The following is a 60,948-nucleotide window of genomic DNA, read 5'->3' on the forward strand; positions in this document are numbered from 1 at the left end:
GAATGAACACAGCAGGCCAAGCAGCATCTTAGTGGTCCTACATTACATCTACCTTGCAATTCCCAATCAACTAAAATACTAGACTTTGCGCCTCAAGGTATATCTCAAAACTGCACACAACCAACCTTACCAATCTTTCACTGAGCTTTTGCTGTAAAAATGCCAACAATTCATAGCGAACAAACCATAACTGAAGTTGTGCAAAATGTGCAAGGAAATTATAGTGACGTGTAAACAGTATAGTTATCATGGGGACTTTAATTACAATCAACTCGATTGTATTAGTTTAAAGGAACAATGTTTACAACTCCACCACACTTTACCCCTAGCTCATTGATACCCAAATAGTTTTGGTTGGTGGTATTAATAACCATAGATACCATCTCCCCACCATCTAAATAACAATACTTCAAAACACAATGCAAGAATGCTGCTTTTAAATAGTGTTTAATTAAGCTTTTAAGAATATTGAGAGTAGCAATTGGACTATTTCAGTGATGCAGACAGTGATGGTATACCAGATAAATCAGGGATGAAAGTTTTTGACTTGCTCGCTGAGCTGAATTGTTTTCATTCAAACATTTCATCACCATGCTAGGTGGCATTATCAGTGAGGCCTCTGATAAGCAATGTAGTTCTACTCTGCTTGGAATTTATACTGACCTGTCCATTACGGTGAGTTTTGATCTGTATGGGATTGTATATGGGGTTCATAGTAGCCCAACCCATGGGAATTCCTAGATGTATGGCTTTCCAACTGTAATGCAATCAACAAACATATAGAATTGGGGCCCATACAGAAACACATACGGATCAAAACTGGAAATGACATTACTCACTATAACAGACCAGATAGTATAAATTCCAAGTGGAATAGAGCAATATCACTTCATTGGAGACCTCACTGATGACATCACCCAGCATCGTGATGAAACGTCTGAACAAAAACAAGCCACTCGGTGAGCAAGTGAACAACCTCACCCACAACCCGAGCTACAAAGCAGGGATAAAGGGTGAATTTATTTCCCAAAAATATACTTTGAGCCATGAAAAGCTTTTCAGTGAAGTATATTACATAACAGTTCAAATCGGACAATAATCCACAAATTCTGGTACATTCCAATAGAACTGCTGATAATGTTGTCAAAGATTATTGGTTAATGGAACACTTATATAATCAAATCAGATCACATCCAGTGTAAATCATTGGTGGAATTGGTACAGGTAGTTTCCAAAATGGGCAAGCCTGAGACTAACACTATGCTGGAATTTGGATTTGCTAGTTTTTAAGAGGGGAACAAAAGGAAATCTTAACATGAATGCAAGTGAAATAGGTTTATTTGTATAAAAATTTGAGAATATCTATGAAATGAAATAACATTTGAAAATATCTAATTTGTCTTTTTTGCATTATTTCTTGCATTAATGGCAGATTGACCATACATGAGCTCCATTTGACTCAAAAAGTGTATCGGAAAGTGAAGAGTTTTGTCTCTGATTCCTATTGACTCTAGTTTTGCTATGGTTCATTGTTGGCAGCAGTGTTTTGTTAGTCAGTTGTTTATTCAATCTCACCTCTGGAATTCTACTCTTTTGTTCATATTTGAACCAAGGCTGTAAGGAGATCAAGAGCTGAGTGGCTCTGGCAGAACCCATACTGGGTGAATGGGTTATTGCTGAACAGGTGCTGCTTGAATGCAAATAAAAACCAAAAGAACTGCAGATGCTGCAAATTAGGAACAAAAACGAAGTTGCTGGAAAAGCTCGGCAGGTCTGGCAGTATCAATGAAGGAGAAAACAGAGTTAATGTTACATGCCCAGTGACCCTTCCTCAGAACTGATGGTGGCTGGAAAATGTCAGTTTATATGCAGAAAATAGGGAGGTGGGTGGGGTAGTGAGTAAACAATAGGATAGAGCCCAAAGACTGAGAAAGACAGTTGGACAGATAAAGGAATTGCTAACGATCAGACTGGGAGGGTGAATAGTTGTTGGAAGTGGCAGCAATGGCTTCTGGATATGGATGCTAGTGGGACGGTAGATCCAGAAGCAAATGCCATTTCTGCCACCTCCAGCAAGATGCCACCACCAGACACATATTCCCCTCCCCTCACTTGTCTGCCTTCGGCAGGGACCGTTCCCTCCAGGACACCCTGGTCCATACCTCCTTCACCCCCAACACCTCCCCACAGCCCCACGGCACCTTTCCCTGTAACTGACGAAGGTGCAACACCTGCCCATTTACCTCCTCCCTTCCCAGTATCAAAGGGCCCAAACATACCTTCCAGCACTTCCCAAAATCTAATCTTCTGCATTCGCTACTTACAATGTGGTCTCCTCTATATTGGGGAAACAAAACATAGACCTGGCAACAGCTTTGCAGAACGTCTACGTTCTGCTCACAAAAAAGACCCTGAACTACTTGTTGCCTGCCACTTCAATGCACCACCTCGCTCCCTGGCCAACATCTCTATCTCTGGCTTGCTGCAGTGTTCCAGTGAAGCCCAACGCAAGCTGGAAGAATAAAACCTCATTTTCCACTTGGGGACCCTAAAGGCCTCCAGACTGAATATTTTAGGGCCTAAACTCTCCTATGTCCCAGCTCCCCCAACCCACACACCAGGCCTTGTTACCACATAGCCTGCCTTTACACACCCTCTGTTATAAGTCACTAACAGTCCCATTAACAACTACTCATCGTCCCAGTCTGATCATTAGTAACTTTTTTGTGTCCAAATGTCTTTCTCTCTGTTTGGACTCTATCCTATTGTTTACTCCCTACCCCTCCCACCTCCCTATTTTCTGCATATAAACTGACGTTTTCCAGCCACCATCAGTTCTGAGGAAGCATCATCAGACCTGAAATGTTAACTCTGTTTTCTCCTTCACAGATGCTGCCAGACCTGTTGAGCTTTTCCAGCAACTATTTTTGTTGCTACTTGATAGCACCATTGTTCATGATCCCTTTCATCACTTTACTGATGATCGAGAATAGATGATAGGGTAATAATTGGATGGGTTGGATTTGTCCTGCTTTATGAAGAGAACAAGCTTGCACAATTTTCCACACTGTTGCATTGATACCAATGTTATAGCTGTAGTGGAAGAGCTCGGCTAGGACACGCAGCAAGTTCTAAAGCACAGTTCTGCAGTACTATTGCCAGAAAGTTGCCAGCACCCCTGTCTTTGAAGCATCTAATGCCTCCAATCATTTCTTGATACCATGTGGAGTGAATCAAATTGGCACTTGTGTTGCTGAGGACTTATGATTCATCCCTCAACACCTCTGGTTAGTGGCTATTAAAAATTCCTCAGCTTTATCTTTTGTGTGGAGGTACCTTAAAATTGATAGGGATATTTGTGGAGTCTTTGCCTCAACTGGAAGGGTGGGGTGCAGGAAGCTAGTTGCAGCATATGGTAATCTGCAGGAACTTTCTTTACCCAGGTTAGACATGATGCCTGTGCGTCTCCTTGGGGTCAGAGTCAATGTCAAGGACTCCCAGGGCAACTCTTTTCTGACTGTACACCACTGTGCTACCATCTCTGTTGGGACAATTCTGGTGGTTCAGGATACATCCATGGATAGTGATGGCCATTGCACCTAAAGGTATGATTTCACAAGTATGACTGTTATCGCTAAACTCGTCTGTGAGACTCTCCCAATTTTGCCTTTAGCAGACAGATTTTGGTAAGGATGATTCTGAAGGGTTGACAGTTACATTTGCTGTTTCCAGTGCCTAGGTTAACACTAGCTGGTTCATCGCTTTTCTTTTTAGACTGTTTAATGGTCTGGTGCAGCAAATTGCTGGGTTTGCCAAGCCAATTCAGAGCCAGTGCTACTGTTATGGGAATCTGGTGTCACATGTAGGACAGACCAGATAACAATAGCAGTTTTCTTTCCTAACCAAAAACAAGGGTTTATGTTTCCAAATGATAGCTGATTGCAGATTTGGGAGGTGCTGAAGGAGGCTTGACAGTTGCCAAGTCAAATTATGTAAAGAGCTGTCACTGCAACACCAGCTTTGAAGAAATCGGGAAGCAAGTTTCTGGGTGAGAGAAAACAGCTTTTCAACACTGAAGGATAATCAAATTTTGGGTAAGATGCTTTAATAATCTGATGGCTTGATTGAATTGAAAGAGATAAAGTTAAATATTCCAGAATAAACTAAATAATGCTGGTGGACATGTGGGATGTTCAGCAGAAAGAGCTGCAAGGCAGAGACGACTAGATGAATAGCCACAGTAAGGTGAAGCTCCCCCTAAATGAGTCCTGACAGAGGCTACTCACTGATTAGATTATTATGGTTTCTGAAATTAACCGTGATTCAGCACAGGATTTGAATGAAACTCTCAAATTTTAAATTTAAGCTTGATTTTTCTGTCTGTGCAGCTTCCCTGCTGCAGCAACATTGTATTCTTCGCTATGCTCTGTTAACCTTATGCACTTTGTATGCTGTGACCTGCTTGTGCTGCAGGCACAACAAAACTTTACACTGTACCTAGGTACATGTGACAATAATAAGTCAAATCAAGGATTTTTTTCATATTCCATGAATGTGCAGGTTGTTTGCCGAAGGCTCCCCATTTACTGAAGGACTAAGTTGCCCGCTGGATCCCTGACACAGCGAGACCGGAGCTCCGCGGGCAGCCACTTAGTGCCGTCTCCGCACTCTCCAACGGTGCGATACCCACTACCCAAATCAATCCACAGGCGCTGTTTTACTCATGCGGTGTCTGTGTTGCTGCTGCCCTCATCCCGGAGCACAGTTCCCACAGGCAGGTTAGTCCAGCGCTCAGGGTGGGAATGTGAGACCTGTCTGTGACTGCGGCAGGGTTTCTGGGCTAACTGCACCGAGAGAAAAACGCCTGGATTTCCTCTGTACGTCCAAATGTAGAAGTCTGCAATTCGGCTCTTAATTTCTCAACAAATCCTGAAATTCCCCGCCCCCCCCCCGCCCCCCAACAAGGGGCACAGTGTTCGGATCCCTGAGAAAGGTGGGAGGAGAAAGAGGGACAACATGAATACGAGGTGTTTGTGACGCGGCGATTTTCTAAAGAATACAACTTAAATATTCGCACAATTGAAGCGCCTCTGTCAGGCCGGGGTTAAAGAAAAACGAACTGTTCATTTTCAGACTTTAGGATTAAAGAGAAGGATATCTAAGCTCAATTCTAGCAGTACTTTTGAAACGGCACCTTCACTTGGCGATTAAAGTTCAGTAAAGGAAGCGGGGTGGCTCTGAAGAGGAGATTCCTGGCTGCATATACTAGCGGTAAACAGAAGGAAGCTGAAATGAACAATTATTGCTACGCGCACAGAAATGAGCCGGGAGAAGGTATTGTCGATCTTGAGAACAGCAAAGAGAGAGAAAAAAAATTATCTCCTCTTCAAATGATGTCCAAAGATGAGAGATAATGGGAACTGCAGATGCTGGAGAATAACAAGATAATAAAATGTGAGGCTGGATGAACACAGCAGGCCAAGCAGCATCTCAGGAGCACAAAAGCTGACGTTTCGGGTCTAGGCCCGAAACGTCAGCTTTTGTGCTCCTGAGATGCTGCTTGGCCTGCTGTGTTCATCCAGCCTCACATTTGATTATCTTTTGATGTCCAAAGATGGGCAGGTTAGGCGGATTGGGCGTGTTAAAAATTGCCCTGTAGTGTCAAGGGACATGCAGGTCAGGTGGGTTAGCCATGGTAAATGTGAGGATAGGGTGGGGCTGTGGGTCTGGGTGTGATGCTCTTCAGAAGATCGGCACTGACTCGATGGGCCGAATGGCCTCCATCTGCACTGTAGGGATTTTGTGATTCTACAAAATACCTTTAGGGGTTTGTGGAGGCTTAAATCCTGACAGTTAAAAGTTAAGTAACCATAGTCTTTAATGCGAGAGATTGCTGGAAGTTTACCGAGCGTCACTGTGCTTTAGGCAAGGGGAGAAATTGAGAAGGAGACTCCTTCATGAGTTTTAACCCCATTCGATGTGAGAATTAAACCCATGCTGTTGGCATCACACTGCATTGCAAACCAGCTGTCCACCCAACTGTGTTCCTGTCGCTGTAAAAGGAATTACAGGATAAGGGTGGGGATGCTGGCACATGTGGAGGTGGCCCTGGGGCAGATCAGCCATATTGAATGATGCAGCAGGCTTGAGTGACTGAGTCCTGCTCATATTTCTTAGGTGATGCCAGACCATTGAACTGTGACTGGCCTTCACTTAACCACTGTGAGTGACTGGCTATGGCTACAGAGTACACAGGATAAACTTCTGCCTTTTTGGACAATTCTAAAATCATAATAAAACAGATATAAATTCTCCAAACGGACACAGGCGGATGCCTTGCCACAAGATGACATAAAATTCAAAACACTGCACGGACTGGAAATCCCAAACAAATACAGATAATGTGTGGAGTGGCATGGTGGCTCAGTGGATTGCACTGCTGCCTCACAGCACCAGAGATCTGGGTTTGATTCCACCCTCAGGCAACTGTTTGCGTGGAATTTACACATTCTCCCCATGACTGCATGGGTATCCTCCAGGTGCTCTGGTTTCCTCCCACACTCCAAAGATGTGCAGGCTAGGTGGATCAGCCGTGCTAAATTGCCCATAGAGTCCAGAGACGCCTACATTAGGGGGATAGGTCTGGATGAGATGCTCTGAGGTCCAGTGTGGACTTGTCGGGCCAAAGGGCTTGTTTCCACACTGCAAGGATTCTATGATTCTATAATGCCAGAGAAACTCAGCTCATCTGGCAGCATCTGTAATAGTAAATAGTAAGAGTTGATTCAGAACTGGAGAGATTACACATTAACTTTGTGTAGACAAATATTTCATCCCTCTAGAAAGCTCAGCCCAATGCTGGGATCTCTAGACATGTTTATAACTTCAATGATTACTTGTTTACAGAGTTTATAGGGTGTTAATTAAATGCATTTTAAAACATCTGTAGCTTTTCATCTTAATGAAGCAAATTATTGTGGATATTGGAAATAAGACCATAAGATTTGGGAGCAGAATTAGGCCATTCAGCCCATTGAGTCTGCTCCATCTTTCAACCATGGCTGATGTTTCTCTACCCCATTCTCCTACCTTCTCCCCGTAATCCCTGAACCCCTTACAAATCAAGAACATCTTTGTCTTAAATACACTCAATGACTTGGCCTCCACAGCCCTCTGCAGCAATGAGTTCCATAGATAAACCACCTTCAGATGGAAGAAATTCCTCCACATCTCAGTTCTAAAGGGTCATCCCTTCTGTCTGAGGCTGTGTCCCCAAGTCCTGATCTCCCCTACTAAGGGAAACACCTTCACCTGATACATTCTATCCAAGCTTCTTCAGTATTCTGTAAGTTTCAATGAGAACTCTCAGCCCATCCTTCTACATTTCTTCAAGTACAGACCCAGATGTTCAACTGCTCCTCATATGACAAAGCCTTCATCCCTGGGATCATTCTTGTAAATTGCCTCTGGACCCTCTCTAAATGCATCACATCTCTTCTTCAATGCAGGGCCCAAAACTGCTCACACAATATTCCAAATGCTGTCTGACCACAGCCTTACACAGCCTCAGCACCACATTGCTGTTTTTGTGTTCTAGACTTCTTGAAATGAATGCCAACATTGCATTTGCCTTCCTAACTGCCAACTCAACTTGCATGTTACCCTTAAAAAGATCTTGTACTAGGTCTCCCAAGTCCCTTTGTGCTTCTGATTTCCAAAGCCTTTCCCATCTAGAAAATAGACTTCACCTCTGTTCTTCCTACCAAACTGTATAATCTCAGTCTCCCACATTGTATTGTATCTATCCTTTCTTTGTCCACAGGCCTAGCCTGTCCAAATCCTTCTGCAGCCTCCCTGTTTCTTCAACATTACTTGTCCCTCTACCTACCTTTGTGACATCTGCAAACTTAGCAACAATGCCCTCAGTTCCTGCAACCAGATCGTTGATGTATAACGTGAATAATTGTGGTCCCAACACTGACCCCTGTGGATTATTCCCATTGTGCTTTCTGCCAGTCAACCAACCCACTGTCCATCTGAGTACCTTGTCCCTAACACCATGGGCTCTTGTCTTATTTAGCAGCCTTCTGTGTGGCACTTTGTTAAAGCCTTTCTGGAAATCCAAACAGATCATGTCCACTGGATCTCCTGTGTCTAACTTGTTTGTTACCTCTTCAAAAGAATTCTAACAGATTTGTCAGACATGACCTCCAGTTAGTGAAACCATGCTGACTCTGCCCTAAATCGAAAGTGAAAGCAGTGGAAGTGTCCAGGATCACCTGAGTGAGAAACAGATCATGTTTTGAATCAGTAATCATTCAGTAGTACAGAAATGATGTAAAGAGGCTGGAAACAGAAAATGGGTGGGAGGGCAGGATAGAATAAATGGGAGGCCTGTGACGAGTCACAGGCAGGATTAGTTTCATTTTTCCTGAAAAGGACAGAGCAAAGGAGAAAGGAGTAGCATTGAGACATGAAAATTATATTGACAAAGGTCTGGAGGAGGTGTAAACAGGAGAATAGAATCATCACCCTCTGTTGTTGCCTGAAGTTGGCGATCTTGGTGGAAGATGATGTGCTGTTCCTCAAGCTTGTGTTGAGTTTCATTGTCAAGTAAGTAATATTATTTTTAAATGAAAAATAAACCTTTAACTGCTCAGAGAGTCATAAGCAAGGGACCTTTAACCTTTCCATCAGGCTGTCCATGAGAAACCAGCAGGTAATGCAGGTGTGTCCAGAGATCCTATTTACCAGTTTGGTATTCTGTTCTTGATAATGGTGGCGCCAATGGATCCTTGGAAGAAAGCAACAAGAGCCAAGCTGTACTGGAGGGGAAGAAGAAGAATAGCACTATTACAAGATCCTTTAGTTTCTACAATGGATGGGCATTTCTGGGACAGTCACTGTGACTCTGGAATGGTTTGTTGCCTACCTGGTGAGAGAGTTAGGGATGTCATGGAGCAGCTGCAAGACATTCTTCTGTGAAAGGTTGGGTGGGGTGGGGTGGGGGAGATGGTGGGGAGGTGAAAAGCCAGAAGTCATAGTACTAACATACATCGGTACTAAATGAATAGGTAGGAAGGGAGAGTTGATCCTGCAATTGGAATTTAGAAAATGAGCAAGCAAGACCTGTGAAGCAGTAATCTCTAGATTACTCCCAGTACCACTTATAAGTGAATTCAGAACTAGGAACATAAGTCAGATGAACATATGGCTGGAAAGGTGATGCAAGATGGAGGGCTTTAGATTCCTGGGACACTGGGTCTACCTCTGGGGGAAGATGGCACCTGTAGAAGCTGGACGGGTTGAACAAAGCCAGGACTGAGTTCTTCACCGAGAGTAGGTTTTGCTTGTACTGTTGGGGAGAATTTAAGTTCACTCAGCAGGTGCATGGTAACCAGAAGAGAATCTTTAAAAGTAATACCAAAAAGGTGCAGATGTGGTGGGAGGGGCAGATAACATTGACAGATAGTAAATTATTAGGTAGAGTCAGAGTAATGGAGAAAGTAATGAAGTCTTAAAAATTGGGGATACATTTCAGTGTATGTGAAAGTGTAGGATGGAGTGACGGGCACAAATCGCTTTCTGAGATTATGATGTTGTGGTAGTAATGAAGACCTAGTCTAACACATGGCAGATAATAAAATGTGAGGCTGGATGAACACAGCAGGCCAAGCAGCATCTCAGGAGCACAAAATGACGTTTCGGGCCTAGACCCTTCATCAGAGAGGGGGATGGGGTGAGGGTTCTGGAATAAATAGGGAGAGAGGGGGAGGCGGACCGAAGATGGAGAGAAAAGAAGATAGGTGGAGAGAGTATAGGTGGGGAGGTAGGGAGGGGATAGGTCAGTCCAGGGAAGACTGACAGGTCAAGGAGGTGGGATGAGGTTAGTAGGTAGATGAGGGTGTGGCTTGGGGTGGGAGGAAGGGATGGGTGAGAGGAAGAACAGGTTAGGGAGGCAGAGACAGGTTGGACTGGTTTTGGGATGCAGTGGGTGGAGGGGAAGAGCTGGGCTGGTTGTGTGCTGCAGTTGGGGGAGAGGACGAACTGGGCTGGTTTAGGGATGCAGTTGGGGAAGGGGAGATTTTGAAACTGGTGAAGTCCACATTGATACCATTAGGCTGCAGGGTTCCCAGGCGGAATATGAGTTGCTGTTCCTGCAACCTTCGGGTGGCATCATTGTGGCAGTGCAGGAGGCCCATGATGGACATGTCATCTAAAGAATGGGAGGGGGAGTGGAAATGGTTTGCGACTGGGAGGTGCAGTTGTTTGTTGCGAACTGAGCGGAGGTGTTCTGCAAAGCGGTCTCCAAGCCTCCGCTTGTTTTCCCCAATGTAGAGGAAGCCACACCGGGTACAGTGGATGCAGTATACCACATTGGCAGATGTGCAGGTGAACCTCTGCTTAATGTGGAATGTCACCTTGAGGCCTGGGATAGGGGTGAGGGAGGAGGTGTGGGGGCAAGTGTAGCATTTCCTGCAGTTGCAGGGGAAGGTGCCGGGTGTGGTGGGGTTGGAGGGCAGTGTGGAGCGAACAAGGGAGTCACGGAGAGAGTGGTCTCTCCGGAAAGCAGACAGGGGTGGGGATGGAAAAATGTCTTGGGTGGTGGGGTCGGATTGTAGATGGCGGAAGTGTCGGAGGATGATGCGTTGTATCCGGAGGTTGGTGGGGTGGTGTGTGAGAACGAGGGGGATCCTCTTTGGGCGGTTGTGGCGGGGACGGGGTGTGAGGGATGTGTTGCGGGAAATGCGGGAGACGCGGTCAAGGGCGTTCTCGATCACTGTGGGGGGAATGTTGCGGTCCTTGAAGAACTTGGACATCTGGGATGTGCGGGAGTGGAATGTCTTATCGTGGGAGCAGATGCGGCGGAGGCGGAGGAATTGGGAATAGGGGATGGAATTTTTGCAGGAGGGTGGTCGACCCATCGTCTCAGCCTGCTCCTGCCCCACCGAACTCATCTCCACCTATCTGGACTCCATTTTCTCCCCTTTGGTCCAGGAACTCCCCACCTACGTCCGTGACACCACCAACGCCCTCCACCTCCTTCAGGACTTCCAATTCCCTGGCCCCCAACACCTCATCTTCACCATGGACGTCCAGTCCCTATACACCTGCATTCCGCATGCAGATGGCCTCAAGGCCCTCCGCTTCTTCCTGTCCCGCAGGCCCGACCAGTCCCCTTCCACCGACACCCTCATCCGCCTAGCCGAACTCGTCCTCACCCTCAACAACTTCTCTTTTGACTCCTCCCACTTCCTACAGACTAAGGGGGTGGCCACGGGCACCCGCATGGGCCCCAGCTATGCCTGCCTCTTTGTAGGTTACGTGGAACAGTCCCTCTTCCGCACCTACACAGGCCCTAAACCCCACCTCTTCCTCCATTACATTGATGACTGTATCAGCGCTGCCTCTTGCTCCCCAGAGGAGCTCGAACTGTTCATCCACTTCACCAACACCTTCCACCCCAACCTTCAGTTCACCTGGGCCATCTCCAGCACATCCCTCACCTTCCTGGACCTCTCAGTCTCCATCTCAGGCAACCAGCTTGTAACTGATGTCCATTTCAAGCCCACCGACTCCCACAGCTACCTAGAATACACCTCCTGATTGGGAGATGGGGCTGGCAGATTGGAGAATTGCAACTATTCCTCCCGTGTTCAAATAGATCATACAGGTCAACCCAGCAGTTAGGATTCCAAAAGTTAACAATGCTCTTAGTAAAAAGAAGAAAAATTCTCATCTAAGTGGCATCCCCCTTAATTTTAAACTTGTCTTACCTGGTTCTCGACACCAAACCAGCGGAAACATTATATCTGCATCTGTCCATTTGGGTATTTTGTAAGTTGCAATGAGATCATCTCTCATTCTTTCAAGCTCTGGAGAATACAGCTCAGTTTGCCCAATATTTCTTCATTGGGTACTCCCGCCATCCTGGAAACAAGTCTGGTGAATCTTGGTTGCACTCCTTATATGGCAATATCTTTCCAGAGACAAGGAGACCAAAACAACATCGTAGTTCTCCAGGCGTGGTGTAACGAAGCTTCTGTACAACTGAAGCAAAACTTCATTATTCCTGTACTCCAATTCTCTTGCAATAAAAGGCTAATATTCCCATTTGCCTTCCTCATAGCTTGCTGAACCTGCATAATAGGCTTCAGTAACATATTGACAAGGACACCGAAATCTCTTTGCACACCTACACTTTCCAACTGCTTACCATTTGAAATGAATATTCTACACAGAGATTGTAAGAACTGCCAATGCTGGAGTCAGACATAACAGTGTGGAGCTGGAGGAACACAGCAAGCCAGGCAGCATCAGAGGAGCAGGAATGTCGATGTTTTGGGTTGGCACCCTTCTTCAGAGATTGCAGAAGGGGAAGGGAACTCAGAAATAAATAGAGAGAAGAGGGGTTGGGCTGGGGACGATAGCTGGGATGGTGATAGGTGCGTGCAAGTAGGCAGTGCTGGGGATTGATCAGTGAGGTGGGAGGAGTGATAGGCGGGAGCGAAGATGCACAGGTTGTGTCAGGTCAAGGAAGCGTGGATGAGAGGGAGGGTCGGTCATGGGAAGAGGCTGTGGGTGGGGAGATTTTGAACCTGGCAAAATCCACATTTAGGCCATTGGGCTATAGTGTCCCAAGGCGGAATATGAGGTGTTGCTCCTCCAGTTTTGACTGGCATTATTGTGATTTATAAATGTTTGTCAGCAGCTGTCATAGGATGGTTGTTGGTTTGTGGGCTACCCTGATAGCTAGTGGTCTTGTGGTCATTCCTGAAATGTCCTTGAATTATGGTAGGGTGATCAGAGAGTCCAGTTGTGTTGCGTCTTCCTGTTGTGGTCTGTCTTGGAGATAATGGTGGATTGTGCTTTTTGAGTGTTGAGGTGGTTGCTAGTGTAATAGAGTATCTGGTCCACATGTGTGGTTTTTCCATATATGCTAGTCTGGAGTTCTTCATTGTTTTTGCATTCTACCATGATGTCCAGGAAGGATAATTGGCTTCTGTTCTTTTCTGTGAATTTTATCCCGGTGAGTATGTTGTTTATGTGTTGGTGGGTTTCTTCTAGTTTTGAATATTTGATAATCATGAAGGTGTCATCTACATATCAGACTCAAAGTTTGGGTTGTTTTGGGAAACAATTTCGACTGGGTCAACACATCCATAATCACACAAGCCAAACACAGACATGCCAGGGAATTCCTGGAGGACTGGTATTCTAAGTGGAACGCCATCGGCACACACATTGAATTAGACCCTGTGTACAAACCACTGTGAAACAGAACCAGAAGTGATACCAAACAAACCGAGGCATATAAATAACAAGCAGGACAGAACACAAACACTTCACCAGAGACACACTGATGACAATACCTAACAGGGTGACAAATTGTTTGCAACAAAACCCACCAGCTCAGCGGGCATGTCTACAAACTCATCCACAACCCAAGCTACAAATCTTTCTTGAAAACGTTAAACCTAACATTTTCCCATATTATATTTCAGGTTCCATTAACTTGCCCATTCACTAACCTTGTCCAAAACCGAAACTCCTTTATATCTTCCTTGCAATTCCCAATCTACTAAAATATTAGACTTTGTACCTCAAGGTATATCTCAAAACTGCACACAACCAATGTTACTAATCTCTCACTGCACTTTTGCTATAAAAATGTCAACAATTCAAAGCAAACAAAATATGACTGAAGTTTTACAATACAATGTTTACAACATCACCACTTGTCCCCAATTCATTGGTACACAAATGGTTGTTGGTGGAATTAATTGCCATAGACACCATCTCCCGACCATCTAAATTACAGTACTTGAAAATACAATGCAAAAATGCTGTTTTTACACAGCGTTTAATTAAGATTTTAAGAATATTTAGAGTAACAATTTGATGATTTCAATGATATAGACAGTGATGGCACACCAAATAAAATCAGGGATAAAGGATGCATCTATTTCCTGAGAGTACATTTGAAGTTAAGCCATAACAGCATGTCAAGAAGGACAGTTCAAGTTTGACAAATAATCCACAAATTCTGGTACATCCGAATAGAACTGCTGATAATGTGGTCAAAAATTATATGTTAATGGTATACTTACATAATCAACTCAAATCACATCCAGTGTAAATCTTTGGTGAAACTGATACATTGTTTCAAAACAGGCAACCCTGAGACAGAGACTGCTTGATTTTGAATTTGATGGTTTTTTAGAAGAGGAAAGAAAGGGAGTCTTAACTCATTAGGAGATACATGAAAGCAAGTGAATGGGTTTATTTGTACAACGATTTGAGAATATACAAGAATTAAGTAACGCTTGAAAGATATTTAATTTGTGTTTTTTGCTTTACTGAGTGTGGATCTGAAACACTTACCCGACAAGAACTCCACTTGATGCAAAAGGTGCATGGGAAAAAACAGATTTATGAAGCCAATGTCTAGTTTCATGCATTACTGTGTCAGTGCAGGACCCAGCCAAGTTAGATCACCAAATGGTTTTACTCATTCAGTAACAATTAAAATTGAGACATGGCAGCTAATAAAATCGTCTGGTTTAAAGGCATCGCCAGGTTTTCCAAATAGCTGGATTTAAAACACTAGCCTACACTTACACAATCTCCGCTATATAGATATTTAATAATTCAAGCAAGTGACGATTTTAAATTTTCCATACCTCCCATGAATGATTTCATTTCCCTTTAATAGTATTAGAAGCCTTGTTTTTATTCATTCAAAGGATGTGATGTTTATTGCCCATTCCTAAATGTCCTTGAGATCATTTCCACAAACATACAGATTATGAACAGGCCATTCAACAAGATAGTGGTTGATCTGAAATGTAAACCTCAAATCCATTTCTCTGCCTACGCCCAATAACCTTTCACTCCTTTGCTTAGCAAGAATCTATCCACTTCTGCCTTATATATTCAAGCATTCACCATTTCAGAAAGCGTTCCAAAGACTCATGATTTGAGGAAAAAAAATTCACCTCATCTGTTTCAAATTACAAAACTGGATTTTTAAAATAGTGATCCCTAGTTTTAGATTCTCCCATAAGAGAAACACCTACCTTGTGAAGACCCTTCAGGATTGTATGTTTTAAAAGGTGATGGAGAGCTACTGCCTTGAACCATTAAGTACAGAGGTGTACTTACACAATTCTGTTAGGAAGGGAGCTTTTGGAATTGAAATAATTGTTTGTTCCAAGCCAGGATGGTGCGGACTTTCAAGGTGGGGGAACATGCAGGTGGCATGTCTGCTACCCTTGTCCTTCTATTTGATAGCGGTTGTAGGTTTGGAAGGTGCTATCAACACAGCCTGGGTTAGTTGCTGCAGTACATTTTCTAGATTGTATACACTGCTGCCTCTGTGTGTTGATGGTGAAGCGAGTGAGTGAATGTTGAAGCGAGTTAATAGGGTGAAAATGTTTGTCTAGAGAGTGTTGAAAGATAAATCCTTAGCACAGCTCATGTGATCTAGTAGATTTGATATCACCTTTATCGTGTTGGTGAACAGGGACTACTTGGCCTCTTTCTTTTCCTTTAAAATCCCCACAGTGTGGAAGCAAACCATTCAGCCCATCGAGTCCATACCCAATCACCATAGAGCATCCCATCCAAATCCAGCCCTCTACCCAATCCTGTAACCGTCCATTTCCCACGGCTAACCCACATGTCCGTGGACACTCTGGAGCAAGTTAACATGGCTAATCCACCTAACCTGCACATCTTTGGACTGTGGGAGGAAACGGAGCACCCGGAGAAAACCCACAGACACGGGGAGAATGTGCAAACTCCACACAGCCAGTCGCCCAAGGCTGGAAACAGTCCTGGGTCCCTGGCACTGTGAAGCAGCAATGCTATCCACTGAGCCACCATGCCACCCCTGGTATGAAGATCCTATGGCTTTAAGAGGTGAATTTTGCCTTGCATTTTTTTGAAAGACAGAGGTGTCAATCAGTCTGTTTCAAAGCCCATAAACCGCTTGGGAAGCCTTGGGGATTTTTTTTCTAAGGTTTGAACAAAAGCAGCAGCCTGAATGGATGGGGTCAAGCTCCCCCAGAGCCAGGAATTTTAATTTTTGTTTCAGTTGCTGGGGTCATGAAACTGGGTTTGGAAGCTGCAGTACATCTGTCCCTGCTACTCCGCTCTCTCTCTCTCTCTCTCTCTCAAACACACACACAGAATTTTCTCTTGATTTTTTTTCCTCCTAAACTGGAGATTTGCCTATGAGACCATCTATTTTACTAAATTTGGCTTTACCAAGGGTGTGCTTATAGAATTTTACTATATTGGAACAGCTGCTGTTTAGTAATTAAATAGCTGAACTTAAAAGTTAAAGTTCTAAGTTGGAGTAAGGCCAATTTGACAGTATTAGGCAAGAACTTTCAAAAGTTTATTGGGTGAGGCTATTCAAAGGTAAAGGAATCGTTGGAAAATGGGAGGCCTTCAAAATGAGATAATGACAGTCCAGAGGTAGTATAGAACATAGAACATAGAACATTACAGCACAGTACAGGCCCTTCGGCCTTCGATGTTGTGCCGACCTGTCATACCGATCTCAAGCCCATCTAACCTACACTATTCCACGTACGTCCATATGCTTATCCAATGACAACTTCAATGTACCTAAAGTTGGCGAATCTATTACCATTGCAGGCAAAGCGTTCCATTTCCTTCCTACTCTCTGAGTAAAGAAACTACCTCTGACATCTGTCCTATATCTTTCACCGCTCAATTTAAAGCTATGCCCCCTTGTGCTCGCCGTCACCATCCTAGGAAAAAGGCTCTCCCTATCCACTCTATCTAACCCTCTGATTATTTTATATGTTTCAATTAAGTCACCTCTCAACCTTCTTCTCTCTAATGAAAACAGTCTCAAGTTTTGACTCTCTCCGCCTGGAGGGAGAGTCTGGATTGTCTTTAAGCCTCACACTCTTCGGCAATTTCATACAGAGCATGGGACCTTCCTCATGGCAACAACCAGGCCAATGAGAAATAATTACTACCTATCAGCAACCTTTTCTCCTGGAGTAAAAATTGTTGTGTTGTTGTGAAATTTGCCATTCTTGCATGTGTCCTGATGAGAAGTGTCAAGCAACATGTCCTTTGTTGTGAAAACATGCCACACTGGGTGCACCAACACCAGATAGAACCAACAGCTCTCTGCCACCCTCTCCAAGAAAATGAGGGATTAGTTTTCATTCAGTCATGCGTACACATCCCCTAAACACCAACAGTCAAAAAAACTGGATGGAAAAGTGAATACATTTCACTGAGGAAACAATCGTAGATCCAAAAGTAACAACTGAGGATTTGAAATGATATGGGTAGAACTGAGATGTTCAAAGCAGAAAAGCAAGCAACAGGATGATGGGGAATAACACAGTGTGAAGCTGGAGGAACACAGCAGGCCAGCCAGGGAGCAGAAAAGCTGATGTTTCGGGTCAGGACCCTTCTTGAGAAATGGTCTGAAGGATGAAGGAGCACGTTGAGTGCCACATGGTCAATTGTATGTTCCTGTTAGTGTGAAGGCAAGGCCAGTAGGTGTAGGGAATGCTGGATGACTAGAGAAAGACAGTTATTATATTTCACCATTAAAGGATTTTTATTCATTTTGTTTCTTTAACATTAAAAAAACACAAAAACAAACAAAATCAATCGTGTTTTTCTTCAAACAGACTATTTTTTAAAAAAAAAGTCTTTCAGGAGTCAACAGTGAATGGTTGAAGTTTTATTTTAAATTTAGAAGTTTAAAAAAGAATATACATGTTTTAGGAGTTTTTTTAACTTTGCAAGAGTTTTTTTTAACAGAGTTGTGTTTTCCTTTTGGTGAATCCTACACATGGTCGGCTCTAGAGAAGTTTCTTTTAAATCAGAGAAATTATTGAAGATGAGTCGTATCAGTTAAGTTAATCAGTTACGTGGCTGATTTTATTCATGATTTATATGTTTGAGTGTTTAAGAAAATTTTTTTGCATTTTTAACTTTACTTTCTATAGTTGATGAAAGGTAATTTATGTATACAGGTGTAAGTGGAGTTGCTCTTTTTTTGGCTTAATGTTATTGAGGGCATACAAGAGGCACAGAGTGAGATGGCTAGTAGTTTTAGAACAGTGATTTACATGATTACATCAGTCAAATAGAAGGGTGGCTGTCAGGAAAGGTAAGAAGTTAGTTCAAAGGTTTTCAGTGGCTATTCCTCCTTCAAATAGATATTCAGTTTTGGGTACTTTTGAAAGGGATAGTCTCTCTGAGGAAAATAATAGAAGGTGGTTAGTTATTGGATACCAGGAATAATTTTTGTGTTAGGCTGAGTTTGAAAAAACTTTAAAAGAATAATTGTTATGGAGAACTCTCCTGCCAGGGGCACAGACTGGAGATTCTGTGGCAGTGAGCATAAATTTAGGATGGTATGTTGCCTTCCTGGTTCTTAGGTTAAGCACCATATTGTTAAAGGGGAGATTGAGAAGCCGGAAATTATTGTATGCAGTGGTAGGAATAAAAGGATAAAGGATATATATCAATGGCTGAAGTGATGGTGCATTATTAAGGGATTCAGGTTTTTGGATAATTGGAATGTCATCTGGGACAGGAAATACCTGTTCAAAAGGATGCTGAACCAAAAGGTCTGTTTCCAAAGTGTGTGAATCAATGAGTTAGAGTGTGAGAAGTGTTATAGACATTATTCAGTAGAAAACAAACCTGAATAAAAATAATTTCGGAATTGAAAAAAGAAACACACAGGACAAACAGTGCATGAGAATGGATGTACTGGTGCCATTAGAAGAAACTCAAGATCCCTTTTAGAAACTTGCAGATAGAAAAAAAACTTATTCAAAAGAATTTTTCACCAATTAAGTACTAAAAGGATGGTGGAGGATATGGCTGAGCTTCTAAATGAGAGGGTGGTTCACACGTGGAATCAACTTCCTGAGGAAGTGGCGAATATGGGTATAGTTACAACATTTGAAAGACACTTAGATAAGTACATGAATAGGAAATGTTTGGAGTGATATGGGCCAGGAACAGGCAGGTGGGACTAGCTTAGTTTAGGATTATGTTTTGCATGGATTTGTTGGACCAAAGGATCTATTTCCGTGCTGTATGACCCGATAAATTGAGGCACTGGTCAAAAAAGACGAGGCATATATCAGGTATAGACAGCTGGGATCAAATGAATCCCTTGGAGTGGGGGGAGTGGAAGGGAGGCAGGAGTTTAGTCAATAGGGAAATGAAGAGGGCAGAAAGGGGACATGAGACAGATTTGCCAAATAGGGCTAAGAAGAATCCAAAGAGATTCTATAAATACAGTAAGGGCAAAACAGTAATTAAAGAGAATATAGGGCCCCTTAAAGATCAATGAGGCTGTCTACGTGTGGAACCACAGGAAATGGCTGAAATACTAAACATGTATGTCGTGTCAGTATTCACTGTGGAGAAGGATATGGCAGCTAGAGAACTTGGAGAAATAAATAGCGATATCTTGAAAAGTGCCCATATTACAGAAGAAGTAAGTGCTGGATGTCTTACAACACATAAAGATGGGTAAGTCCCTAGGATCTGATCAGGTACATCCCAGAATTTTGTGGAAAACTAGGGAAGCGATTGTTGGGCCCTTTGGTGAGATATTTGTATCATCGATAGCCACAGGTGAGGTGCCAGAAGACTGGAGAGTGGTATTGTGATGCTATTATTCAAGAAAGGTGGTAAGGAAAAATCAGGGAACAATGTGCCTGATGTCAGTGATGGGTAAGCTTTTGGAGAGGATTCTGAGGGACAAGATTTACATGTATTTGGAAAGGCAAGGACTGATTACGGATAGTCAACATAACTTTGTGCGTGGGAAGTAGTGTCTCACTAAGTTGATTGAATGTTTTGAAGAAGTGACAAAGAAGATTGATGAAGGCAGCTTGGACGACATTTTCTACATGGACTTCAGGAAGGTATTCAACAATGTTCTGCATGGTGGACTGGTTTGCAACATTAGATCTCATGGAATCCAGAGAGGGATAGCCATTTGGATGCAAAATTAACTTGATGCTAGGAGACTGTGCTTGATGGTGGAAGGCTTTTCTTTGCACTGGAGGCCCGTGACCAGCAGTGTGCTGCAAGGATCGGTGCTGGGTTCATTGCTTTTTGTCATTTATATAAATGACTTGTAGGAAACAGGACTTGCTTATAAAACAAGAAAAAGTTCAGGCCTAAACTACATTCTTAATATACTTTGGGGGGGTCCATAATAAATTGGAAGTTCCCATTGGGATCGAAATCTCTTATTCTAGGCTGTGTTTAGGATTGTTCAACTCAAAGTGGTGAGTGAGTATTGGTGTTTTTTTTTACTTTAGGCATTGCATTTGGTTGGATTAAACAAGGTATGCCTTGTGTAAAAATGATTTTCTGAAGAAGGGTCTAGGCCTGAAACGTCAGCCTTCCTGCTCCTCTGATGCTGCTTGGCCTGCTGTGTTCATCCAGCTCTACACCTTGTTAGCTCGGATTCTCCAGCATCTGCAGTTCTTACTATCTTTGGAAATTGATGGTTCATTTTTAAGAGGGTAGAAGAGGCAATAGAATGGCTTTAAGAAGTCTATTTTCTTCTTTATTTTTAATGAAGAAAGGTTGAGACAGAGGTGCCAATCAGTATGCTTCAAAACCAATAAACAGTTTGTGAGACCTTAGGTTTTGTTTTCCTAAGGTTGGAACAATAGAAACAGCCTTATTAGGTGGAGTCAAGCTCCCCAGAACCAGGACGTTTACGTTTAGCTTTTTAGTAATATCGGTTGCTGGGGTCTTGAAGCTGGATTTGGAACCTGCAGTGCATCTCTCCTGGCTATTCTCTCCCTCCCTCTCACACACCTACAGTTTTCTCTTGATGGTTCAGAAAAGATTTACAAGGTTGTTGCCTGGATTGGAAGGTTTGAGCTATAGGGAGAGGCTGAATAAGCTAAGGCTACTTTCCCTGAAGCATTGGAGGCTGAGGGATGATGTTATAGAAGTTTATAAAATCATGAGGGGCGTGGATAGGGTGAATAGACAAGTTCTTTTCTCCAGGGTAGCAGTCTTCAAAACTAGAGGGGATAGATTTAAGGTAAGGGGGAAAGAATTGAATGGGACCTCAGGGGCAACTTTTCCATGCAGAGGGTGCTGCATATCTGGAATGAGCTGCCAGAGGAAGTTGTGGAGGTTGGTACAATTACAACATTTATAATGCACCTGGATGAGTATATGAATAGGAAGGGTTTAGAGGGATATGGGCCAAACGGGACTAGATTAATTTAGGAGATCTGGTCAAGTTGGACTGAAGGGTCTGTTTCCATGCTGTACTTTAAGTCCTGTTGAGTGAACTCAAAATTAACCCTTTTAGACTCTTTACAACATCCCCCTCCAAGCTTCCCCCCACCCAATAGCATTAAAATGTTACACACACAAAATGTATAATCACATGTCCCCCACCTCCCCCCACCTAATTTTTGAAGACAGTATGGAAGTATTGTTGTGTCCCAGGACATGTTCTGTTCCAATCTGGAAGATTGGTAGGTCTCACTATTGAAGATTGTTGTCTTTGATTCTGTCTATGACAGAGCAAGGTCCAAACCCTTTAAAATTGAATGCCTTTCCTCTCTGTTCCTGCTGAAAACAGGCATTGCTTTACTGGAGATCATTAATCATGTGAATTTCCTTCAGAGGTCAGATATCCTGTTGAAAGTGGTACTAACTTTTTCAAAAAAAAAGTATCTTAGTTCTTCAGAACAGGCATTTGTTTTTTTTTTGTTTTTAATAGTATCCTGGATCTCTGAGTTAGGAAGTTTCTTCTTGAAAAGCTACCCTGAACTATTAAGACCTTGTCTGTCTCATTCAGTGGTAGCTACCACGGAGTTGTATGCATTATGTCCTCAATCTGTGTAAGCACAATTTTATTCTCATTGTGCCAGCAAATTTGTGTTGAAGTGTGTAGGCTCTTTTCTTCGACTTGTTCATAGGACATGCATAGACACACTTCTGACATCTGTTCAGAAAACATGTTTCTTACTGGAAATTTAATTCTAGTCAATTCTATAAGTCTATACAAATTCAGCACAGTCCAGTTTAAAGACAAATCCTGAATTACTAATAAGTAGCTTTTTTGCAATCTTACATATATTTTGTTAAATTCCATTATACATTCTTCTTTAGAATATCCTGCTTGCCTAAATTCAGAGTCCGACCAAGCTTCACATGCTTTAGTGTCATTTTTCTTATAAATTAATAGAATTTCCAAGCTTTCAACCATATATGATTGAAAATACATTTCACCTGATCTTGCTTGTAGCTGTAAACAACAATACGAAGACCATACTTTGTTGTCTTCTCAGTAAAGAAACAACCTCTTCCATATGTACATGTAAGTTTTCTACTGATAAGATTCAACTTCAATGGGAAGTCACTTATTAATTCTTTGCACTTAGTTTCACTCATTTGATTCCAAAGCAACTGCAAAAACAAGTTTTTATATGAAAGAAAACTTTTAGTTTCCAAACCTCACATTTAGACAGCCATTCTCCACTACCAATAGCAGTATTAATCCAATCCACTGATGAACCAAAAACCAAGAAACTGTTCCACCTGTTACCCTATAATATTTAGCTGGTGAATTAACCTTCTAGCACCTGCTTAACCACTTGCTACATTAACATTTGCCTGAGGGCTCAAGTGTCCCTACTTCTGAGCTAGGAGACCAGGTTCAAGTCCTAATTGCTCTGAACAGGTTTGTTATAAAATAACAACATTTAGCAGCAGACCAACAAAAATGTTCAAAATATGTGTGCAGGGTCAAAATGATGGGAAATAGATTGGAGACAGGAATTGATTGGCTAATAGGGCAGGGTGAGTCTGAAGCATAGTGACCATGGGTATAATACTGTTTTGTATTTTGGGTCACCAAACAACTGTTTTGATTTTGTTGTAGGTAGGGGGAAATAGGTGAATTATTAATGACCAATGAATCGGTGTGAATGTAAGGAAGCATTGAGTGGTGAAGCTCCAATGCTGAGGTTGTTCCATATTCTTGAACGTGAGGATTGGAGTTCAGTCAGTAGTGTGTTTTTACTTGTGGGTCTGTGCTGCAGGAGATAGTAAAGTCTGATTGTGCAGGTGCCACTGACTGACGAATTCATACAGCAGGTAGTGTTATTGTTGATTCACGATAAACTGATTAACCTCAGTGGTGGCTTTGAAGACAGCTTGAATTGAAGGTTCCTGCACAGAACATAGTGCTAGCTTCCATGACCACTGCAGGAATGAAAACTGAATGGGTGTTTGGATATTTTAGAATTGGTTCTTTTTTTCCTGAAATTGCAAGATGAACTTTGATTTTGTAAGGTAGGCTATAAAGCTCGTGGAGAGGTTACATTAACCTCTGAAAGGTCAAAAAGGTGTCAATTTCAGCCTTAAGTGTATTCAAAGCCCCAGCTTTCACTGCTCTCTGGAGGAGAGAATTACATTGATCAATAACTCTCCAAGAAACAGAGTGCTTTTCTGCTGCTATAAAAATACTTTGACTGCTGTCAGTTCAGTCTTGTCCTCTGTCACTTTACCTTCACCTGCTTTTTTAGAAAATACCGATTGATGTCAGGCTGCATTGCCAAGGTGTATTGGGACACTCAACTGACAGCCACATAGTTACTTGGTTTAATTAAAATGAGGCCCAATGGCAAATTTAAGACTCTGGGTGAGCGCAAATTAAGACATTAAACAATCACTTTCCTGACTTCCTATCTTTTTTAGGCATTGGTCTAATTGCTTGATCTTGATTTATGGTTAACAAAAAGTGAAAAACCTACTGATATCACTGGCCTAGCCTATCTATTTCCAAGTGAATGATGAAGCAACTGGAAATTAGCTGAGATATACAGAATGATCCTTTAATGTTGGTTGGAACAGAGAAGGAAGTATACATGAATACCACAAGAACCAAAAGAACTACGGATGCTGTAAATCAGCAACCAAAACAAAGTTTCTGGAAAAGCACAGCAGATCTAACAGCATCTGTGTGGAGGAGAAAACAGAGTTAACGTTTTGAGTCCGGTGACCCTTCCTCAGAATGAATACCACGAGCTTCTATTCCAAGTTTGATTCCTAATGAAGGACTATCAAACACTTGGTGCTTTACATTTTGCAATCTGATCTCTGGTAAAAGTGGCTTCACAACTGGTGAACTTGCAGTTTCTTGTAAATATGTCTGAAATTTTACAAATACAGTGGTGCATTCTCCATGGCACAGCTCACAGTTAGTCAGAGGCTTAACCTTTGGTAGCTTCTCACCACACTTGTTTAATTTACACTTCATTTTAAATATATGTCCTCATTCTTTCTTATTTTGCGAGACTAGAGTGCCCTGTCTAGTCAGGGGCACAGATAGATGTTTCAGATGTTTCTGCAGCCAACAGCGTGACATCAGAATGGTGTGTTGCCTCTCCGGTGCCAGGATCAAGGATGTCTCGGAGAAGGTGCAGAATATCCTCAAAAGCAAGCGTGACCAGCCGGAGGTCATCGTACACATTGGTGCCAACAACATAGGAAGTGAAAGGGATGAGGTCTGAAGGCAAAATATATGAATCTATGCAGGAGCTTAAAAAAGTCCTTGAGGGTTGTAATATCTGGATTACTCCTGGTGCCCTGTGCTAGTGAAAGTAGGAATAGGAGGCCAAAGCCGATGAATGCGTAACTGAGGAGTTGGAGCAGAGGGTAGGGCTTCATATTTTTAAATCATTGAAATCTCTTCTGGGATAAAAGTGGCCTGTACAAGAAGGATGGTTTGTACATGAAGTGGTAAAGGACCAGTATCCTAGTGAGGAGATTTACTCGTGCTACTCAGGAGGCTTTGAACTAGTAAGGGGTTGGGACTTAAAGAGATAGTCAGAAAAAATGTAAGCCTGAGGCTGTTTCAGTTAAGAAGAGGAGCAAGTCAAATAGTCAAGGTAGGCAGAGCAAGGCAGAGAATGAGGTAAGACTTAGAAACTAAACTGCATTTATTTCAATGCAAGAGGCCTGACAGGTAAGGCAGATTAACTTAGGGCATGGTTGGGAATGTAGGACTGGGATATCACAGTTATTACAGAAATGGGCTCAGGGCTAGCAGCTTAATGTTCCAGGAAGGATAGGAAGAGAAAGGGGAGTGGTGTTTTTTAGTTAGGGATAGCATTTCGGCTGGACATAGGGATCATATTCCTGGAAGCATGTCCAGTGAAATTATTTGGGTAGAACTGAGAAATAAGAAACAGATAATCACTTCTTGAGGTGTACTGTAGGCCCCTCAAGAGTCAGCAGGAAATTGAGAAGCAAACTTGTAAGGAGATCTCAACTATTTTTAAGAATAGGAATTTTTACTTACCAAACAAAGACTGGGACAGCCATAGTGTTCAGGGCTTGGATGGCAAGGAACTTGTTAAGTGTGTGCAAGAAAATTTTCTTATTCATTATGTAGCTGTGGCCGCAAGATGGTAAGGGTAATGATAAATGACGCACACCCAGCAGCTCCACAAATACACCAGAGAAATTACGCACCAAAAAACATTATTCCAGGAAGCTGCCAATCAAGACTGGACAACTGACATGGAATGAGCCATTAACATCAGCCAAAAGACCTCAAGGACCAAGAAAAGACAGACCCTGCAAGACAAGCTAGCGACGCTTACCCACAGAAACGGCAACCACAGAAAAGACACATGGATAAGAAACCTCTCTGACAGGAAACTGACAGACACGGAAAAAGCCGTTCTCACCTAAGGACTGAACTACCACTACAGGAATGCCAACAAATTGGAATTCTTAGCTACACTGGAAGCCACACTCAAGACCAACAATATCAACAAAGAAACACAACAACTATAAGTAGTCCCGACACTAACCAGAAAGACCCAACTCAACACACGGGAAAGACAAGCACTGGACGGATTAAAGAAGGTCAAGAACATCACTATACTACCTGCAGGCAAAGGGCGCATGACAGTGGTAATGAATAAAAGGGACTACATCTCCAAAGCGCAAGCACTGCTCGCCGACAAGAACACATACGACCAGTGCAGATTGACCCGACACTGTAACTAGGCAACAAAATCCTCTGCTCCCTGCAGAGACGTAAACAAACAGGACAGATCAACAAAACAGACTTCTTAAAAATGAAACCCGAAGGAACGAACATACCCAGATTCTACGGCCTCCCTAAAGTGCACAAGTCGGAAGTCCCCCTCAGACCCGTAGTCTCCCTACCTGGCACTCCATCGCACAGATTACCCAAAGAACTACAAAGAAGACTCAGGCACCTAGTCAACAAGTCACGCCACTCTATCCACTCAGCCCAAGAATTCCTCAATTCCATCAAAGACATAAAGATAGAGGACGAAGAGACCATGGTATTGTTTGATGTCACTGCCCTATTCACATCAATAGACATACCACTAGCAAGGGAAACAATGACAACACTACTTGAACAAGAACACAATCCTAGTGAAACCATCTCCAAAGACAACATGCTCAAACTATTGGACCAATGCCTGACCACCGACTTCACTTTCAACGGCCAAACATACGAGCAAATCAATGGGACACCCATGGGATCACCTATCTCCGGACTCAAAGCAGAAGCAGTGAGGCAGACTAGAAAGGACTGCCCTTCCGCAAATCCAACCAAAGCTGTGGATACGTTATGTAGACGACACCTTTGTCATCATTATACAGATCAAATTAGAAGAGACACACAAATACATAAACAACACCCTCACCGGAATAAAATTCACCATAGGGGAGGAAAAGAGCAAACAACTCCCATTCCTGGACATCATGGTAGAGTGCAAGACAAGTGGGGAACTGCAAACAAAAGTACACTGAAAAGCCTCACACACAGACCAGGTACTGAACTTCAATAGTAACCATCCCAGCACACACAAACGAAGCTGCATTTGAACACTAATTAAAAGGGCAACAACACACTGCAGCAACATGGAACTACGCCAAGAAGAAGAAGAATACTTCCTTCAGGTTTTCAAGGATAATGGATATCCAAAGAATTAAGTCAGAAGATGCCTACAGGAACAGCATCAGAAAGAGGCTACACGCCCCAACACCCTCATCTCACTACCCTATATCAAAAACACATCGGAACTCACCACAAGACTCCTATGATTGTTGGGCATCAGACTGGCACACAAACTCATGTCAACCCGATGACAACTGCTCACCCAAACCAAGGACCTACTACCCACCGTGGACAGGACCAATGTCATCTACAAGATCCCCTACAGAGACTGCGGGAAACACTACATCTGACAAACGGAAAGAAAACTAACAACAAGAGCACATGAACACCAACTGGCTACAAAAGGACATGACCGACCAATACTCACTCATCTCAATCTACATGGACAAGGAGAACCATCACTTCGGTTGGGACAACACCAAGATCCCGGGACAGGCTAGGCAGAGACAAGCACGAGAATTCCTGGAAGCATGGCACTCCACAAAGCATTCTATTAATAAGCACATTGAACTCGACCCCAGATACATTCCACTACTGGAAGTGAGGCAATCCATCTCAACGGACGCAAAGTTTAAAAACCAGGCAGGAAAACACACCGACGCTTCATCAGAGGCTGCACTGAGGATGTTATCAAGCATGGTAATGAAATGTCTGCAAAGCAAGAAACCAGCTCAGCGAGCCAATCAACCTCAACAACCTCAAGGATGTGGAAACTAGAGAATTTGGAGACACAAATAGTGATAGCTTGAAAAATGCCTACACCACAGAGAAGGTGGTGCTGGACATCTTAAAACGCATGAAGGTGGATAAATCCCCAGGACCTGGTTAGGTTTATCGAAGAACTTTGTGGGAAGCTAGGGAAGTGATTGCTGGGCTCCATGCTGGGATATTTGTATCATTGATAGCCACATGTGAGGTGTCTAAAGACTGAATGGTGGCTAATGTGGTTCCACTATTTAAGAAACATAGTAAGGAAAAGCCACAGAACTATTAAACTTGTGAACCTGATATCAGTGGTGGGTAAGTCTTTGGAGGAGATTCTGAGGACAGGATTTACATGTATTTAAAAAGGCAAGGACTAATTAGGGATAGTCAACATGGCTTTGTGCGTGGGAAATCATGTCTCACTAAGTAGATCAAGTTTTTTGAAGAAGTGACAAAGAAGGCTAATGATGGCAGAGCAGTGGACATTGTCAATATGGACGTCAGCAAGGTGCTGAACAAGGTTCCACATGGTAGACTGGTCAGCAAGGTTAGTTCACATGGTATCCAGACAGAGCTAGCCATTTGGATACAAAAATTGGCTTGATAGTAGAAGACAAAGTGTGCTGGTGGAGGGTTGTTGTTTGGACTGAAGGCCTGTGACCAGCAGTGTGCAGCAAGGTTTGGGCCTGGGACCACTGTTTTTTGTCATTTATATGAATTATTTTGATTTGATTATAGGAGGAATGGCTCATAAGTTTGCAAGTGACAGTAAAAGTGGAGCTGTAGTGGACAGTGAAGAAGGTCATCTCAGCGTACAAAGGGATCTTGATCAGCTGGGCCAATGGGCTGAGGAATGGCAGATGGAGTTTAATTTAGATAAATGTGAGGTGCTGCATTTTGGTAAGGTAAATCAGGACAGGACTTACACACTTGATGGCAAGAACTGGGGAGCGTTGCTGAACAAAGAGACCTTGGGGTGCAGGTTAATTTTTCCTTGAAACTGGAGGTACAGCTAGACTGGGTAGTGAAGAAGGCATTTGGTACACTTACCTTTAGTGGTCAATGCATTGAATATAGGAATTGGCACATCACGTGCAGCTGTACAGGATGTTAGTTAGGCCATGTTTGGAATACTATGTTTAGTTCTGGTCTCCCTGGCATAGGAAGGATACTATTAAATTTGAAAAGGTGCAGAAAGATTTACAAGGACAAAGCCAGGGTTAGAGGGTTTGATCTATAGGGAGAGGCTGAATAAGTTGAGGCTATTATGCCGAGAGCATCGAAGGTTGAGGAGTGACATTATAGAGGTTATTAAAATCATGAGGGGCATGGTTAGGGTAAATAGCCCAGGTCTTTTTCCCAGGGTACGTGACTCCAAAACTAGTGGGCATGGGTTTAAGGTGAGAGGGGAAAGATTTAAAAGGGGCAATTTTTTCACACAGAGAGTGGGTCTGTATATGGAATGAGTGGTGAAGGCTGGTAAAATTACCTCACTTAAAAGGCATCTGGATAGGTTCATGAATAGGAAGGATTCAGAGGGATATGGGCCAAATGCTGGAAAAAAGGACTGGATTATAGGTTAGCTGGTCAGCATGGATAAGTTGGACCAAAGGGTCTGTTTCAGTGTTACACAACTCTATGATTAGAAGTGCAACTTTCTCGCTATATACTTTGCCCAATGTACACATTACGTTTAAAACAGCTATCAAATCTCCTTTCATCCTTCTTCTCTCCAATGAGAACAGACTCAATTTAAGAAACAAACAGTCCCATTTAAGGATGAATAGTGTACCACAGAGATGAACCATTCATAGAGATCCTCATAGAATCATAAAATGCCTACTGTGCCCTTTGGCCCAACAAGTCCACACCAAACTTCACAGCATCCCACCCAGACCCAACCCCCTATGACCCACTTAATATATGCCCTCTACCTCCCTGAACACTACGGATAATTTAGCATGGCCAATCCACCTAATCTGCACATCTTTGAACTGTGGGAGGAAGCAGGAGCACTTGGTGGAAACCCACACAGACAGGGGGAGAATGTGCAAACTCCACAGACAGTCCCTGAGGCTGGAGTTGAACCCGGGTCCCTGGCGCTGTGAGGCAGCAGTGCTAACAACTGAGGCCCCTTGCCACAAGTTTAAGCACAACCCTTGTTTCATGCTTCCCAAACTGACATATCACATCCGTCTGAGGAGCACTTAAATAGAAAATCCTGACAGAAACCAAGGAAACAAAATAAATGCTTTGATTTTCCTCAATTTATCTCCCTTTTCAAAAGCCATAAACTTGGCAGCTGATTGTAGCAAAGCAGAAATTAGTGGCAACAATTTGGCACACTGTCTTTCAGTCCACAGCATGTTCTCTCCCCTGGCTGATATGATTGAGATGCAATTAAAATCTAGATCACCATCAGCTCACAATGTGGCTTGTTAATTTCATACGTTATTGACTTTACCTGTTTTACTTTCATCGTCCCTGAGATTTGATGGTTCCATCATTATTGCTATTTCCAGATAGATTGTAAATCAATTAACAGCAGAGAACAGCCAGCCAAGCTAAAGAACAGAAACAAAACTGTTGCTGTGGTAGGAAGTGACTTGCAATGTGGAACAGGTGTGCCATTTCCTTTCAGTTTTACAGATCTTCATTCTGAAAATCCAAATTTATGCAGGACATCATTCCTCCAGCACTGTTCCTGGAATTAAAAATGTAGCATCTACACATGTTTGCAAATAACCCTGGAGTAAACTCATTGAGTTTTTTTGTAAAAACATTGTTTTCATTTTTCTTTGAAGCTACACCTTGTGCTTTTGTGTAAATTGTTCTTCTTTCAACCGCTTATTCTGCATCGAGTTAACAAACATAAAATGAAAGTACCCCAGACAGAAGTAGAAAGAAACTGAGCTAACTTACTGGTGAAATAAAAATGACAGTAAAAGTAATTTTACTTTGCAGGATGAGTGAGCTAAACCAGATGCCTGCTGAGCAGTATTTCATGGGACATTTTTTTCATCATAAAGATGCTGACTTAGCTAACTCATTCCATATGTTATGAACACAGCAAATTGGTCACCAAATGACACAGGTTGGGCAGAATCTCCTGCCTATTGTAAATTTTCATAAATCAAATCCATTTCTGGGCCCCAACCCCGTCCAGGTCAGGGATATCTGACAGTTGGAATCTTCTAGAGGGCAGAAAATAAATAGGCTGCCTTCAAATTCACTATTCAGTGAAAGAAGATGGATGGACCACCAAGGCAGGACACCCTTTAGGAAGACTTGCAGCACTGGGAAATGGATGTTACACTGTTAGAGGTGGAGATGTTGAGGTAGGTAGGGGAGTGTAAGGTTGTCTCAAGATGGAGGCGCTCTGAGAACCTAATATCTTTAAGAATGGAAGTCCTGCAGCTCAGGAGGCCAATGTGGCTCTGTCTTTTGAAGTTTGGTGGCATCTCCTCAGAGTAATTGACTGGAATTCTTTACAGTGAGCCAGCGGGTTGCCAGAAGGCTGCCTTTAAGCTGCATTTGGCCTCCCTACACAACCGCGTGAGGTGCAGGGGTGCTTGCCCCAACAGTGGTTAGATCCCAGAGTTTTCAAGAACATAACTGCAATTGGTCCTTACATTGACCTACCAAGAGTATGACCTCTGTGACAATGATCCCACCTCTTGCAAGATAGCTTGAGTGTGGGACTGTTCGAACCAGAAATGCAGATTTCCAATTTTGCCCTTGACTTGACTCTAATCCTGTTTCTGTGTGTCCTGGAGGTTTCAACATAGTTGGTGGGTCAATCCATTTTAGTGCTCTGCCTGCATGATGCAACAGAAGTGAAGAATTGTGAGAAGAAATTCTAGCAATATAACATCCAACTAATTTACAGAATAACATCTTTTATTTCTGCTCCCCCACAGACAATGAATGTTCAGGCTCATGCTTTAGTTTCTACAATAAGTGAAACAAATGGTATCCCAGCAAGGTTTGCAGAACTCATCAAGAAACATTTCAAAATCATCTGCTATGAAGAATTCCTGAAAAATGCAAAACAGCTTGCTGATAAAATCCAGGTCATTTTTACGTGGTATCATTCTCCCAGAATAAATGAAAAGCTTCTGAAATCTCTACCATGTTTGAAGGCCATTGTAAATCATGGAGTTGGTGTGGACCATCTTGATTTATCTCTGATCCACAGCTTCGGTGTGAAGGTAGCCAACACTCCTCATGTGGTGGACAGTGCTACTGCTGAAATGGGCATGGCCCTAATGTTGGCATCTGCCAGGAATATATTAGAAGGTAAGATAGGGGTTGAAAATGTCAACTATTTTGGCAAAAAAGACATCAGATGATATGGAATCTATAATTTTGAGTTTTAAAACCAAGGAAGAAGCAGAGCATAATTTAATAAACATTCAAATTAACATGCATTAATCGGAGAAAATACAGGTTGAAATTATTAAATTGTGCACCACAGAAACATGCTATCATGTAGACTAATTGCACTTACTGGCTGTTCAACAGTTTTTCTCATCTGTTTTCGAGCATGACTGGTCAGTGCTAGATTTGGTGAGTTCAGGAAATTTTTTAATCTCTTTCCGGAAATATAAACTTGCTGAAATCTAACATTTAACTGTATAAATTTCAGGAACCGGAGTTAGGCAGAGGTATGCAAATTATCCACTGCAGGACAGCTAGGATAGTAAATTAAGGAAGCTGGCTTGAATCTTTTTTGGTAACTGGGGCTCAGCTATCTGTTCAGTTTCGGAACTATTACGCACTGCATCTTAGTGCAACTTGAAATGAATCCTGGGAGTTTGGTGAATTGATGGAGTTAGTGGAAGGAGGTGCACCTTTGGCTTTTGCATATTCATTCTGTACAAATTCCACATTTTTACTCATCCCTGATATATCCAGTTCATAGGTAAATAAGAAAGGATGGATTTGTGTGTAAAGGTGATTAATCCTACTTCTACTCTCTTGTCTCTAGTTCATAGCAAATAATGCTTAGCTTCTATAAGGTAAGGAGTCAGACTTCAGATGGAGAACTGTTTACAGTTCCCAGCATCTCACTTCAGGGAGGATGTTAAATACATTGGAAAGTGTGCAGAAGAGTTTTACAAGGATGTTTGCAGGAACAGGAAACTTCAGTTATAAAGACAGACTGGAGAAGTTGGAACTGTTTTCCTGGGAAAAGAGAAGACTTACACAAGATTTGATAAAAGTTTTCAAAATCACGAATGTCAATTGGGAGAAATTTCATTGTCCTAAAAGGATCAAAATGAGATGTCACAGATACAATATAATTCACAAAAGAACCAAATGTGCTGTAAGGAAAGAGCTATTTAATACAGTAAATCGAGGGTCAGGAGCGCACTGCTGGTGATGTGATCAGGTTCAACTGAAGCATTGAAGCAAGATTTAGATGATTATTTACATTGAAACAATAAATGAGGTTACAGGAAAAGACAAAGAGAATGGCGCTAAGTCCTAATACTAAATCAGTGAGGTGGTCCGGATCCAATCAGCCAAAAGGCCTCCTCCTGTCTGCGTAACAATTCTGTGATTCTCTAATTCATGCAAAAGGCAGAATTTATTGCCCTTCCTGGTTGCTGTATCTGGAGGGCGCAGGGTGGGAACCCAGTTATCTCCCTGTTTCCTCATAACCCCACTGAAGTCTGCACTGTAATGTTTGAGAGCAGCTTTCCTGCTTAAAGCCCAGTTAAGTGAGCAGTTTATGCCGCATATTAGAGTCTCATCCAGCCACTGCCCCAATTGCAGGAAAAGACTTGCGGCCCAAACTGCTGCCTGGCAGCTTTGACTCTGCAGGTTGCTGGAGGTGAAAGGGAAGATGCTTCTTTTACTGGTCCCTGGTGCCAGTTGGATGCCCTTCCACCTCAGACAGTTTTCGCTTCTCACATCCACCTTTCTGCTGGACTTTATTAGTCAAGACGCTGTCTCTACAGCCACTCACCAGAGCCTGCCTGAAATGCCTGATAGTCAGTATCCGTCACTGAACATTTTCCCCTTGGCCTATCTGCAAGTACTAGTAATGCTCACCACAATGGACGACATCTGCAGCTCTGTTGAACTCCTGGCCTTCACTGGCTGTCAACTCTGAGTCATCTTCTCGGAAAGAGGCAGTTTATCAGGTGTAATAATCAAAGATCTACAGGCTGTAAAAGCAGGGCAGGTTAGTCGTGCCCAATCTCACTCTCAGTATTTATATTGCAAAGAACGTGCCCTCAGTGAATAATCCAGCCCATAATTGTGCCAAAGAATGTTGAAAATCTGCATTCATTGTTATAATTTATCATCTGCTGCTTTCAGCATTTCTTACAGGCTTTGTTGATATATTGTGAATTCCTGCCTGGCATAAATTTTTTTTTACAGGTAATACTTTTTAAAACAATATTGTAGAATTAAGTAAGTTACAAATCACTCTCATAACAGGAGAAGAAATGTACCTTGTAAAAACATATAAATATGAAAACATTGGGTGATTTATCTGATTAAAATTATTCATTTCCTGAAGTTCCTGGCTTCATGAAGATAATGTCTCAAAACTGAATTCAATGGAATTGACCTGAATTGACACCTGCAGAAGATGTAGCCCTCCGCTCCCTCTGCTCCAATCCCAACCTCACCATCAAACCCACAGACAAGGGAGGCGCAGTTGTAGTATGGCACACTGACCTTTACATTGCTGAGGCCAGACGCCAACTCTCCAACACCACCTCCTACCACCCCCCTGGATCACGACCCCACCCCCGAGCACCAAACCATCATCTTCCAAACTATCCACAACCTCATCACCTCAGGTGACCTCCCACCCACAGCCTCCAACCTCATTGTTTCCCAAACCTGCACTTCCCACTTCTATCTCCTTCCCAAAATCCACAAACCAGCCTGCCCTGGTCGATCCATTGTCTCCACCTGCTCCTGCCCCACTGAACTCATCTCCACCTATCTGGACTCCATTTTCTCCCCCTTGGTCCAGGAACTCCCTACCTATGTCTGTGACACCAGCCACACCCTCCACCTCCTCCAGAACTTCCAATTCCCTGGTCCCCAACACCTCATTTTCACCATGGACGTCCAGTCCCTATACTCCTGCATTCCTCATGCAGATGGCCTCAAGGCCCTCCGCTTCCTGTCCCGCAGGCCCGACCAGTCCCCCTCCACTGACACCCTCATCTGCCGAGCCGAACTTGTCCTCACCCTCAACAACTTCTCTTTTGATTCCTCGCACTTCCTGCAGACAAAGGGGGTGGCCATTGGTACCCACATGGGCCAAAGCTATGCCTGCCTCTTTGTAGGTTACGTGGAACATCCCTCTGCCGTACCTACACTGGCCCTAAACCCCACCTCTTCCACCGTTACATTGATGGCTGTGTCAGCGCCGCGCCATGCTCCCAAGAAGAGCTCGAACAGGTCATCCACTTGACCAACACCTTCCACCCCAACCTTAAGTTCACCTGGACCATTTCCAATACATCCCTCCCCTTCCTGGACCTCTCTGTCTCCATCTCAGGCAACCACCTAGAAACCGATATCCATTTCAACCCACCGACACCCACAGCTGCTTAGAATACACCTCCTCCCTCCCACTCTCCTGCAAAAATTCCATCCCCTATTCCCAATTCCTTCACCTCCACCACATCTGCTCCCAGGATGAGGCATTCCATTCCCCTACATCCCAGATGTCCTCGTTCTTCAAGGACTGCAACCTCCCCCCGGCAGTGGTTGAGAACGCCCTCGACCACGTCTCCCGCATTTCCCGTAACTCGTCCCTCACACCCCATCCCCGCAATAGCTGCCAAAAGAGAATCCCTCTTGTCGTCACATACCACCCCACCAACCTCCGGATACAAGGCATCATCCTCCAATACTTCCACCATCTACAATCCGACCCCACCGCCAAAGACATTTTTCCATCCCCACCCTTGTCTGCCTTCCAGAGGGACCACTCTCTCCGTGACTCCCTTGTCTGCTCCACACTGCCCTTCAACCCCACCACACCCGGCACCTTCCCCTGCAACCGCAGGAAGTGCTACACTTGCCCCCACACCTCCTCCCTCACCCACATCCATGGCGCCAAGATGACTTTCCGCATCAAGCAGATGTTCACCTGCACATCTGCCAATGTGGTATATTGCATCCGCTGTACCCGTTGTGGCTTTCTCTACATTGGGGAAACCAAACGGAGGCTTGGGAACCAGTTTGCAGAACACCTCCGCTCAGTTCGTAACAAACAACTGCACCTCCCAGTCGCGAACCATTTTAACTCCCCCTCGCATTCCTCAGATGACATGTCCATCCTGGGCCTCCTACAGTGCCACAATGATGCTACCCGAAGGTTGCAGGAACAGCAACTCATATTCCGCTTGGGAACCCCGCAGCCCAATGGTATCAATGTGGACTTCACCAGCTTCAAAATCTTCCCTCCCCCCACTGTATCCTAAAACCATCCCAGCTCACCCCCACCTCCTTAACCTGTTCTTCCTCTCACCTATCCCCTCCTCCCACCTCAAGCCGCACCTCCATTCCGTACCTCCTAACCTCATTCCGCCCCCTTGACCTGTCTGTCCTCCCTGGACTGACCTATCCCCTCCCTACCTCCATACTCACCTCTACAAGCTCCATCCCTGCCCCTTTAACCTGTCTGTCTCCTCTCCATCTATCTTCTCCTCTATCCACCTTCGATCCACCTCCCCCTCTCTCCCTATTTATTTCAGAACCCTCTCCCCGTCGCCTTTTTCTGATGAAGGGTCTAGGCCCAAAACATCAGCTTTTGTGCTCCTAAGATGCTGCTTGGCCTGCTGTGTTCATCCAGCTCTACACCTTGTTATCTCGGATTCTCCAGCATCTGTGGTTCCCATTATCTCTCTCATTCACTCTAATTGGACATCTTACCATTTGACAAAACCAATAGTTTGTCTTCTGGTTGTGGTATTTTACCCAAGCAGTGGGTATTTATAATGCAGAGATTATACAAGGCAAGCCTTTGCATAGGCCCCTAAAAGTTATTGAAAATTACTGTTTCGTTTAGCATATGAACTCCTGCAGATTATAAATTTGTAATGTGAGATTGCTGCACACATGTCTTCCTTGGTGTTCATCTCATGTCAACTTATGTTTGGAGGTTGCAGTTTGTTGGTGCAACAGTGCTGAAAATTTACATTAGTCTTCCTAATTTAGTTGCTGCAGGTATAAAAGTTAATTAAGTCCAAACAGCACTGTGGTGACACTGCAACAGACGTGGCCAATTTGTTGCCAGACTAGGAGGGCTGTTTATACAATATTGTCCTTCAATTTTCACCTTCTTCCAGCTTCTGAAAAAATTCTGCCGGAACGTCGTCATCCTAAAATATTTACTCTGTTTCTCTCTCCAGAGATGTGTGACCTGCTGAATATCTCTATCAGTTTCTGTTTTCATTCATGAAACATATTTATTGGTTAGCTATTCAATACACAAATTGCTCCCAACTACCTCGATTTTAAAATTTTAGGTCAGCGGATTTCAACTTCTCCAGACACTAAAACTTATCCTTTGAATTGCTATGGAGTCGAGGTGACTGGAGCTACTCTTGGGATCATTGGAATGGGACGGATTGGATACAAAGTTGCTCAAAAAGCCAAAGGATTTGATATGAAAATTCTGTATCACAACAGGAACAGGAGGTAGGATTTGTGGGAGATTCCAACCAAAGATCATTTTCTAACAGTGCACAGATATATATTAATAGCATTTGAAATGCATGTTAACATACTAGCACATTAATCCCCAGACACAGCTTTTTATGTGCTCCCTGGATGTTTTGGACAGGATTTAAAGGGGAATGAGGATCTCAAAAATCAAGGTCCCATGTTACAACTGCCCTGCCATATTAATAATGATGATTGAAACCATAGATAAAGTTCCCCCACAAGAATAGATGGAGGCTGATTAGAAATTCAAAAAGTGCAACCTGATTCTGTCCCCAAGCTCCTCAAGAAATCCATGGCTGTACCCAACTGATTGGGTCATCTAACCAGGTTACAGAGACAGTGACCATGATGGAAATATAAATGGCAGCAAAGACACAGAATTCACAATGGGGTTTGAAGAAACTGGGTTTCATCTTGTTAACGTTTATATCCCAGATATAGCTCAGTATTAGCACACTCGCCTCTGAGTCAGAACATTCCGCGTTCAGTTCCCACTCAAGAAAATGTAGGTTGCTGCACCGATATAGAACTCGGGCAGTGCTGAATTATCAGAGATGCCGTGTTATACCTAGGATGTTAAAACAAGGCCCCATATCAGGTGGGAGGTTTAAATATCCTCTGGTATTTTCTTGAAGAAGAGTTAAGAACTTCTTCACAGTGCCCTAGTAATGTTCACCCCTCAAGCTATGTAGAAAAATAAATTAACTGCTTCTTACCACATTTGTTTGTGATTCTTGCTATGCACATGTTGGTAGCCATGGTTCCTATGTTACAATTGTGATCACACTTCAAAAAAAGCTTGATTGTCTGTAGAGTACTTGGGTTGTCCTGAAGTTACAGCAGTAATAATGTAAAGACACATTCTTTCTTTCTAACTGGTGAAGATCATGGATTGTGCAAGATGGGATGTTGTATAAGCAGTCTGACAATACAGAAGCAGTGAGGGAAATCGAGTTTTAAAATTGGGTACCATCATTCACATGGAAGCTAGTTCTAAGCCTTCGAATGGTGGTAAAGAATTAGTAAAGGACAGTATGTACATGAGGCGACCGAGCAGCAAGAGTAGAAGCAGAAAACAGGCCCATCCCATGTACCAACATGTGGTACATCAGTGAAACTTTAAAAATTGTCATATTGCTTTTTTTAAAGTAATTTTATGTTACTTGAAGTTGGGCTATTCATGGATGGTAGAATGGATACTTTTATTAAAAATGCTTATTTTGGTGAAAAACTCATTTTCAGCTGTATTAATCATTGAAGACAAAGTGAGACAGAAAACAGGAAACTACAATCCAGTCAGATTAACGTCTGTCACAGAGAAAATAATAGAAACTATTGCAAAAAAAAAAGTTATAGCAGAGTATTTGGATAAGTTCAAGGATAATCAGGCAGAGGCAATATGATTTTGTGTCAGGGAAATCATGCTTGACCAACTTCTTGGATTTCTTTGAACAGTTAACACATGATTAGATAAAAGGGAGCCAACAGATGTATAGTACTTAAGATTTCCAGAAGGTATTTGATAAGGGGTCACTTTTTTTTCCCTACTCGTTTGTGGCATGTGTGCGTTGCTGGTTAGCCAGCATTTCTTGCCAAACCATAGTTGCTGTTGAGTAGATGGTGGTGAGCTGCCTTCTTGAACCACTGCAGTCTTCCTGCAATAGGTTGACATGGTCGCATAGATAGAAGATTGGTTGGCTAACAGGAAGCAGAAAGTGTATGTAAATAGGAACGATGAAACCTTAGGAATTGATGTTGGGACCTCAATGTTTACAATTTATGTAAATAAACTTGGGTTAAGGGACCAAAGGTACAGTTGCCAAATTTGCTGATGACACAATCATTGACAGGAGAGTAAGTTGTGAAGATGCCATGAGGAGGCGACAGGAAGCTACACATAGATTGTGAGTCCCTGTAAACCTCTCCCTGAAAAGGTGTTGGAAATAGAGTCGAAAAGCTTTACAGCACAGAAAAAAGTCCCCACAGCCCATAAAGTCTGTTCCACTCAAAAACAACTATGTAACTATTCTAATCCCAATTTCCATCACTTGGCCTACAGCACTATGTGCTTTGGCATCACATGCACATCAAATGTTTCATGGTTTCTGCTTCTACCACCCTTACAGGCAGTGAGTTTCATACTCTCAACACTGATATTTCCTTCACATCCACTCTAAACCTTCTGAAGTTGACCTTATATCTATACCCCTGGTTATACCAAGGAGAGACGTTCCGTCCTGTATAACCTGTTTATGCCTCTCATAATTTTATACAGCTCAATCATGTCGCTCTGCTCCAAGAATACAATCCCACTTTATCTAATCTCTCTTCTTAACTAAAACTCTCGTGCCCGTGCAACATCCTGCTTAAGCTCCTTTGCATCCTGTCCAATGGATTCCAGAACTGCACACAAATACTGCTGTAGCTGAAGCAATGTTTTGAATAGATCCAGCGTAACCTCTCTGTGCCTCAGCTAATAAAGCCAAGTATCCCGTATGCCTTCTTAGCCACTTTATCATCCTGACAAGTGACTTCAATGGGCTGGTGAACATGCACATCAAGGTCCCTATGATCCTTGGCACTGCTGAGGGTCGTACTGTTCGTCATGTATTCACTTGCCTTATTTATCCGGCCCAAGTGCATCACCTGACACATATACTCATTGAATTCTATTTGCCATCTGACTTACCCATCTATATCCTCTTGTACTGTAAGGCTAACCTCGTCATTTTTTCTGACCCCACCAATTTTCATATCTGTGAACTTACTGACTGACTCTCCCATATTCAAGTCTAAACCATTTATATATACCACAAACACCAAGGGTCCCAAAACAAATTCCTGTGGAACCCCACTGGACACAGTCTTTCAGTCATCATGATACCCCTCACCGATCACCCTCTGCTTCCTGCTACTCAGCCAATTCTGAATCAATCAGCCATATTTCTTTGATTCCAACAGGCTGTTATCTTCGCTCTTGGTCTCCCATGTAAGACCTTATCAAAAGTCAGGCTGAAGCCAAGGTAGACTACACCAAATTTATTGCACTTTTCTGTATGCCTGGTCACTTCTTTGAAAATTTAAAATCAAGTTGGTCAGACATGACCTCCCCGAACAAAACCATGCTGACGGTTCTGTTCTTGATTAATCCCTGCCTCTCCAAGTGCAAATTAATTCCGTTTCTCAGAATTGTTTCCAGTAGTTACCCCACCATTGAGTTTGTCCTGAGTGGCCTATAGCTTTCTAATTTATTCTTTGCCATTTCTTGAATAACTGAACACACTGGTGTTCTCCAGTCCTCTGGCACCACTCGTTAGTCCTTGAATTTTTTAAAAGTAGTAGATACAACGTCATTAAGAAAGGATGAGAGGTTATCTCCTTTAGATGGAGATGTGAAATTGAGGTTACTATTAGTTTAAGTATGATCTAATTGGCAGAGCAGGAATGAGGGGTTGAATGGCCTACGACTTCTAACTTGTGTGTTTGTATATTAATAAATATGGTATTAAAAATTTGAGATTATAATTCTTAAATACATCAAAAAATGTTCTTCGTGAAAGAAAATTATGGCTGTCCAATAGCCTAAAATTTTATGTTTTTTATTACAAAAATGACCTTGACCTAGAAATTGAACTATAAAATCAATTCAGAAAACTAGTGCAGATTAACAATTCCTGTGAAAGTGGAACTTTATGCGTAACTAGTCAATTATCATAGTAACTAAAATAACTTAACTATTGTATTGTACTTGCTATTGTGCTAATTTAATTTTATTTCAATTTAATGTTTGATTCTAAGTTAGTTTTATGTTAGACATTATTTACACCTTTGGTATTATAAGGAAGTGATCATCAAAGAATTGTGATTCGTGTCAAGTGTGTATTTATCATTCAAGGCACTTTTCGCAATATCTAATTTATAATGATTCGCTAATGAGATTTCACGAATGAATATTTGCAGATCACGATGAAATAAGGGGACAATGACTTATTTAGATATTTTCAAGTTACTGGGCCAAAGGAGATCACCACTGGGGACTAGAATAAAATAAGTACTGTGTAAATTAAATGAATTTGCAAATATAAATCACCTTGCCACATCTTAAGGCCATCTCAAGTGACTTCTAATGACTGCAGTATGACTAGAAAATTCAGATTTTTTTAAGTAAACAAAGTGTGTCATCTTAATTGCAAATAAGAGAGTCTTGTCACGACACAACTAATGTTCAAGAGATATAGGAGATCACAGAGTTCAGTGAGTGAGAGGAACAAAAGTTAATCAGTATTAGTAGGGAAATGGTTTGGCCAAATTGGTGGGACTAAAGGCCGATAAAGCCTCAGGCACACGTAATCTACATCGAGAGTACTAATAGAAGTAGCCCTTGAAGTACTGGATGCAAAAGTGATCATCTTTCAAGATTCTACAGACTCTGGAATGTTTCCTATGGATTGGAGGCTGGCTAATGTAAGCCCACTATTTAATAAAGGAGGTAGTGAGAAAACATACAGAACAGTTGGTTTGACATTGACAATGGGGAAATACAAGTGTCCATTGTAAAAGATTTAACAGCAGAGCACTTGAAAAAGAGTGACACGATCAGTCAGCATGGATTCAGAAAAGGGAAATCATGTTTGACAAATCTACTGTAATTTTTCAAGAATGCAACCACTAGTGTTCATTAGGGAGAGCCAGGGCATGTAGTTCACTTTGATTTCCAGAAGGGTTTCGATAAGGTCCCACGTAAGAGTTTAGCTTGTAAAATTAAAGTGCATGGATTGGGGATAGTGTATTGATATGGATAGAGATCTGGTTGACAGACATGAAACAAAGAGTCGGAAGAACAGGTCTTTTTCTGTGTGACTAGTGGAGTAGCACAGACATCAATGTTTGGACCCTAGGTGCACTCAATATATATTAATGATTTAGATGAGGGAATTAAGCATAATATCTTCAAGTTTGCAGATGATTCAAAGCTGGGTGGCATGGTAGCTTTCGAGGAGCATGCAGAAAATCTTCAGTGTGGTTTGGACAAGTTGAGTGAGTGGACAAATGCATGGTAGATAATGTGTACTGTGGATAAATGTAAGGTTATCCACTTCAGTAGCAAAAACAAGAAAGCAGATTATTATCTGAATGATGATAGATTGGGAAAGGCGGGGGTGTAATGAGATCTGGATGTCCTTTTACACCAGTCACTGAAAGTAAGCAAACAGGTTCAGCAGGCAGTGAAGAAGGCAAATGGTATGTTTGCCTTCATAGCAAAAGAATTCGAGCACAGGAGCAGAGATGTCTTGATCCTGATGAGTTCATACTTGGCATACTGTGTACAGTTTTTTGTCACTTTAACTGAGGAGAAATGTTCTAGCTATGGAGGGAGTTCAATGAAGATTTACCAGACTGATTCCTAGGGTGGCAGAATGGATATGAAGAGAAACTGAATCTGCTTGATTATTCACTGAAATTTGGAAGAACGAGGAGGAGGGGAGGGATCGAGTAGAAACTGATAAAATTCGAATAGGACTGAACAGGGTCAACACAGGAAGAATGTTCCTAGCGATTGAGGAGTCCAGAACCAGGGGTTACACTTTTAGGATGTGATGTAGGCCATTTAGGACTGAGATGAGGAGATATTTCTTCACCCAGAAAGCCTGTGCAATTCTCTGCCACATAAAGCAATTGATGCCACAACGTTGAATGTTCTCAGGAAAGATTTAGATATAAAAACCAAAAGAACTGCAAATGCTGTAAATCAGGAACAAAAACAAAATTGCTGGAAAAGCTCAAGAGGTCTGGCAACATCTGTGAAGGAGAAAACAGAGTTAACTTTTTGCTTCCGGTGACCCTTCCTCAGAACCTCAGGAATTAGATATAGTTCTTCAGACTAAAGAAATGTTCTTTGGGCTAAAGGAATCAACAGGTATGGGAGAAAGTAGGAACAAGGTACTGAGTTGGAGGATCTGACATGATCATATTGAATGGTGGACCAGGTTTTTCAATGGCCAAATAGCCTACTCCTGCTCCTATTTCCGATGTTTCTAAGTCCCAGGTATGTATCATGACAGGTATGAACAAGTGACTTAAAAAAAAAGCTCTCATATCTTTCCCTTTTGTCAGTGTAATTCTTTAATTTAAATAGATGATGAATTAATTTAAAAAAGCTGCATTCTTAGCTCTTCACTATGTGAGTGGTGGTACGTAAAGAAGGGATAATACAGTGTGGAGCTGGAGGAACACAGCACGTCAGGCAGCGTGAGAGGGCAGGAAAGTCGACGTTTTGGGTCGGGACCCTTCTTCCGTCAACTTTCCTGCTCCTCTGATGCTGCCTGGCCTGATGTGATCCTCCAGCTCCACGCTGTGTTATCTCTGACTCTCGCATTTGAGGTTCTTACTATCTCTCTGCGTAAATAAGATTGTGTTTTACAGTCCTTGTGCTGCAGTGATTGTGTCCATATCTTTGAGCTGGAAGGACTGAGCTTAAGACTAATTTGCATAAGATGTGCCATAACACATTTGAACAGACTGATTAGTGTCATTGTCATACAGCACAGAAACAGGCCCTTTAGGCCCAACTTGTGCGTGCTGACTGGACGAGTCCTAGTTGCCTGCATTTGGCCCATATCCCTTTACACCCTTCCTATCCATGTACCTGTCCAAATGTCTTTTAAATGTTGTAATTGTACCCACCCCTACCACTTCCTCTGCCAGCTCCGCCCTCTGTGTGAAGAATTTGCCCTCAGATGCCTTTTAAATCTTTCCTCTCTAACCTTAAACCTGTGCCCACGAGTTTTGGGCACCTTTTCCCTGGGGAAAAGACCTTATCTATATCCCTCATGATTTTATGTATCTCCATCAGATCACCCCTCACCCTCCTATGTTCCAGTGGAAAAATGTCCTGGCTTATGGAGGTTGTTTTTTTAATTCAAACCTTCCAGTTTCGGTAGCGTTCTTGTAAATTTTCTTTTGCACCCTTTTTAGTTTAATAACCTTCTTCTAATAGCAGGGTAGCCACAATTGTACACAATACTCTAAATGTTGCTTTAGCAGTGTCTTCTACGGCTGTAACATGATGTCCCAACACTTATACCTGTGAAGAAAAAGTGTGTTAAGTGTGTCAGATGCCGCCTTCACCACCCTGTGTACTTGTGACACACTTTCACGGAATTATATATCTGAACAGCTCACATTTACATGAAAAATATAAAAAGTTGAGTTTTTCGGAGGGCCTATTCCTGCTCCTCTTTTCTATGTTGCTGCAGATCAGACTCCATCGGCAACAAACAAACTAAATGCCCAAATAATTTGGGATTTTACAGTTACTAGTTGAGGTAAGAACATTGCCAGGGCATCATCCAGATCTTCCAATTCCCTGGCCCCCAAAACCTAATTTTCACCATGGACGTCCAGTCCCTACACACCTATATTCCTCATGCAAATGGCCTCAAGGCCCTCCGCTTCTTCCTGTCCCGCAGGCCCGACCAGTCCCCCTCCACCGACACCCTCATCTGCGTAGCCAAACTCGTCCCCACCCTCAACAACTTCTCTTTCGATTCCTCCCACTTCCTACAGACAAAGGGGGTGGCCATGGGTACCCGCATGGGCCCAAGCTATGCTTGGCTCTTTGTAGGTTACGTGGAACAGTCCCTCTGCCGCACCTACACAGGCCCCAAACCCCACCCCTTCCTCTGTTACATTGATGACTGTATCGGCGCCACCTCTTGCTCCCTAGAGGAGCTCGAACAGTTCATCCACTTGACCAAAACCTTCCACCCCAACCTCAAGTTCACTTGGGCCATCTCCAACACACCCCTCCCCTTCCTGGACCTCTCAGTCTCCATCTCAGGTAACCAGCCAGCAACTGATGTTTCCATTTCAAGCCCACCGATTCCCACAGTTACCTAGAATACACCTCCTCCCACCCACCCTCCTGCAAAAATTCCATCCCCTATTCCCAATTCCTCCGCCTCCACCGCATCTGCTCCCAAGATGATGCATTCCACTCCCGCACATCCCATCCCAGATGTCCACGTTCTTCAAGGACCGCAACTTGCCCCCCGCAGTGGTCGAGAACGCCCTTGACCGCGACTCCCACATTTCCCGCAACATATCCCTCACACCCCACCCCCGCCACAAGTGCCCCAAGAGGATCCCCCTCGTTCTCACATACCACCCCACCAGCCTCTGGATACAACGCATCATCCTCCGACACTTCCTCCATCTACAATCCGACCCCACCACCCGAGACATTTTTCCATCCCCACCCTTGTCTGCCTTCCGGAGAGACCACTCTCTCCGTGACTCCCTTGTCTGCTCCACACTCCACTCCAACCCCACCACAACCGGCACCTTCCCCTGCAACTGCAGGAAGTGCTACATTTGCCCCCACACCACCTCCCTCACCCCCATCCCAGGCCCCAAGATGACTTTCCATATTAAGCAGATGTTCACCTGCACATCTGCCAATGTGGTATACTGCATCCATTATACCCGGTGTGGCTTCCTCTACATTGGGGAAACCAAGCGGAGTCTTGGGGACCAGTTTGCAGAACACCTCCGCTCAGTTCGTAACAAACAACTGCACCTCCCAGTTGCTGTGTTCATCCAGCTTCACACTTTGTTATCTTAGTTTTAGTGAGACTTGTTTGCTTTCTCAAGTCCATGTACTGGCAGCAACTACAATGACTTGCCAGCCCAGATCCTGAAGAAAAGTTTAACCATTGTGGCCAAGGCTTGGCTTTGTTTTGGGGTTTTGTTGTAAACTGACCTAGACTCCCTCTGTTCAGGATATGTCGTGAGTGAGGCTGTGCAATTGCCTTCACTCAAGTGGTGTTCCCCAAGCTTAGTTGGATTAGCGAGAGTGTTCACTTCCTTCGGAATACCTGCAACTCATATGCTCCACTTGCCATATTTTCCAATGATCAAGCTAGTTGTGATGCCTATTTGAAGTCCAGTTGGGCTTCTTCTAGTCAGTACTCTTGCATAGTTGCACCAGTAATCCCATATATCAAACAGTCTCCCAGCATCTCATTAAGTAACAAACCAAAGTCACATGCCTCTGCCATTTTTCAGAACCTAGTCAAAATTCCGGAGACGGTTTCCCTCGTACCCAAATTGCTGAGTAAAAGCGATTGCATCTCAGAATTATTAGTCGCTTGGAGCCAGAATATTCCTCATCTAAATCCATCAACACTTGAAAGGTTTTAGTATCTGGTCCCTCAGGGTTGAACACCTCCTAATAACTAAAAAAGCTGCAGGTCCACAAGCTGTCAGGAGGATTACACATTGACTTTCATCTGCCCAATGTCAATTATCTGGAAAAAGTAACACATTCTTTCCACAAACTGGACCCAGTCTTTGACGGCAGGATTGAACAAGTCAAGTTTCCCAAATGATGCCAGAAATGCTTACCCCAACTCAAAGATCATTGCAAGTGAATTTCTTCAGGAGAGTGCTTTTCTTTCATTGCCACTGAAATAACCCCATTGAGGCCTGTTACGAATGCACTGTGCAACACATTGTCTCAGTCATTAGCACTGCTGCCTCACAGTGCCGGTGGGCTGGGTTCAATCCCTGGATGTCTGTGTGAAGTTTGGATGTTCTTCCCATGTCTGTGTGGGTTTCTCTGAGTGTTCTGATTTTCTCCCACAGTTCAAAGATATGCTGGTTGGGTGGATTGGCCACGCTAGATTGTCCATAGTGTTCAGCGATGTCCAGCCTATGTGGACTAGCCATGGGAAATGGAGGGTTACAGGGATAGGGGAGGAGGATGGGATGGGTTCAGAGGGTCTGTTTGGACTCAATGAATGGGCCAAATGATCTACTTCCACACTGCAGGGATTCTATGATTTATTTACACATGACTGATCCAGCTTGCTGAGGACCAGCTTTGTGAACAGGATGCCTGACACTCCTGTTCCTATCTGTCAGCCAGGCTCCCTGATTGGACCAGATTAATAGCCCCAGTCAGGGAATTCATTGTATGAGGTCCACCTGGTTGACCTAATTACAATTACTACAGTGCACATAAAATTGCAGCATCTCACAGTGTAACATTTTGTTTCATGTTGATTCAGGTACATTTGCTAATCATCCTTTAAATCTGTGGCCGTTTGTTACTGTCCTTTCTGCTGCTCAAAGCAGTTTCTCCTTATTTATCAAAGCCTTCCATATTTTGACTACATCTACCAATCTCAGTTTAACCTTCTCTACACTAAGTAGAATAATCTGTTAGTTTCTCCCAGCTCTTCATGAAAAAGAAGTTCTTATCCCTGATAGCATTCTGGTAAATCCTTTCTGCGTCTTGTCTCAAACTTAAATTGTAGTGCTCAAAATTTCCGAGGGGAAGCCCAAAGTTTTCATAAACACTTCACACAGTATCCTTGTTTCTGTACTCAATGCTTCTACTGATAAAACAGAGAATCCCAGAAGCTTTTTAAATGGCCTTCTCAACTTTTCCTGCTCCTGAGGTGTAGGGTCAGAAGTAATGGACCCCTGACTCTGCCCCTGGCCCTGGCCTGAGCACAGTGGGCCCCTGGAGCCCTGAGCCTCAGTTATTTCAATTTGTTAGTTCCTGCTTCAAGTTGTGTTAACAGACTGGAGATAAGATTTTCAGCACTCAGTCAGGAGGAGGTCTCACTCGACAAGCTGTCAGCTAACTGAGTGACTGGCAGCTCTGTACTCACAGCATTAGTGGCCAAAAGCAGGAGTATAAGCAAACCCAGATTCCAGATCCTGGATTTCAGGATTAGGTGAGTGCAGGTGCTGTCAAAACAGGAAGGAACGTGAGGCCTGGACAAGTGATAAGAAAGGGATGGGAATCATAATGGAGAGGAAATATCCATCTGAACATAGACTTTTCGGGGGACATCTGATCTGGAAAGGGGATCATGAAGGGAACTGTCTTACTTCCTTTTTGAGGTCTATCTGGGTGACTTGCCAGACTTCCGTGCTTGCCCCTGAACTCCTGCAAGCTGGACAGGGAACAGCCCTTGAACAGCCATGGCAAGGATGTGAGGGAGTGCCAGGCCTTTCCAATCCCACTGTGATATCGTTGGCAGGTTAGAGCAGTGGATGGATGGTTGGAGAGCTTTGGGATATTTTACACCCTCACCCTACACCTGCAAACCCACTGGTGGGACTTACAAAACTGTGCACCTAAATTTTTCTTTGGTCTATTAATGAATGTTTTTTATATTTGTATTCTTGATCTGAACTCACCCATTAGTGAGAACCATTTCTCCACATCCACCATATCAACCCACTACGTAGTCTATAAAGATCCTTTTTGTTGATGTAATCTTATTCAATTCCTCTTACCTGAAAGTACCTTTACCCCGATCATTGTGTTATTGGGCATTTAAGCCATTGGAATTCTCTACAATGTAGAATTTTGATATTCATCTCCAGCAAACCATCGCTTCACTGAACTAAGAAGCTGTTCAGGTGTTATTCCAAATGTTAGTGTTTTCCCAGGTCACCTTGATATGGGTTGGTGAGCTCCTAGTAGAGGCATTGATTGCCCTTCTTGTTCATTGTCATTGTAATTCTTAATCTTCCCAACACAACAGTAACAAACACAATTGTCCCATTATGATGTCCAGTAAACCTTAGAAAAACTGAAGAAAGAAGCACAGAAGATTTTTGTGAACATTAATGAAGAAAATATGACGTCAATACAAGCATTGAAATGATGAAAATTGGAATGTTTTGTTGATATAATTGAATGTTGGCCCATCCATGATATACAACATCAGGGATCAAAAAGAACATTGCTGAGCTTTTTCTCTTGTTCTGAATCAAATAAACATGTACCTACATATGAGGAGCTAGTCATGCTTTATATGAATGGTTTTCTCCAAAAAAGTTCAGATAACTCTTCTCTGGCAATATGCTCATTGAAAAGGTAAAATTAATGAGGAAAAGCAAGTGACTGATGCACATATATTTTCTGTTTTATGATTTCATGTTTTAATTTTATAGTGACATTAGGTTATCCTGTGCGCAAAAAACGGACCTATTCCTGACCAAATTTATAACGCAGACAAAACTGGCTCACATTGACTCTGTTTACCAAATTCTAGGCTTTGCAGATGCGAGTGAGTGGATCTGGCTTCAAAACAGAACAAACTTATATTGATAGTACTTACGGGTGATTGAAAAATTTCAGCACCCGAGGTCATTTACGTGTATTGTAGTTCAGAGTGAGCAGAATAATTCATGAATGGGCAAGGACATTTTTCAAGAGTGGTTTGATTGTGTTTTGCACTGTTGGTAAAAGAAGAATTTTGAAAAATAGCCAAGACTGACATTAGTGAAGCCAGTGAAGATTTAGGGCAGCATGGTGGCTCTGTGGTTAGCACTGTTGCCTCACAGTGCCAGTGACCCAAGTTTAATTCCACCCTTGGGCAGCTGTTTGTGTGGAGTAGGTGCATTCTCCCTGTGTCGCATGGGCTTTCCCTGGTTTCCTCCCATAGACCAAAGATGTACAGATTTGGTGGATCGGCCATGCTACATTGATGGGGTTGTTGACTTGTTCACCGAGCTGGCTTGTTTTTGTTCAGACGTTTTGTCACCATGCTCGATGATATCATCTGTGGAGTCTCCAATGAAGCAACGTTATCCTACTCCGATTGGAATTTATGCTGTCTGGTCCATTATGGCGAGTACTATTATTTCGATTTTTTTTTATCTGTTTGGCTTTGTATATGGGGTACAATTCTCTATATTTGTTGATTGAAGTATGAGTGGAGAACCATGCCCCTGGAATTCCCGTGCATGTCTATGTTTGGCTTGGGCTACAACATCGACCTGCACAGGAATTCCAAGCGGCATGGTTCTCCACCCATACTTCAATTAACAAACATATAGAATTGTTCCCCATACGTAAACTCACAAAGATCAAAACCGGAAATGACAGTACTCACAATAACAGACCGGTCAGTATAAATTCCAGTCGGAATAGAATAACATTGCCTCATTATAGGCTCCACTGAATATGTTCCCTAGCGTGGTGATGAAACGTCTGAATAAAAACAAGCCAGCTAGGCAAGCAAGTCAACAAGTTCATCAACAACCTGAGCTACAGATCTTTGCCAATACTTTAAATGTTACATTGACTATAGTGTCAGGAATGTACAGGCTAGGTGGATTAACCATGGGAAATGAGGGACTACAGGACAGGATGGGTGGCTCGGTCTGGGTGGGGATGCTTGTCAGAGGGTCGGCATGGACACAATGTGCAGAATGGCCTGCTTCCATGATGTAGGGATTCTATGACTCTATTCTATTGTGAGACAATTGTTGACCTCACACTCCTAAACCAGGGTTAGTGAACAGTTAACATCTTCCTGCCTGCAAATGAAACCTCATTAGTGTAACTTCTTGATCCAAGTGTCATCCAGACTTTGAAATGTGATTAAAGAAGAGAAATCATGAGAATGTAAATGAAATAATGAAGGCATTCTATAGAACTTTCAAGACCTCTAATAATAAAGGATGTAAAAGTGAAACTTACAAAAGGGCTCAGAGAAAATTCAATGTTCCATTTGCAAAAGACTTGCCTGATAAAGAAACTTTTGAAGGATTTAATCTAAGACCCTTTGTATTTTGACTTACTGTTGAAGATTAGAAGTAAAGAGTTTTTACTTCCTTTGCTGCATATTATTTTGTATTCTTTCTTTGCAAGTTCATGCAACAGATATTGCACTGTATTCCATCAATAAATGTGCCTGTCTATTAACTAGCATGTTTGATTAACCAACATGTCCTTTTCCTGCACATGCTGTGTCATTAATATTTTACTGAGGTTGTATCCTCTCATTTCTCCCTACTGGGATTTCATCAAGTGAAGAACAGTACTGTACCACAGTACCCCAACTATGTTTGAATTGAAATTGCAAATAAACATTACAGGATCCTGGTGTTTTTCTATTTTAGCAATGAAATTTAGGAAATGTCACTATGGAACAGATGATCTGAATTTGGAGGTTTCAATTTAATGTCCCTAAAAAGGCACACTACTGGCAAAGCTGGAGAGTGAAAAGATTTATGTAAAAAAAGTGTGATTTTTCACAGAATCATTAACTAATAATGAAAATGTGTACAAGGTCCTAAAAATTCACTAACTTTACAATAATTATAACACTTGCTTCATCCATCTGTAGGACTGAGGAAGAAGAGAGGCTGGTTGAGGCTTGCTACTGTGCAAAAATTGATGACCTCCTCCAGGAGTCAGATTTTGTCATGATAGTAGTAAACCTGACTCCGCAAACTACCAAAATGATGGGAGAAAGAGAGCTTAGACTAATGAAACCCAATGCGACTCTCATTAATATCTCCCGCGGTAAGGAAATATAGATATAATATATATATTATATATATATGTGATTACATGTTTAATAAAAATAGCCATTGTTTGCAAAAATGTTTTAACAATTTATCTGCAATGACCACGTACCTTCTTTAAAAGTTTTCTGTTTGTATAATTGTATTAAATCTTACATAAAATGACACATTTCTAACTCAGAAAATCATCAAACACCTAAATTTTGGATTGGTTGACAGGATTCTATGGTTTATATTCTTTATGAGTGCAGTTATGGATTTCACTGATTTCAACCATTAGGTCTCTGGGGAGCAGTTATGTGATTATGTCAGCTAAAATTGCTGTACCTGTTTCCTTTCAGACAGGCTAGCTTTCCTAATTAGTAAAGATCGAACATGACAGGCCAAGATACTTCTTGCATGTGAGAATATATTACAGGGTTTTCCATGTGCCAGTAAAATGTATTGGTCTTCTAACAGAGGGGATTACCCATTGTCAAGGAAAGGTCAACATTATAGCATAATATATAAAATGTATGAATTTTCATTTACTGTACACCATGTTTTTAGAAAAGGCAGTTCACAGAGGCATAATCAGACCAAAGATAAGTATGATTCATGAAGGGAGTTTTAAGGTGGGAGCTTACAGGAGGATGCAGAACTGGAGGAACGTAAGAACCAACTTTCAACATTTGGACCAGATTTGCAATTGGACAGATTCTGAGGAATCACCATAAGTTGTGGGGAGACTAAAAAGAACAGCAGAATGTCACAATGGTACAGAAGGAGAAAAACATGAAAGAATGAGTATCTGAAATTTTGGGGACCATGGGTCACTTTTAAAAAGCTTAGGTTGGGGAGATGTGCGAGCAGGATCTGTTGAGAATAGAAGAAAGCAAGTTGCCTTTGATGCATTGAAGCTGAGTGGAGAACTGGAAACCATTTAGACAGCATTGGAGTGTGTATGGAGGTACCTAAAGCCTGCATAAGAATTTCAGAAGAAGCTGCACTGAGTAGAGGCAGAGGCTGAGGCAGGAGATGATATTTTCTCACATCATCCAGCAGGAGTGCATGGTCACACAAGGGGCCTCATGGATTAAGATTTGTGTGTAGAGCTGACGACATCTGCCTATGTGTGCTACTGGCAGCTTTGGCCCTCCAGGATGAAGATCCCTAATCTTTGAACACCTCTGCGCACAAAGTTTAACAGCCAAAAAGGTGTCCACTTGTGGCTGTGCCAGAGAGGTGGTACCTTCAGGGGGACTCAATTCTGTAGAATATCTGGGAAGCATCCATCATTCAGGTTTTTGCACTAGACTTTTCAGAGGCCTGTATCTTTCATTGTTGGCCCCTCTAAACACCTTCTGAAGTGTGTGTGCTGCAGTCTGCTCTCTCACAAGTCACTCAGCCCGCCTACTCCAAGTGTTCTTGCAATAATTTTCATCCCATTGTACACGTGCAATTTCCAGATGGAAGGCTACAGTGAAGACTCCTCCTCCAGCGTCTCCTCGCCTGACTGTGTCGGTGAGCCTTCAGATATTCACAGCCACTTCCCAGTGGTCTATATTCCATCAAACTAGAAGGATTCAAACTTCCACAAGTCTGAATCCAACCCATCGACATTCATCCACAGCTGTCACTCAGGCCCAGGCACATGAAGTGAGCATGCCTGGTGTGGTCAGTTCGTGGGCCTAACTCTTCAAGCCACAGTATTACTGGCTTTTTCTAACCTGAACTGCAATTAAACCAAACAGCCTTTTTCAGGGAGAGAAATAATGGACACAAATCAAAAAAGAGCTCAGAAGATAGTGGTTACCTGAACTAATCATTTGCTTTTATGCCTCACAGATGTAAGAGTTTTTTTGAGTTATTGAATCCTTTAAAATTTTAACATTACAGATCTGTATTGGATGTAATGGTTTCCCTGATTGACATTTATTTCAATTAGAATGAATAATATGGCCTTTATGATCGCAGTAAAGCATTCTTGGGATAAATTCATCCAAAAGAAATGTTGCTAAAACTGTATAACTTATACTTTGCATGCATATTTAAAATCTGTGTTCCACATAGAGTAGAACATGCAGTCAAGTTAATCGAGTTGTTTAATATCCCAAGGTGGAGTGATTGATCAGGATGCTTTGGTGAAAGTGCTTCAGAATGGAGTTATTCGTGCAGCAGCACTAGATGTTTCTGAACCAGAGCCCCTTCCGAGGTATGTTGCCTCATGCAATTTTTCAAATTATCAAAAGTCTTCATTTGAAAAGTAGAAATCAATAATTTAGGTACGGAAACTCATGTGGCTGTCTCATGTGCTTTTTCTAAAAGGACTCATCCTTTGCTACGCTTAACAAATGTCATTCTGACTCCCCACATTGGAGCTGCCACTGAAAAGACTCATCATATGATACTGGAGAAAATGACTGAAAACGCTTTGGCTGCTGTTCGTGGTCTTCCAATGCCTAATGAAGTTCTGCTGTCATGATGGGTATAAGCAGCAGAGATGTAGTAATTCTTTGATTCTAGTGCATTGTAGTAATGATCACCTCTGCATCAGTTTATTCAAGACAAGAGTTTTAACAGCTGTAGTGAAGAAATAAGCTTTCTATACCCTATGGTCACCCAAAATAATACTGGGATATTCCTTTTCCTTCCTTTCTTATTAATTCATAAATGTCAAGCCAATTCTTACAGAGATCCACAAAAATCTTCATGCAGACACAAGATGAAAAATGAATTGACTTAACAAGTAAAACATTGTGATCGTAATTCTGCCCGCCGATGCTTTATTCATCAGACCCAGAACAGGGACAATACTGAGGAGGACCTCTGTTCATTGAAATATCAGCACAGCCTGGTGATGAGTGTACAGCCCCTTGACATTCACTCCCTTACCACCTTTACCCCATCCCCCAGCCATTCCTCATCTCCTCATATCCTTGAATCCAGTCATCCAGTATCTGTGATAAAAATAACTCTCACCCTCTGTAATAACATTGAGAAATCCTTGGGAAAGTGATAAATCAGATAAAATAAAAAAAACTCGAATATCCCTTGAAAACCATGGTCTCTGAACAAATCAAAATTTGTAAGTGTAAGAAAGCTCATATTCTCTTTGACCATTGTGAACTACCCCTGCTCAGCAGAATCAAATAGTTGATTTGAAAGTCAGCCAACTGTTCATAGTGAGATTCCATTGAAGAACTGAGTCTACCAACTTTCCTAGGCTGAATTCTGTCAAGCCTTTGAACATAATCAGAGGCCCAACCATCTGTCAAAGTTTTAAAACCAAGAAAATGGATCAATTTAACTTCAAGGAGACAATCAAAGCTATGGGCACATTTCTCACTGCCAGCCCAGGATTTCATAGTGGTATATATGAAGGTGAGAAGTTGGAGCAACAGTATCCCTTTCAAACCCGCTCCACCATTCATTATGTTGTGGTGGATCTGATTTTAGCCCCAATTCACATTCATACCTACCTGGATAACATTTGACTGCCTTAGTGGCCAAGGGAGTACAACAGTTCTACAACCCAGAGTAGCACGCTATCCAAGGATGATGTACTCCAATACTTCTGAAGACTTTTTCCATTTTCACAATAATGTGAATTCCTTCATCAGCTTGCCAGATGTCAGAGGTTGGCAACCTGGCAACCACAGTATTTAATGATCACTCTCTTTTCTGACACAAGCTGCACTACCACTCACTGTATTAGAAATGGGTATAATCAATGATATGTCATGGCTATGAATTAGAGAACATCTTTTGTTTGACCTTTCGTACAATTCCCATCTTCAAACTGTGGTTTCCTGTAATTTGTAATATCTGTCCATACGATTTACACTGCTTTCCAAACTGGCCCAATTCCATCAAAGTTTTTGAAGGTTTGCAACTGAGATGACAAATTCAGGGCAATAGAGAGAGGGCTCCATACCTATGCTCTTAAGCCGCACCACTGAAAATTCACAATGTTGGGAATCCCACATTCATGTCCTGCACACCGTTTTTGAAACCTCCTCAATGTACTTCAGATACACATTAGGGCTGGAAAATCCAGCACACTGCGCTGCATGGTCTAGGGTGAGATAGTCATCAGAACTGGCCAATGGTATCCTATTTCAAATTATATGGCACTGATTAAATTCATAAACATGAAAATAAAGTTCCCACACTCCAGAGATTCACAGTGGCCAGTACTTTACAGTGTAAGAAAATTGATTTTAACTGCTTCAGCAAGATTTTGTCCCATTATCCAATTTTATCCAGAGATCATACATGCAGATCAGCACATCAAATGTGTAAATTATAATCTTTTTAGTTGATAACATCCTATCCTGAGAATGTTAATTAAACCTGATACAAAATATGTTTTATGGAATAGATTAAATCACATAGATTATGAATGAACTGAAAGGCTGCAGTGTGAATGTTTAATTTTTGATATCATTGTAATTGGATTAAAATATAATTCTAGATTTTTGTTCATGTTATGGTGTGCAAAATTAAACTAATTAAAACGCTTCATGTAAAAATCAGAACAAAAACATTTTCCATTTATGTAGTATACGATGTAGAGACTCACTAAACCAGATATTGCTTTGGGTAGAACTATCTTTAAGATACTTGCAAAGATTTGTAGCTCAGGTTGTGGACGAGATTGTTGGCTTGCTCACTGAGCTGGCTGGTTATTATACAGATGTTTTGTCACCATGCTAGATAACATCATCTGTGAGGCCTCCAATGAAGTGATATTGTTCTACTCCACTTGTTATTTAAATGATCTGGACTGATAAGTTGGGTTGTGACATTTCCAGTTCTGTTCTGCATGAGTTCGTACATGGAGGCTAATTCCACATGTTTGTTGATTGCATTACAGATTGAAAACCAGGCCTTTAGGAATTCCTGTGTGTGTCTGTGGTTGGCTTAAGCTAGGTTGGTCACATTGTCCCAATTAAATTGCTGGCCTTCATTGCCCGTGTGCACTCAGATGAGGGAAAGGTTGTTGTGTTGTTTTCCTGCTGGCTGGCGTTCATGTATCCTGATGGCTAGTTTCCTTCCGGTCTGGCCAATGTAATGCTTGTTGCAGTCATTGTAAGGTATTTTGCGAACTGTGCTGGTTTTGCATGTCATGGGTATGGGGTCTTTGGTCCTTGTGAATGTTTGTCATAGTGTGACTGTGGGTTTGTGTGCAATCATGATTCCTAGTGGTTGTAGGAGTCTCGTCAGCTCTGATATGTTCTTGATATAGGGTAGTGTGGCCAGTGTCTTGGGGCCTACTTTGTCCTCTTGACATTGTCTATCTAGTAGGTGCCCACGGATGAAGTTGTTGGGATATCTATTGCTAGCAAAGAACTGGTGTAGGTGCTCTTCTTCCTTCTTGTGTTGTTCTGGCATGTTGCAGTGAGTTGTGGACAGTTTGAATAGTATCCTAACACAACAAGATTCCTACAACCGCCGGGAATCATGGCAGTGCACAAACTCACAGCCAAACTTTGACAAACACCAACAAGGACCAAAGACTGAGGCCCAGTACATGCAGGACTAACACGGTTTACAAAATACCTTGCAATGACTGCAATAAACATTACATCAGCCAGACCAGAAGGAAACCAGCCAGCAGTATACACCAGCTATCAGCAAAATGACATGACCAACTTTCCCTCATCTCAGTGCACTCAGACAATGAAGGCCACAAATTAAATTGGGACAACGTGACCATCCTTGCTCAAGCCAACCACAGACGCATACGGGAATTCCTGGAGGCCTGGTATTCAACTTTCTTTGTCTCCAGTTCCCTGGCACCAAATCAGGATGCCCCTTTTACCATGACCCCCATGCCACCCCACTTACAAAAGTCCAGGATGATCCCTGATGAAAGCCATGGAACATTATAGGCAGTAGCCATCTCTGGGGTTGGGGGATTGGGTGGTGATGGAGGCCATTGTTAATGGAGAGCTGTCAGCTTTTGATTAACTGGCAATCCTGAGGGAGTGGGATTTACACTAAACTATGCTAAATTATGTGGTAAGCCTAATGCTTACCACATAATTGGGCCTTCCCAATGGAAGTAACAGAAGCTTCCTACCAATTTTCCAACCAATGGAGGAGAACTCCACTGGCAAAACAAAATCCTGGGCTATGTTGCTGTAACTAAAATGAATTACTGGAAAAACAAGCAAGTTATGAACTCTAAGAAATATCCTGTACCAATCCATAAGGTGGTTGGCTATCCATGCCTGTTTGTAAAGTGGCCTGACAGCATCATTGCAACCTAAAGAAACAGTAACATCTATATGCAGTACCGAAGGCTTTGAACCTTGTAAGCGAGTCTAAGATGTGCAATTATGATGTGGTGAGGCTGATGCTTTGTCAATACCAACCTCTGGGGACGAAGGATAATGGTCACTGCCTATTGAACATGTGGGACGAGTAACATTTATCCATTACAATTTCTTTCATCCTTGGGATGTCTGAAGAAGATGTTAGTATGCTAACTTTACCAGCTACAAAGAGACTTGAACACATATTCCAAAAGTATCAATGATCATAAATTTACAAATGTGCAGGATTACTCACATTAAAGTGTCACTCGTGCTATCTACGTGCCCTGACAAAATGCTTTTCAACCTATACCTTGCATCATATCTAGATGCAATCTCTGGAACCCACGGCTGAGGTAGAGAATTGGTCTGCAGTTGGTCTTGTTGGCCTGGAAGATTTACCTGTTTGTTCCCATTAGCGTTTGTGTCTAGAGGATGCAGGTTTACTCTCCTTGGCTTGGACTACCGTATACTTTGACATCAAAGATACAGGGGAGATGGAGGGCCAGGGCCTTTGGAGTATCCGGGCAGGAAGCTTCTGGGATAATAAAATGTGAGGCTGGATGAACACAGCAGGCCTAGCAGCATCTCAGGAGCACAAAAGCTGACATTTCGGGCCTAGACCCTTCATCAGAGAGGGGGATGGGGAGAGGGTTCTGGAATAAATAGGGAGAGAGGGGGAGGCGGACCGAAGATGGAGAGAAAAGATAGGTGGAGAGGAGAGTATAGGTGGAAGGGGATAGGTCAGTCCAGGGAAGACGGACAAATCAAGGAGGTGGGATGAGGTTAGTAGGTAGGAGATGGAGGAGCGGCTTGGGGTGGGAGGAAGGGATGGGTGAGAGGAAGAACAGGTAAGGGGGGCAGAGACAGGTTGGACTGGTTTTGGGATGCAGTGGGTGGAGGGGAAGAGCTGGGCTGGTTGTGTGGTGCAATGGGGGGAGGGGACGAACTGGGCTGGTTTTGGGATGCGGTCGGGGAAGGGGAGATTTTGAAGCTGGTGAAGTCCACATTGATATCATTAGGCTGCAGGGTTCCCAAGCGGAATATGAGTTGCTGTTCCTGCAACCATCGGGTGGCATCATTGTGGCACTGCAGGAGGCCCATGATGGACATGTCATCTAAAGAATGGGAGGGGGCGTGGAAATGGTTTGCGACTAGGAGGTGCAGTTGTTTATTGCGAACCGAGCGGAGGTATTCTGCAAAGTGGTCCTCAAGCCTCTGCTTGGTTTTCCCAATGTAGAGGTAGCCACACCGGGTACAATGGATGCAGTATACCACATTGGCAGATGTGCAGGTGAACATCTGCTTAATGTGGAAAGTCATCTTGGGGCCTGGGATAGGGGTGAGGGAGGAGGTGTGGGGTCAAGTGTAGCATTTCCTGTGGTTGCAGGGGAAGGTGCTGGGTGTGGTGGGGTTGGAGGGCAGTGTGGAGCGAACAAGGGAGTCACGGAGAGAGTGGTCTCTCCGGAAAGCAGACAAGGGTGGGGATGGAAAAATGTCTTGGGTGGTCGGGTTGGATTGTAGATGGCGGAAGTGTCGGAGGCTGATGCGTTGTATCCGGAGGTTGGTGGCGTTGTGTGTGAGAACGAGGGGGATCCTCTTTGGGCGGTAGTGGCGTGGGCGGGGTGTGAGGGATGTGTTGCGGGAAATACGGGAGACGCGGACAAGGGCGTTCTCAACCACTGTGGGGGGAAAGTTGCGGTCCTTGAAGAACTTGGACATCTGGGATGTGCGGGAGTGGAATGCCTCATCGTGGGAGCAGATGCGGCAGAGGCAGAGGAATTGGGAATAGGGGATGGAATTTTTGCAGGAGGGTGGGTGGGAGGAGCTGTATTCTAGGTAGCTGTGGGAGTCAGTGGGCTTGAAATGGACATCAGTTACAAGCTGGTTGCCTGAGATGGAGACTGAGAGGTCCAGGAAGGTGAGGGATGTGCTGGAGATGGCCCAGGTGAACTGAAGGTTGGGGTGGAAGGTGTTGGTGAAGTGGATGAACAGTTCGAGCTCCTCCGGGGAGCAAGAGGCGGCGCTGATACTGTCATCAATGCAACGGAGGAAGAGGTGGAGTTTGGGGCCTATGTAGGTGCGGAAGAGGGCCTGTTCCACGTAACCTACAAAGAGGCAGGCATGGCTGGGGCCCATGCGGGTGCCCATGGCCACCCCCTTTGTCTGTAGGAAGTGGGAGCAATCGAAAGAGAAGTTGTTGAGGGTGAGGACGAGTTCGGCTAGGCGGATGTGGGTGTCGGTGGAGGGGGACTGGTCGGGCCTGTGGGACAGGAAGAAGCGGAGGGCCTTGAGACCATCTGCATGCGGAATACAGGTGTATAGGGACTGGACGTCCATGGTGAAAATGAGGTGTTGGGGGCCAGGGAATTGGAAGTCCTGGAGGAGGTGGAGGACGTGGGTGGTGTCACAGACGTAGGTAGGGAGTTCCTGGACCAAAGGGGAGAAAATGGAGTCCAGATAGGTGGAGATGAGTTCAGTGGGGCAGGAACAGGCTGAGACAATGGGTCAACCAGGCCAGGCAGGTTTGTGGATTTTGGGAAGGAGATTGAAATGAGCCGTGCGGGGTTGGGGAACAATGAGGTTGGAGGCTGTGGGTGGGAGGTCCCCTGGGGCCTGTATGTAGCTCCTCCTTCACTGAGATGCATACTAGTATCAAGCCTTCTCCCCTGAGATGAATGGCACCTGAATGAGGTCAAATTTGCACAGTCTAAATCATTTCTTTGTTAGTAATCTAGCCAATTTTTCCAAAGATTTTTGACAAAATTATTTGAAAACTGTTTATTTTTTGTTGAAACGAAGCCTGGCTGAACTGTTTCTCATATTAAATTTATCAGTTTAAAACCATATTAAATCCTCAGATTTCTT

The 60,948-nt window shown here is 42.9% G+C and overlaps 1 protein-coding gene across 3 annotated transcripts; it reads left to right on the forward strand.

Moving 5' to 3' along the window:
- The first annotated feature begins 3,998 nt into the window (after positions 1-3,998).
- On the forward strand, positions 3,999-56,263 carry LOC125460300 (probable 2-ketogluconate reductase). 3 transcript variants are annotated; one of them, XM_048547625.2, is made up of 6 exons: positions 3,999-4,094; positions 31,648-32,026; positions 37,240-37,411; positions 51,598-51,776; positions 53,876-53,972; positions 54,086-56,263. In XM_048547625.2, exons 2-6 carry the CDS (start codon positions 31,651-31,653, stop codon positions 54,240-54,242), a joined length of 981 nt encoding a protein of 326 aa, XP_048403582.2. In that variant the 5' UTR covers positions 3,999-4,094; positions 31,648-31,650; the 3' UTR covers positions 54,243-56,263. The 3 variants fall into 3 exon arrangements, with proteins under 3 accessions (XP_048403582.2, XP_059509232.1, XP_059509241.1); XM_059653249.1 differs by lacking the exon at positions 3,999-4,094 and adding an exon at positions 5,013-5,334; XM_059653258.1 differs by lacking the exon at positions 3,999-4,094 and adding an exon at positions 5,014-5,271.
- Positions 56,264-60,948: the final 4,685 nt, after the last annotated feature.

This window comes from Stegostoma tigrinum, chromosome 2 (genome assembly GCF_030684315.1).
Source record: "Stegostoma tigrinum isolate sSteTig4 chromosome 2, sSteTig4.hap1, whole genome shotgun sequence".
NCBI classification, from domain to species: domain Eukaryota; kingdom Metazoa; phylum Chordata; class Chondrichthyes; order Orectolobiformes; family Stegostomatidae; genus Stegostoma; species Stegostoma tigrinum.

Excerpts from the sequence above, each read along its gene's own strand:
- LOC125460300 (XM_059653249.1), top strand. Across the intron at positions 51,777-53,875 it reads TCTCATTAATATCTCCCGCG|GTGGAGTGATTGATCAGGAT; the intron begins GTAAGGAAATAT and ends TAATATCCCAAG. Across the intron at positions 53,973-54,085 it reads GAACCAGAGCCCCTTCCGAG|GACTCATCCTTTGCTACGCT; the intron begins GTATGTTGCCTC and ends TTTTTCTAAAAG.